Here is a 51,272-nt window from a genome sequence, read left to right on the forward strand (position 1 = left end):
GTTAACAATTTAAATAACTTATTGTGAATAAGTTTTGTTGAATTATGCATTACTATTTTATATGCACGTCTCAGTATATGGTTATTTTAACTCTCAACAACCCTCTACATTAAGCTATAAGATTTAGAATATAACTTTTTTTTTTTGGTTTATAACAACTTTTTGGTATAGGTACATTTGAAATAAATTTAGTATTTTACTATTTATGAAATATGCCCGCCATTTTTAGGACATTTTTTGTAACATTGTAAATCACGATTGTAAAACTTGACATAATAATAAATTATAACTTAAAAAAAATTATTTAACAGTTTTTCTCCTAACTAAATGTATGTTCAAAATAAGGTTAGGTCATTAATATATTTTTATTTGTTCAAATGAGTTTGACTTTTTTTGTTCAAATGACTTTGAATAAAACACTGTTGCTCTAGTATTTAAATAACATTAAAAAAAAATTTCAAAATTTATTTTTTCCTATCTTTGCAGCTTTCTAATTGAATATAAGCAAGGGGAGGGGTTGTCTCACTTTAAAAGCACTTAAGTAAAAAGTAAAAGTAAGAAGTAGGGCTAAATGAAAATAGTTGAGTAAAGTAAAAAAGAACACTAAATTAAAATTACTTTTTAGTTACAAAGCAAAAAATTCTTATGCGCGTTACAAGTGAATACATTCAAAATTACAAGTACAAGAAAAATGGTTTTGAAACACCTTGGAATTAAATATAACATATATTCAATCCATCAACATAAATATGATTATTAATACAGACTCCCAGATGTATATCAGTTTTCCGTTGATGCTCAATAGCTGCTGTTTATCTGACAGTCTTGTGCTTTTTGTCATAAGCACTCTTCCTGCTACACTATATTAACGTTCGCAGATTGCACTTGCACAGCAGTGTTCAGTTCAAGAAACACATCCTTCAACGGTGGAGAGCGATAAAAATACAATAAACTTGTGCTACAAATGTATGCTGAAAATAATTTTATCAGCAGCATTATTAGTGTTGTGTGTTAATCTTAATCGAAAAAAATTATCCTTAATTTCAGACGTGGTATTGTTCACCAATTTGTATCATGACTGTTTTTCGACAGTTAAGTTTTTGGTTTAGTGCCAGAACAGTTATCATTTTTCTGATATTAATCTTCTCAGTAATGCTGAATGGCTCCTACTTAGTTATTATATAATCATTAAAAGATTCACCTAAAGTCTCCTGAGTCAACTTTAGAGATTATCTCAAATTTGACTGTTTTATGAATTGCAACTGATTGAGGTTTACTACTGTTATCATCAATTGTTTGCTTTCTGCAAGCAATCATTTGAACTTCTTTACTTTATTCAGTTGAATTCTCTAAAGAAATTCAAATTATAACTATGTTAACAATGTTATTAATAATAATCCTTTCAAAAACTACCATTAAATGATTAATTATATCTACCAAAAATCCACTATACAAACCTCAATTAGTTTCTGCAAGTTCACCTCTCCAAGACCGAAAAGACAACTACAGTTGAGTAGGCTACTTTATTGTGTTTACAACTCTCTTTCAGCTCTTTACTTCCAAAACACAAATCTAACGAAAAAGACCGCTGTGTGGAGAAACGAGTTAAGCGCGGTACTACCAGGAACGTGGTGAGTTAAATGGAGAGTTAGTTTATGCTGAGACATGTTAGGCTTTGATGCGTACTACAAGCATACACATTGTAAATACAACTTGTTAGATTTAGAAATACTGCCAAAAGTAACAAAGTATTGTAACGAAGTAAATGTACTTTGTTACACCCAAACCCTGAATACAAGCCATTTTCATTATTATAAATTATGCTACAAAAAAACGTGCTAAACAACTTATCTATTCTGTAATTATAACTATAGCCTTTTTAGTACGCATCAAATATTTATGGTAATGTTGGTTGTAATGAAAATTTTTCTTTTTGGATTGGCACAATGATAACTCCTGCTAATATTGTTTGCATGCACTTTATTAATGTGCATGCGCTAACTTGGTTGAAAAATTTGTTATATAGTTTTTTTCTTACACGACTTTTTAACACAAGCTTTAACGCTTTTTGAAGGTTTATTACTTGCTTTTTAGTTTTATTGTTACATTTATTTACATTTGTTTAACACTACTTATGTTTACATTTTATTGTTATCGTTTAATACTTTGCAGTTTTTTTTTGTTAAAGCTACTTAAATATCTTTCTAAAGTTGCAAAGTATAAACTTGTTTATTTCATTTTGTTGCGTAGAAGCAAATTTAAATAGTAATTATTTATGATTACTATTTAAATTTGTTAGAGAAATGACAAGATCCTCATGGTTTTTTAAAAGTCCTGTCCTTACTAATGTAAAAAATTGTAATATATCTGGTTATTGTAATATTTTTAAACGGCAAAAAATATATTATAGAAAAAAAGTAAAATAAATAACTGTTAAAAGATAAATTTGTTAGAAAATGACAATGGCTTTTTGTAATAGGGTGTGTTGACTTTTTTTTTTTTTTTACTTTCAAAAATGGTTGGGGTACTTTTGGTGAAGATTTTTATGGGGATTCCGAATCTGTAAATTTTTTTTTTCGATGACGTCTTGCAGGGTGGGTCAGCGTTGTTTTAAACGGTAAAATGACTAAAACATGACTAATTAACATGACTAATTAACAGGGGAAATTATAATTTTTCTAAAAAATTTTTTTGTAAAGATTTAATAAACTCAATAATTACTATGCTGAGTTTTAAGAAAATGGAATATTTAGTCATAAAAATGAACTCAGAAAGTGAAATTGAAGTTTTGAACAAGAAAATGACTAAATATGATTACCGAGTAAAGACGCGATATCAGAATGATATCAAACCTTCTCAAGCTATGATATCAAACAATAATATCACAGTGATATCATAATTTTGGGAAATAAACTTAATTTTTAGCGGAGTTTTATATATTAGTTATAAAGCACAGTAAAGGTAAGTTTTTCTCTTTTAATGTCGTATTAGTTTGCGGGAAAACGTCTTACAAGAAATGATAATTACTTTCAAGATGGATGAAATATATGAAGCAGCAATTTCCTCTCAAAGCAATTCAATGTGTGGACCTTGGTTGCACTAAAAAATTACATTTTATCTGGAAAAAAGGGCTGCTTCCTCTTACGTTGTCATCTGGACAAGTTAATTTATTCACTGTTTACTTATGATCCTTAAAAGAATACATTTATATAGTTTTTAATTGTAAACCAAAAACTCTAAAAGATATAAAGTTGTGGAAAGCCTCTGAATTCAGAACTTTTCTTTTATACTTTGGCTGAGGGGTTTAAAAATATATACTAAGCAAAAAAAAATGCATCCATTTTTTAAGTGCTAGTTTAAGTGTAGCTATTAATATACTGTACAGAAAAGAATAATTGACTCAATAAGGTTATGCTTAAGATCTTCTTTTTTGCTTTGAGAACAACGCCAGGGTGTTTTACTCTGTTAATCTATTAGTTTATAACTTTCATTGTTTAAATCATTTTAATAATGTCAGCTATGAAAAGAATGATACAATATACTGTATCAATATCAACTAGTAGTAACTCAGAATACTCGGCGACCTAAAGAAGTTATCCAGAGCAGCAGTTGGTACAAAAAATTAATGCAAAAAATAAGATGCTGTCTTAAGAGTGGATGATTTTGTTTAATTTTTGTTTAATGTAATACATTAAACAAAAATTAAAATTGTTTTTAAGTGTCAACTTTGTTTAACTTTTGTTAAGTTGAATGTTGAATTTTACTAATAAAATAATATCTAAAGCTATAAGAATACAATTATGCCTTTTAGAGCCCTCATCATTTTATATATATATATATATATATATATATAGATTTTTTTTTTTTTTTTAAACATCTTCGCTTCCAACAAAGCTGCAAGCAGCCACTAATTAAGATTTATAGAGATAGAAAATAGAATCCGAAGTAAGAAAGTGACAAGCTCGATAAAAAGATGCAACCTTAGCAGATACTAATTTTGCAACTGATTAGATATATGGTTTCCAAGAAAGATTGATAGTAAGAGTTAATCCTAGAAGATGAAGAGTAGGTGACTCATCAAGTACATTACCGTTCATAAATATAGGAAGATCTAAATTATTGCGATAAAGATTGGCTGAAAAAAACTGAATTTTATCTGAATTAAAGTTCACCAGCCACTGTGAGCCCCATGCTGTAGCAGAAGTGAGATCCTTTTCGAGCTCAAATGCCCCCTCCAAGCAATCAGAGGGTGTTGGTTTTTTATCACGACAAGAATAAATGGTAGTGTCATCAGCAAACAATGCCACCTTAGATGTGAGAATATCTGGAAGATCGTTAATGTAAATTAAAAAGAGTATAGGGCTAAGGATAGAACCTTGAGGAACCCCTGAAGTTACAGAATAAGAAGAAGAGTGTTGTCCGTCGAGGAAAACTTTTATGCTACGATTGGAAAGGAAGGAATCAATGATATTAAAGATGTTGCCGGATACACCATAAGAAGAAAGCTTATGGAGAAGACCAGCATGCTAAACTTTATCAAAAGCTTTAAAAATGTCGAGAGCGATGGCCTTAACCTCTCCACCTTTATCTAATGCACAATAAAACCTGTCAGTTATTACTGTTAACAAATCAGCTGTAGAACGAGAAGATCGAAATCCATATTGATGGTCAGAAAGTAAGTTATTAGATTCAAGATGAGAAATTAAAAGTTTGTTAATTAAAGATTCAAAAACCTTGCTTATGAAAGGAAGAAGACTAATAGGACGGTAGTTAGACGAATCAGATCGCTCTCCAGAATTTTTGAAGATAGGGATAACAGATGCCGCCTTCCAGCAGGCTAAAAAGCAAGACTCTGATAAGCATTTGTTGAATAGTTTTGAGAGTATAGACGACAGCTCCGGAGAACACTTCTGCAAGACAATAACAGGTATGTTGTCCGGGCCACAAGCTGAAGAAGAGTCTAGGCAGGAAATCACTTTAGATACAGATGCTGGAGTGATATGAATGTCAAGCAATGGATTAACCTGTTTGTTGGCAATATTAGGTAGAAAGCAACTAGTGGAATCAAGAGATGATATTGATGAAAAGTTTTAGCAAACAATTCAGCTTTGTCTTTAGGTGAGGTGACAAAGTCTGAACCATACAAGAGAGGTGGAATTATAGATTTGCCCTTATTATTGATTTTATTAAAGATTCTCCAGAAGTCACGGGAGCCTAATTTTTGAGATGAGATACGAGATTTCATGACCTGAGAATAGCGGGTTTTGGCGTTAGTCAAAACCTTTTTACAATCGTTTCTAGCAGTAATAAACAGACGCCTGTTTTCTGGAGAATTGTTTTGCTGATAAATATGGAAGTAACGGTTTCGATTGGCAATCGCTGCAGCACAGTGTGAAGAAAACCATGGAGAGGAGTGAGGCTTTACCTGGAATCGTCGAGAGGGAATAAAAGATTTCATGCCAGCCTGAATCCACGAAGTTATGTAGGAAGCACATTTGTCGGCAGGAAGACGAAAGATTTCTACCCAAGGGTCATCACGAAGAAAATCACAGAAAGAATCCCAGTCACCTTTACTGTTGTTGTAAGAGGTTCGATAATAGGTGGATTCAGGTGATGAAGAAGAATGAGATATTAGTTTAGAGAGATCAAACTGTGATCAGAAGCACCTTAGGTTGAATGTGGAGAAATTGAGCACTGACTAGGATCAGAAACAAGACATAAGTCGAGTAGAGAAGGTAAATGATTCGGGTTGTCAGGAAAGCGAGTTGGAAAGTTGACTATTTGAGTTAGGGATTGAGAAAGGCAAAAGTTGTGGGCTTTAATGCCTGCCGAATCACTGACACTAGAGCCAAGCCATTCAGAGTGGTGAGCATTAAAGTCACCCACAACAACTATATTAGCTGATAGATAAAAAGAGAGGGCTTGGTCAATATGATTAGAAATAACGTCAAAAAGTGTGCAGCCTTGAGATGAAGGAGAGCGATATAGAACAAAGAGAAAGGCAATAGAGTGAAGTGGAGCTATATGAAAGCACATAAAAGAATAGTCTGTGGATTCAAACCAAATTTTCACAACAAAAGGGTGAATTCTTACGAATGTAAATGCCCAGGCCGAGCATGTGACTATTAGAGTCTTTACGAATTAGAGGAAGATAACCATCAGCACTAAGATCACAAGATGAGACAGCTGAACTCAAATTAGTCTCACAAAGAGCAAGTAGGTCTGGTGAACTTTGCAAGAGATAAGACTCAACAGAAGAAAAGTTACTTCGAAGACCACGAATATTAGTGAATGATAGGTTTTGAGAACTTGGTGATGATGATGGTTTTTTGTGTTTTATAGTTTTTGGTACTTTATTCATTTTTAAATTAGATTGAAGAACTTGACTCAAAGCATAGATAGTACTCAGAACACTGTTTAATAGCCCAAGCAATTGTGTCATTACTACTAATAAACCCTAAGCCGTTACAAAGGGCTCCAAATGTGGCCTCCGCAATGCACACCAAAAGTACAAACAGGGACACCATCCATGCGCAACATGGCACTTTTAATACTTTGATATTTTTCAGCTGTTGATGGAATCAGCCTCTCTGAAAGCTACCACAGAGTTCGGTAAACCCGACTACCAGCCGGCCTCAGAACCATAAAACTGAGTTTTAGAGCTGTACCCTCATTAGGAGATAATAGAATGAGTTGCCTAGTCATAAAAACAGAGACACAAGCAAAACCCATGCATTGAGTCAAGAAGATCCAGCATTCAACATCCTACTCTGGAAACAATGTATTAAAAATACATCTGCGCCAGCCTAATAGATGAAGAAGGGGTGCGAGGCTGGTCAACAGATAGAAACTGTTTACCCCTTAAGTCTTTGCCTAGGAGGCCTTCTACAAGAGAGTAGCCGGGTGCATTTAACATCTGCCTAAGATGAGTATTTTTATCGAGACACCATCTCTAGCCTTTACTCAACCAAGAGCCCCAAGGCAGGGGGTGTTTTAAATTGGAGTTGGCATCTCTTAGCCTTTGCCTAAAAAGGCGTATCCTACAAGGCAGCAGGACATGAAGCAGATTGTACTGGGTTACATGTTACCAGTAGCAGGATAATCTGATCTGACAGCTAGCAGGATAACCTGATCTGACTTAAATATTAAATATATATATATATATTTATATAGGGTAGATTAGAGTAATATGAGCACCTTAAGCAAAAATTGGAATAATTTCAGAAATAATTAAGCTGGATCCAAAATTTTTGCGAACAAACAATATTTAGGGATCCCTTCTCATGATCCACGTAAATATTTGGGCACCCAAAATTTTTTCTTACAAACACAGAGGTTTTAAAAAAGTCACAAAAATGCTCATATTACACAGGCCACTTGGTAATATGAGCACTTTAAATTAGCTCACAAAAAAACATTAATTTTGTAAAAAAAATACCAACCTGACAATTAGAACTAATTTTTGGAATATAATGATTCGTTATTAACGAAACTTATCATTAAAAGATCAAATTTTAAGCCACTTTTTGTTGAAACAATACTACTATGTTTTCCGCAAGAAAAAAAGAAAAAAATTAGTTCGTAATTTTTTCAATTTTATCAACTCAAACCTTTGAACGATAAAAATTTCATTTTTTAAGAATTTAAATTACAGAAAAATATTTAGTATTGTTAAAATATTAAAAAGTTTTACTATGTTTTATTTTTATTCAAAAAACTAATTAAAACCACTGCTTTTTTAGGAATTTAAACTAGGTAATTTCAATAAAAATCACTGGGTACTTTGAGCATGCTCATATTACACAAAAATAGCATCTTTAAATAAACTCAAAACTAAATGTTTCTATGCATTGTTTTTCAAGCCAAAAAGGATTGGATTTTTAGCTAACATATTTTTCTTTATGAAAAAATTAATTTCATTATTTTAGCACCAAAATTTCGCGCCACAGATTTATTCATGCGTGATGATATTATTTTAAAAACGCAAAAAATTTAACAGCGTTTTAATTAGATGATACCCGCTAATTACTGCATATAGATTTACGCTAATTGTACTGATTCCTGTAATCACCACATAAAGTTGATTCAAAAAATACATAGCAACTTTAACTTTACTGCTTACATCTAAGAAATCTTTAAGTATGCTCATATTACCAAGGTGCTCATATTACCCTAATCTACCCTATATATATATATATATATATATATATATATATATATATATATATATATATATATATATATATATATATATATATATATATATATATATATATAAATATATATATATATATATATATATATATATATTAAACATTTAAGCGACATTTTAATGTCGTTTAAAATTTAAAACAATTAAAATAATGCAGAAGTCCATTAAGTTTTATCGTTTTTTAAAAATCTGCAATTATAATGACTAAAAAGTTTTTTTAATTAATAGTGTTGTTTTTTTGTTTTTTTTAATTGTTTTATAACATTATTAAAACATGCAAGAAGTGTTGCTACATCGACTATGTAAAACATGCAAGAAGCTACATCGACTATGTATGTATTATGTATGCATAAAAGGACCTATTTCAAGTTTTATTAAACTTTCAACTAACTTTTCAGATCTTATTGCTGTTATGATTCTCTACCCGTAAGCCTGATCAGCCAAAGATCCTTAAGTATTTTGTCTGGCATAACTTGTTTACAACCACGTTTGTGACCGTATCTATTTACAACCAGATCTGTGACCGTATCCAGCAGTTTTTATAACTCCTCCACCATTTATTGTTTGAAAGTTTTTTCCGTCTGATTTGATTACTGGATGTCTGAGGTAGTTCATTTGAAGAGCGCATATAAGCCAGTTCAACCTTTTATTAAGTTTAATTCAACTAGTTGTACACCTCCTTCTCATTCAGTATTAACAATTATTGAATCACCGTCCAATGTTTGTATCAAAATTCAACTATATGATTGATAACTATTTCAGCATTTTTTTTTTCTTCAGTTAGTTTTTTTAGTACAAAATGAAACAAAAGTCTGCCACCTGGTTCCCTGCATGTAGTGTAATGTTCTTGTTTAATAGATTCGGGAACAAACCGACTGGATCTTTCTACTTCTGTTTTTACTTTTGTAATTTTCTGCTATCAAACAAAACAGTTATAAGTCTTATATACAACTAAATAATATATAATTCTTCCTCCTAATTAGTCTTATTTAATTCATTTTTTCTATAAAAAAGTGGATCCTCCGAGCAACACAATTGTAAACCTATTTTATACTTGAAGATTCAGATTTCTCATGTAATTCTTCAAATAAAAAACATTTTTAAAACTTAATGTAAATAGGTAAAGGTGGCACACCCTACGGTAACATTTACTGTCTAAAGTATAAAAAATTCGACTAATTTTTGTAAAAACACAAAAACCTTTTATATGGTTATTTTTATGACTTCTTAACCAAATGTGAAATTTTTATAAAGTTCAACATAATTTATATTAAGTTTATCAAATATCTTACGAAGATTTTTTTTTTTAATTAATTTTTCTCTTTAATTAGTCATATTTTAGTCATTTTCTTATTCAAAACTAAGTATTTCCCCAGCAAGACGTCTTTTTTTAAACTTTTTTTTTTTTTCCAGGTTCAGATTCCCAATAAAATTCTTCACAAAAATTAACTTCCTTTACGTTAAAAATGTGATGAAAACATGAAAAAAAATCGCATTTTACCGTCACATTCTTTGCATAAAATATGAAAAAAGTGCATAACTTTTGTAAAAATATACTTCGCAAAAACTCACTTTTCTGAGTTTATTTTTATGACTTTTTAAACCAAATATTCATTTTCTTTAAAACTAAGCATATTAATTATTGAGTTTATTAAAAGCTTTACAAAATTTTTTTTTTAAATATGATTTTCTCTTGTTTTCTTAATTGGTCATATGAGGTCATTTTTTCGTTCAAAACAACGCTAACCATCATTAAAAAAATTTTTTTTTTTTACAGATTCAGAATCCCCATAAAATTCTTCACCAAACTGTACCGTTTTTAAAATTAAAAAAAAAATTGACAAACCCTATTGTTGTAACCTTTGGAAATCATATGTGTGCTGTATCCATGAAAAAAACAGAACAAAGAAGATCTAAAGAAGTTTGTTGTGCCAACATAGTTAAATAAAATGTAACTTTATAATTCACAAATTGTATCACTATGTATTTTTAGACTATCACAGTCTAATGCAAGTTAGGCCACCACAGTCTAATGCAGATGTAACTTTCCATTGTTACCATAATGTATAAAAATGTTATCATCATCGTATACTTTTTTCTAGATTTTTCTTAACAACTACGTTGACTGTGCAAATGATTAAAAATTTCTAACTCGTTCTTTGAAAGTATATAAAAATAGTTATTACAATCATGACCAGATATAACTGCAACATTCAAAATGTTAACATCTTTTTGAAAAAATCGTTTTGTTTTGCCGATATTCCACTTTCTTATTATTTGTTGGGCATTTATAAAAAGAGTTACCCACTACATTCTCTTCATATTCAAAATCTTTTTTCTATGAGATCTGTTGTAAAATTCCTAATCAATTATTGTATGATAATTTTACAAATAATTCTCATATGACGTATTGCTTCGAAACTTTACAAATAATTTTCATATGATGTTTTGTTGCTTCGATGTATTGCTTTAATTCTCGTAAAAACTATCCTTGGGCGCCCGCAGTATTTTTGGATGGGGATCATTAGAATCTTAACTTTTCGGACATCAGTCAATGGATCTTTTTTCAAAAAAGCACAGTGTGTTAATTGTAGTAAGTTTAAAAGATTTTAAACACAGTACAATAAACAGAGTAGCGGGGAGTTGCGTCGTCAGTGGGACGTACGAATGACGTCCCCCGGACGACGCGTGCCCAGCGGGAAGGGCAAATATTCTTAAAGATCAGTTTTTGAAAAGAAACTTGAATAGTTTTAGATACCTATAAAATATGGTGATGACTTTTAGCATAAATTCTGCTTTTTTGCTCTTCACATTATTGCGATGAGCAATCAACAAACACAATCCCAACAGACTTTATAACTTGAAATAAATTTTTAACTTATATGATAATATATCTCTAAGTACTCAGCAAATCTAGTTGTATTGTTTGCAATGACTATAACGAGTTCCAATATTGCCGAGAAAGTAAAGATAACCACAAAACACAACACAAGTTAGTGAAGTGCAAAAACACAGTTATTGGTGAACATTTTCTTGCGTTTTATTGTTGTTTGTTACCAAATTTATTAATTGATTGCAAATTTTCTCAAAAACTCCACCAAAAATACAAATTCTTTTATACTTCACATTGTGTTTCACAAAACAATATTATTAATTTGGTATTACAACGTAAGCTTTGTTCTTCCTCAAAAAATTAGGTGACAGCTTTGGTTGTAACGATTAGTTTGTGCATTTACACAACTGATTGGAGATTATTAGCGTCTAGATTAAGACGTTGCGCAGAGCAGTGAACAAACTGCGATTGAAAAATAGTTGCGTATTTTAGTCGTTATCGTTAGAAAAATATTTCGTACTTTTAACGTATCCTAACTTATGTAATTTAAACATGTCCTGGCCGAATAATACAATATTATATGTAAATATACAACTTTTACAAGACTTGCACAACATCTATTTCAAGAAGTCATTACGAAATTTAAACGAAAAACTCTAAAATGCCAAAATTTCGTGTTTATAACTTTGGAAACACAAAATTTAGGTTGGAAAGGTGATCTTAAATATCTGCAGCTGTAACTTTTTTGGAAAAGAGTCTTATCTGACACATGTAACACCATAATTTTAACTAATGACGTACAACCGAATAATAAAAAGTTGATTATAATTTTGCATCGGTAAAAGAACAAGAACCAGCTTGTTTCCCCAGCGGGCACAGACGTCCGCAAGACGTCTATACAACGTCCTAAAGGTGCTCTAATGTTTGGTGCCCACTGGTGCTCTAATGTTTGGTGCCCACTGCACACAAAAAACAAGTCAATTTTGAAACAGAAATGAAAGTTGTAAATGAGAAAAAAGGTCATGAAAATGTGTCTGAAAGCGATTTGCATTTAAATGTTGACAATAAGATGGATTATAAAATAAGACTCAGATAATTATGATGAAACTCTTTCTTTTTAAGTTTAAAAAGCTAAAACCTAAATGTATTAATTATTCATTTGAAATCACGATTTTTAAAATATACGATGTATATTTTAAATACTATATTTTAATAATACTATATATATAACACATTATATAAGATAAGAATGGAAAACTGTGTTTTAAAAGTTTGATCAAAATATGTAAGTAAGTTTAAATGCAAAAGTAAGAATAATTTTAAATCAACCTTTACAGTATTACATTTGTGGTTTTTCAGCGTATATATTTTTAGTAATCTAACATTGTATTACAATTTTGTTAAACTCACGGTAGGTGTGGAATCAGACTCTTAGTAAAATTAAAATTAACTCTTTTTTTGTTTTATTTTTAAAGGGACTCTATGAACATTTCTACCGATTTAAGTATTATCTAGATATTTGTAAAATTCTTATTATTATTGAGCGTTATTAATTATTTAGTGTGTCGTCATTTATTATTTTGCTTTTTTGATTGAAGTTCAGGGAATTTTAGTTCTCAGAAATCGTATGATAAATTCTCAGATAAGATATTCTCAGATATTCTCAGATAAATTCTCAGAAATCGTATGATAAATACAAAAACTCTTTTCCCGCATACCGAATAGATGACATTATTACATGGAAGTCGTGGGCGTCGATTGTTGTTTTACTTTTTTTTAAGAAGGGATTTCGAAATAAAGTTTAAATTTAAAATGCTACATGATCATTCCATAAATCAAATAAACAATGGCTTTGGGCCAGTTTTTGATGAACGTAAAAGTAGAGAATTGTATACGATGTTTTTAATGCTTTGTTTAATATGTTTATTTGTTGTTCCTAGTTATTTTGGTTTTACAACAGTTTTTCAAACTAGATGTTTTGTAGAAGATTTGACATTAGTGTCTATGGTGATCTCATCTTTAATAATCGGAGAGTTTTTGCGACGAATATGCTTTTTTTATGAAGAAAAGTTTCATATTGATACAAGACACAATGGTTCATTCGGATTAGCACTGTACAATTGCATTGCTGCAACCAACAATTTAAGTGTATGTGAATACTTTTTCTTCGATTTAACATTTGTCTTAAACACTAAAAGTTTTTACTTAGGTTTTACTTTTTTTCTAATTTTTAAACAAAAAACTTAAATAACAGACTTTTTTTTACCTTGAAAATTTTTTTTTTACATCGTTTAAAAGTATTTACAAATAATAATAAAATTGATTTACATTTTACAAGTACAACACCAACTTCATTAATTATATGTGTATAAACAATGCTACAAATGTTTTTTTAACCTTTATTAGCATTATTATAAATAAAAAAACCTGGTTTGCTGTCATTGCTGTTTCTGTTAAATTTCAAAAATTATTCTTGTTTGTAACCTTTATGTATAAAAATAGTAAGGAATATTAAGATTAGGTTAAGCTACAGTTAGGCGGTCTAAAATAATTTAATTTTTTGCTCGTTGCGCTCTCGGTGACAACTTGCTCAAAGTGGAGACTTTTTAATATAAAAATTAGGAATATTCTTTGGCTTCAGTACATACATAGGCTATCTTATAGTCTACTGCCTTAAGGGAGTGCTGCGACGTAGACAATCTTATAGCCTGCTGTTACAAGAGAGTGTTGCTACATTAACTGAAGGTTTGGCATGGGACAGCAATCTTTTTCTTTTATTATTTCAATTATCATTCCTAAGCCTCCACTGACAAGAGCGCAACAAGCAAAAAAAATAAGATTATTTTAAACTGCTTAACTGTAACTTTACCTAAAATAAAAATACTTAGGTGTCAGTATTGAGAAAAAAATTTTAAAAAATGTAGCAGGTATTGTCACTAATCTCATTTAAAGAATATTACATCACGGTGAAGAAACCTCTGCTGATAAAGAAGTGGTGATAGTAGAAGATTTAGATTGTAGAACATAGTGTCTGAAGTAACAACAACGAATTAGCTTTAACTCAAGAACTGAAACATATTAAAAAATCTGTTAAAGCTATCAAGTTTATAAAAACTTTTGATATACTTTTTAATGCTCTTAAAACTCCTTTTGTAGAAGTCTCTTATTTAATACTAAATAATTGTTAAAGCAAGAAAGCTGTCTTATTGATCTTTATTTGCACTTTATTAAAGCACAATAGTAAAAAAAAAATTTTCAAAGATATCCATCTCTGTAAAGATGCAGCTTAACTACATCATAGTAGGGATTATAACTAAAAAAACATAAAAGTTTAAAAATTAAAAAAAATTGCTTCCCTTACTAAAAAATTACTTCCCTTCAATTTTAATAACAAGTTTTATTCCAGTTATCTCACACATAGCACAAATAAAAGTCTAAAAAGATTCATGAAAGTGTTTTAGTAAGTGTTCTAAGCCTTATCATCCATGTAAATTGAAATTCTTTATTTTGTTATAAGAGTTATCTATCATAAAAAAGGATGCAAAAACATAATCCAAAAGTTATGGTGAAGGAATAGTAAGACTAACTCTAGAAATATTTGCTAAATAAACATGGGTTACTTTATATTTTTGCAGCCTAAAAATTCTTTGCAACATATGCCACAACCTTTTCTCAGTTTCTTTGCTATATCTTCAGCAACATAAGTGTCTATTTGTCTACTCTTTGGTGTGTTATGATTTCTGATTAGTGTTATGGTCTCTGGAGTATTAAAATCAAGAAATAGGTTTTTTAAATTATTTTATTGAATTATTTTATGTCTTTTTAACCAATCAAGAAATTTTCCACTACTTATTTATCTATATTGTCCAGACCTCCTTTCTAATGGGAAATTTCTAAATTTCTTTACATTGAAGCCACTCAGCTGAATGAGAGTTTTATTGATTAATTGAAACTTTATTAAATTAAATATAACAACCAAGTGTTCTCAATACTGCACCTATTTAAATTAAGTAACTTTATAGTGGTAGGCTCAGAAATCGTATGATAAATTCTCAGATAAGATATTCTCAGATATTCTCAGATAAATTCTCAGAAATCGTATGACAAATACAAAAACTCTTTTCCCGCATACCGAATAGATGACATTATTACAAATTGAAATTTGGCTGTCACAAAAGATACCAGCTTGGTATCTTTTGTGACAGCCAAATTTCACCCAATATGTCATTGCACTTAAAAACTATTTTTTTGTTTGTTTTTTTTTCTAGAAATAATTGCACCTAAAATATTACATATTAACTTTTAAACGGACAAAGCCTACCACTATAAAGTTACATAATTTGCACTAATTTCAAGATACTTTCATATTTTTGATGTTTAACACAAAACAGCGAATTCTGAATAAAAACAAACCATCTTGATAATTTGATGCACAAAGCATTTTTTTTTTACAACAAAAAAGGTCTTTCATAAAATACATTTGCAGGTATGGGTTTCGAAAATTAATATCATGTTATGTAACATAGATATGAATTAAATAAAAGTTTTTATTGTTTTTAATGCTTTGAAAAGTTTGTGTGTGGAGGAAAAGGGGAGTCAATTTTGTAATAAATACCCAAAGGAAGAGGGGGAAAGTTATTAAAAGAATACAGATGCTTACAAGGGGGTATTGGGTCCTAAATCAGTGGTTATACTGACTGTGTATGTACTTTATAGATGCCTCCAAATATGTGAAAAATGATTACACATAAAAAACACATTTAAATCATTAAATTCACATTTAGTAAGAATATAAAGGCATATAAAAATTTGTTCTTTTAACCATTATTTTTTCAGGTGATTATTTAATCAAATAACAAAAAAAATCTCTACCAAAAATACTCAAAATTTTGCATGTATATTTCATTAAAAATCAACCAAAAGTTTTCTTTGTATACTTAGTCTTGCAAAAAGTATCATACTGAAATAGCTATATGTTAAGGTTTCAGTACATACATTGACTGAGAGTTTGGAGTTAGGCAGGTACTATCTACATATAAAGAACTTTAATTACCACAATAAAAAAAAATTTCAGAATCAAAGTCTGCATTTTAAATCTTAAAGTGTGCAAAATATATTAGGAAAAGCAACCTCATCTTGCAAAAATGTTTGTGCATGTGTGTGTGTTTGTATGTGTGTGTGCTGTATTTTATAATACTATAAAGTAGTTTAAATCTTGGTTAAGGGTAACACTCTGAGACAATACTATAAGGTAGTTTAAATCTTGGTTAAGGGTAACACCTTGAGACAATACTATAAAGTATTTTAAATTGTAAGTAAGGCTTGTTTTTCTGAACAAAAACAATACTATCACATTTTGTTTCTATAATATGGCTGGAAATACTTTTTATTTTGTTGTTTGCATTTTTTTTTCTCTTTTTAGTTTTTAATTATTTAATTCAGTCACTAATCTTTTTTTTACAAATGATTTGCTAATGGCAATTTAAATACACATTTTTTTGTTCCTGTTAATTTTTTGTCTCAAAAATTGTTTCAATTTTGAACTAACCTCATAAGCATCTTTTAAGCAAACAAAAAAGTGTGTGTCTTGAACTGCAATTGCATTAAAATGTACATATATTGAAACAAATTTTTTGAAGTTTAGGTTTGGGTAATAAAATGTTGAATGAGTTTGGGTAATAAAATGTTGTAGACATTGTAATGATTTTAATAACTTATATTATAGTTTTTTTTTTTTATTCTTATTTTTGTTTACTGTTAATTTTTTTTACTGATCTTTAATGGTTAATATTATAGTTTACCGTGACATTTTTAAAAATTGCGGTGAATGAATAATAACTGTTAATTTGTCTTACTGGTCTGAAAAGGTTGATTTTTTAGTAAATGGAATTTGAAACAAATTGTGACCAGACAATAAATAACAACTGTTAAATTCTTTTTTGAATGATTTAAAAAAAAACCAACTTTAAATAATTTTCTCAAGTAAATCCACTTGAAATGATTTTCTTAAGAAAACCAAGTTGAAATGGTTTTCTTAAGAAAACCAACTTAAAACAGTTTTCTTAAGAAAACCAACTCGAAATGGCTTTCTTAAGAAAACCAACTCGAAATAGTTTTCTTAAGAAAACCAACTCGTAATGGTTTTCTTAAGAAAACCAACTCGAAATGGTTTTCTTGAGAAAACCAACTTGAAATGCCTTTAACTATTGATTGGTACAATTTTTCTAGGATTTTTTAATTGTTTTATATATCATAGAAATAGGTTTTAGAAAGAATAAGTTAATAATATAATAAAAAATAAATAATTATTAACATGTGTTTTTAATATATGAATAACTTTTTAAACTTTTATTAGCAATATTTTATTATAAAGTATGGCACAACATGTCTATATATGTTTATATATATATATATATATTTTTAGGTAATTTGCATTACCTTTGTTCTAACATTTGCAATTACTGTAAACTATTGGCTGTTTAGTACCAATGAAATACTATCATTGACTATATATGCAACATACGCAATCTGTAGTTCTATTGTCATGCATTTGTTAAAGTTAAAAGAACCTTCCCTTTTTGAGAATTCTTATATGAATGAAATCGAAAACAAACATCTAGCGGCAGGTTTAGCTTGGGGATTTTATTTTGGTTATTTAAAAGATCAACTTCCCAAATTGGACGGGCTAATTAAAAATGCTGTTTCACCTTATTTTGAGATCGAAGGAAATGATGCTCGTGATTACCTCAAACCAATTTTGTATATTATTATCCCAAAAGATTGTAATTGTACCAAAAGCTTTGAAAACTGTGACGATAGAATAATGTTTCAGCACACTTCTATTGAGGATCGACGAAGTGTAGGGGGAGTTCAAGAAAGATCATATAAAAATAGTGTTTACTCTATAAGTGATAAATTACCAAACGGTGATATAAAAAAAAAATATCTCCTAATGGAATATGCTACTCCAATTAAAAATTTATATCTAATGTCTAAACACGCTAAAACTGGTTTGAATGACGAGGATCTTAAACGTGAAGTTACTTTGTTTTATAAGAAACTAAAAAAAATATTAGAATCTGATTCACTTTGTTCAGGACTTTATAAACTGATTTTACTAGGGAGCACAACAGCTCAGAAAAATAACCTTGTTGATATCCTGAATAAAGAAATTGATGATGTAAATGTAAGTTTATAGCTTCAAGAATATATATATATATATATATATAAATATATATATATATATAAATATATATATATATATAATAATATATATATATATATATATATATATATATATATATATATATATATATATATATATATATATATATATATATATATATATATATATATATATATATATATATATATATATATATATATATATATATATATATATATATATATATATATATATATATATATATATATATATATATATATATATATAGATATATATAGATATATATATATAGATATATATATATATAGATATATATATATAGATATATATATATAGATATATATATATATATAGATATATATGTTGTTTTTTTTTCACGAAAACTTGCAATGCTGGAATGACTTGAAATGCTTCACCTAACTATTTTTTTGAGTTTTATTTTTATAAAAGTGCATCTTTATGAAATCTAGTCGGAAATTATAGCAATACATTTTTATAAAAATTGTGATTTCATAAATATATATATTTTTTTATTTAATTTTTTTTTGCAGCAGGAAATTTTTTTGTTTTTTTTTGTTTTGTTTTGCAGTTGTTTATCTAGTATTAACTTTTTTCCTAAAATATACCCTTTAATTGATTTAAATATTATTTAATTGTTCAACCGTTAATAATGAAGCCCAAAATAACTTTGCTCAAACTCTAATAAAATAGGTTAAGAATTTCGATTATACTTGTATGGCATGTTAACTAGCATAATATAGTAAGCGTTTGTAATAAATAAAATCAATAAAGGTTTGTCCCTGAACATTTGAAAATTGCTAGTTATTTTAGTTTTCAATAATAGTTATTCTAATTTTCAAAACTTTTTAGTTTAATTAAAATTAGTCGACTAACTTTTAAGTTAACTAAAACTAACCGACTAACTTTTTACTTAACTAAAAATATATTAATTATATAATATAGTTAATTTATATTATGTAACTATAATTAACTAAAATAAATATATAATATCTTGAAAATTAAATAAGCTACAGAGGTGATGGAAACCATTTTTAAAATGAAATATCTTAAGAATTGCAATACACAAAAGAAAGTTATTTAAGGTGGTACTTGGGTGAAAAAATAGTAAAAATTGAAAGTTTTAAAGAGAATGTTTTTAAGTCATTTGAACTATGTACAGGGTGCGTAAAAAGCTCCCGCACTCCTCTGACAACGACGTTATTTCCCTTATTTTAAAGCATATCGTTTGTTTTTCTGCATTATTTATGCTCTTCTCTAATCTTTGAATATGTTTAATATTGAAGTTTTTAGGTTCCATGACGAAATCAAGAGATTTGCGGCCGGCAATCGAGAGGCTGGCTAAAGAGAAAAAGAAAGCATCGGAGATCGCTTGTCTTCTGAATGTTCCGAGGCGTACGGTTTACGATTGCTTGAAGCGACTTGAAGAAACTGGTTCCATTGAAGATCGTCGACGTTCTGGAAGACCAAAAACTGCAACTTCGGGTAAAGTCGTCAAAAAAATCCGCGACAAGATTCGGTACAACTCAAAACGATCGATGAGACAAATGGCCAAGGATGAAGGGATTTTGGAAGGTTCAGTTCGGCAAATCGTCCACAAAAAGCTCGGAAAATACCCGTACAAAATTCAAAAAGCTCACGGACTTACTGATCGGATGAAAGCCACTTGTTTGGCCTGTTGCAAGGAGCTTCTCAAGCGATTCAAGAAGCCGGCAAACGCCTCGACGATTCTCTTCACGGACGAGTGTCTCTTCACTGTCGAGCAGTTTGTGAACCATCAGAATGACCAGATAATTGCTGGAAATGTTTAAGAAGCAAACCAGAAAGGTCGAATTGCTTCAAAGACAGCTCACCCCCAAGCAGTGATGGTTTTCGGAGCGATTACAGGAGACGGCAAGATGTCATTGATTTTTGTCGATCAATGAGTGAAAATCAGAGCTCAAAACTACCTGGATGATATTTTGACGACAGAGGTATTAACTTGGAGCAATTCACACTTCGGACAGCGGTTTTGGACGTTTCAACAGGATTCCGCCCCAGCCCACAAAACAACGGTCGTCCAGGATTGGTGCAAAGCCAATTTTCCGGGTTTTATCCCGGATCTTAATCCCCTCGACTATTCAATTTGGGGGATTATGAAGGCCAAGGTTGGAGCAGTACGTCATCCAAATTTGAACTCTCTACGGCAAGCACTCGAAAAAGATTGGGCCACTCTTGACGGTGATATGGTGTCCACCGCAGTTGAAGCATTCCCCAAGCGCCTCAGGGCGTGTATCAAGGCGAAAGGAGAACTTTTTGAGATCTGACTTGTTTTTGTTGTTTAGTATGTTATCAAGAATAAATGTTTAAACTTTTGGCACATTATGATAGTTCTACGTGTTTTTACGTCGTAAATACTGAGTGCAGGAACTTTTTACGCACCCTGTAGAAAACGCCTATGTAATTTGTTTTTAAAAAAACAAAGAAAATATCTAACTTTCTATTTTAAAATAGGCATTAGTAAACCCAGAAGTCAAACTTTCATAGCGGCACCCCTAGCAACCAATTCTGAATCACTTAAAGCCTCTAAAAGTATGTTTCCTTATAATTTAGAATCCCAGGGTTGGTTGTTGGTAAGTCATTAAAGTACTTTACAAAATTTTTAACTACCATGCAAAAAGTCATCAAACTGATAAACGTATACATGAGGTTTTCATTGAATAAAATTTTTTCTCGAAAAGTTGGATGAAATTGTATGAAAATCAATATTTGTTCGTGTTTATAATAATTGTTTATTTGGTTTTGTTAATTAGTTTTAATTGAAATGAATTTTTATCTATTATTATTGTTGTTTAAATGACTTTTTATTGTCATTTACTTTAGTTTTAATAAGTAAAAAAAATAAAAAATAGTATATAGCTTTAATAGTATATAACTTTGTTATAGTTAACTTAATAAATAAGTTAACTATATAGCTTTGTTATAGTTAACTTAATAAATAAGTTAACTATAACAAAGATTTGCTTTTTTTATTGTTATTAAGTTAATTGGTTTTCATCTGCTACTTATTTCTTTTGTTATAGTTAATGATAATGAATAATAAAAAAAAAGAAGAGCTATGTTGCAGAGAAAGTCTGGCCATTCGAAGGCATTTTCTAGACGCTCGTTTAAAGGTAATCAGCATACAAAAAAACAAGAAGAATCACCTGAGGTTCCTTCATCTAACCCACCTATTTCTTTTTCAGGAAAGAAAATAAACCTATCATATTTATCAACAAGTTAACCACTATATTCTAAAATCACTGATAAATCCAGTCAAATTAACATTTCATTGTCCTTGCCCACCAATGACACCGATTTGTTACCCTATGTAAATTCTCCAAACTCAACTGTGTATAATTCGTTTTTTCTACTTTTTTCTACCAATATTCTTATAAAAATTATTAATTTAGTAGTTACATGCCCTGATTGTGAAAAGAAGGCTCTTAGTCTAACATTTGATGTCTTGAGAAAGCAAGGCTTATCAATATCGTTATTGTTGCTATGTTCAAATTGTAGTTGGTGTGCAACCTTTCATTCGAGTAAAGAATGCAAACGGAAAAGCAGTCGTGGTAGACCTCCATTTGGAGTAAATGTACGCCTGTTATTGCAATGAGGGAAATCGGAAAAGGTCACACTGGTTTAGAAAAATTGTGTGGATATTTAAACATGCCACCTCCAATGAATGTTACTGTGTTTTATGTAACTCATATATTGATGTTGTAACGTGTTCTATGAACAATGCCTCCGCTGAATTGAGAGATTCCATATTTGCAACTGACAGAGATGAAAATGGTATTTCAAATGTAACTGTATCATGTGATGGATCATGGCAACGAAGAGGTTATGCATTGTTAAATGGTGTTGTTACTGTAATAGCAAGTGACACAGGAAAGTGTTTAGATTATCGTGTTCGATCTAAAGTTTGTAAGTCATGTCAATCTTGGGAAGCAAAGAAGGGTTCTGATGAATATGAAGAATATATTTTAACTCATGATTGCAACATCAATCATACTGGTTCTGCTGGTTCTATGAAAGCTGCTGCTATAGTAGATTGTTTTGTTGCTTCAGAAGAAAGTCGTAAGCTCCGATATACAAAAAACATAGGAGGCGGAGACTCTAAGTCATATCCTGATATTTTAGCTAGAAATCCATACAAAGAAATAGTTGTGGAAAAATTGGAATGTGTAGGCCATATCCAAAAGCGAGTTGGAGGACAATTACGGAAACTCAAAGCAACAAATAAGAAGAAATTATCTGATGGAAAAACGTTAGGAGGTGCAGGTCGTCTTACTGAGAAAGTTATAAATAAACTGCAAAACTATTTTGCAGTTTATTTATAACTTTCTCAGTTCGGTAATCGACAAGTTTTACTGTTTACCAGTTAAAAAAAGCTATTGTAATAGTGCTTTTCTATTGCTTTGAGGCAAAAGATGTTGAATCAAAACACCAAATGTGCCCACGAACTGCTGATAGTTGGTGTAAATATCAGGCTGACAAAATAAACGGTACAGCAACGTACAGCCATAAGGTAGGATTACCCTTTGCTATCCTTGGAGAAATAAAGCCTGTTTTTTTAAGTTTGAGTGATGATAGTTTGTTAAAAAAATGTTTTTATGGCAAAACGCAAAATACCAATGAGTCACTAAATGGAATGATTTGAAAACGATGTCCAAATGATATCTATGAGTGTAAAACTACTGTTGAGTTGGGTGTAGCTTCTGCAGTTATTTTAATGACGGTTCAATTGGAATTTTAAAGATTTTAGAAGTATTAGGTGTTGTTCCTGGATTTTATTCAAATGATTTCTGTCTCAAATAACGACCGACGAGTAATGCAAATGGAAAGAAAATCGCTTGATTCAGTTAAGAAGAGGAGAAAGCATATTCGAGGAGTTCGTAAAGCTTTTGCGAATACCAAATGAATCAGAAAAAGAACTGAAGTATGGTTAAGATTTATATTAGTTTATATTATGTTTTATTTCTAATCATCAATCATAAAAGTTAGTTTTTTCGAATATATAGAGAAAATTTAGTGATTTTTTAATGAATTCTTACTTAAATTGCATTTATCTCAATGTTAAAACTTTTGGACGGTGCGTCATGTGACTTTTGATTGGTTTCAGCTTAGCACTTGAAATTTTGCATAGTGGTTATTTTTTGTTAGATGCAGATTTTGAACCAACATTTTTTGAAAAAATATTTTTCGGACCAATATAACCAGGGCCCAAAGTTTCATTTTCAAGCCTTATTACAAATAAGATGTTAAAATTTTAATTATCTTAGATCTAGTTATCCAATCAGGCTAATTCTGTTTCCATACCTGTAAAATTATACTAAAAACAAACTGTAAAAATTCCAATAGCATACTACAAGTGGTTTTTTCTCAATTTGGCGCACCGTAAAGTGACCATTTTATGACTTTTGGGCCCAAAAGGGAATTATTTTGTATTTTTTTTTTTTCTTCCTTTCAAGGTTTAGTTACCTATATTTAATAAATGTATCAAAATATCAAATTAAATAATAAGAAATTTAGAATTTGAGTTTTTCACCCAAGTACCACCTTAAGTTGGCTATACAAATTGTCCATGATATTGTGACTGTTGCGCAAAAATAATTTTTATAAATCTGGTTATGCGTTAGTTGTAAAGTGGTTACCCAGTGGGCATGCGTCATGCAGAGGATGTCCGCTGGCGTCCCCCGGACGACGAATGCCCACTGGGTAGATCGCTAAGTATTTGTTCATTTTTCTTTACAAATTGCTGCAAGATTCTTACAGATGGTGGCTATCCAATTATTACAACAACATTTTTATAGCGATTTTTACTTTTTTTTTCTCTTGCCAACAACGGCATTGATGAAATAATTTGCAGTCGTTCAAACACGAGGTTGTCTTGCGCCATACATTACTTTTAAATCAAACAAATGTCTATTTAAAAATTAGCGCTTAAGTGGTCCAGAAAAAGTTTGGCGCAAATTACTTTAAGAGTTTTATGCAGAAACAAATTTCAGCAATTTGTCTAAAGAATTATTCAGTGAACTGCAAGCATAACTTTTTAGCACTGGTGAAATTTTTAATCGCACGTAAATAGTCACTGGATTTCAAAATACTGGTTTATTTCCGCTCAACATCAAGAAAATCGATCGGTCTAAATTACAAATTGCTAATACATTTGAAACAAATTCATCTCAACCTGAGCTTTTGTCATCTCAACCACCAGAATCTATGCCAGTGTCACCATCACCAGCACCACTAGTACACCATCTTAGTCGCTGCCTTATGTATCTAGACCAACAGGATTATGAATCTAAACAACTAGTATCAGCATACGGCGTATAGCTACAGCTCCAAAGTCAAATCCACTGTCAACTCGCCTGCAACCAACTTTTAATGTAACTATAAGAAATTGAAAAACAATTGCAATTAACCCAATCACTTTCCGCAGCTTTGCAGCAAATGTTTCGCATTGAACTTGTTGACCAAAAAAAACACAAAAAAGTGTAGATATGCCAAGATGCGAATGGGAGTTTTACAATAAACATGAAATATTCAAAAGAATGAAAGATGCTGCCAGCAAAAAAGCAGTAAAGCAAGCTAGAAAATAACGTAAGCTTGACTTTAATAATGAGCAGCATATAATTCAATCGACAACATCAACTCCAATAACAACAACAGCAGCAGTAGGGATAGCACTTTTACTTATTTTGATGTAAAAACGCGAATTTCTTTTAAGCGTAAATTACTTTACACAATTCATATAAAAATAAATAATTTACTTACATTTATAAAGTAATTCGTTTTTTTTTTTTTTTTGACATAAATTATATAATATTTAAAACTTAAATTACTTAAATTAAGTTTTTTAAATGAGTAACAGCTACTTGAAAAAGTAATTTACTTTTACAAGTAAAAGTTACTTGCGTTTTTACTTTTACTTGTAAATTTAACCTACTTTTAATGGTAAGTCGTGTAAATTACTTTGAAAAGTAATTTTGGTTATAATTATGTAAAAAATTTACATCGAGATGTAATTTACTTTTTAAATGTAAAAAAAGTTATTTATGAAGTAAACTTACGCAAATATAATATTTTAAAAATATAACACTTACTTTACAAAGTAAAATAAAACGACATCATAACAACAAATTACTTTTATGTCTAAAAGTAACTAATTAGCAAAAACAGCTTACATTAAAGTAATTAAAAAATAATTGTTATATACAATTACAAATAAAAGTAATTTTCTCTTTGAAATTTTATACTTTACTTACATTTTACTGTAAGTAAGTAAAACGTAAGTTATATTATTTACTTTCTCAAAGAACAGTCATTTCATGTTGATTTACTTTCTCACAGAACATTTTATGTTGATTTAACATAAACTTTGGAATAGGTAGCATACTCAAATCCATAGTCTGTTTGAGGGCACTTCTAGGAAATACTTCAGGTATTACTCTGACGTGTTTGTGGTGGGGCATCGGGAAAGAATTTTTCACGTATATCATTAAGGGTAGTTCTATTATAATTAGGGGCAAATATAGTCAACATGCGTGTATACCAGTAATGTAGAGAAAGGCAGAAATAGGTTAGGGGCTATAATGAAACTTGGGAGGGGGGTAAAGAGCATAGTTTCTAAGCTATGGGTAATTCATGCATGTGTAAACCTTGACTTGTTCAGGGACAAACATTTGTTGATTTTATTTATTACAAACGCTTACTATATTATGCGAGTTAACTTGCCATACAAGTTAACTAGCATAATATAGTTAGCGTATGTAACAAATAAAGTTAATAAATGTTTGTCCCTTAACATTTGAAAATTGCTAGTTATTCTAATTTTTAATAATAGCAATAAGTTACTGTTTGTTAGAAAGCGCCTCTTCTCCAGGTTTTTTTCTTTGTTTTTGCCATTTTAATCAAGTATTTTATTATGGTAATATGACGCAATATAACATTTTTGGCACCCGCAAGGACATTGACTGCTAAAACAGTTTTCAAAAAATTGTAAGTAATTTAAACTATCTGATATAAAATAGTCGTATCCTAATTTTTTTTCTCTAATTATTTGTTTTTTTATAAAGTTAGGGTTTATAACTTTTTATAAAGAAAGATTTTTTGGAAAAAAGATTTGAGAGGCATTTTTTGGATTTATTTATTTTGGTATTAACTTCTTTGTCGGGAGAGAAATAGGATAGTGGCCCTGATAAAAATTTACCTTAAAGGAGCCGGCCATATTTGTGGTATGCTGCTGCTTTTCGCATTTCTTATTCAGCGTGGTTGTTGTTAGGGCTGTCCTAAAGAGGTCTGTCATCGGGAGGGGGGAGAGTGTTTTTTGCAAACTAAAGACGCACAAACAAAAACAAAAAAAAAGTCTTTGATATTTGACATTTGCCAACTATACTTCAAAACTTGTTAACTGAAATGCTAAATGTACAAATGTGCTAACTCAAATGCATAAATATCAGCTTGGGGTGGGGGAATACCTCCTTCACCCCCCGTTCGGGATAGCCCTAATCAGCCCTGGTCGTAACAACCACTCTAACAGAAATAAAAATTAATTTTTTGTTTGTTTATTTATTAATAGCTATTCATAAAACTGCTGTCTGGAATGAACCGTGCGGCCGTGGTGCAATGGATAGAGCGCTTATTTAAGAAGCAGGAGATCCAGGTCCTGAAACGAGCTCATGACATATTTTCGCGTCATGGTAAGGAAGGAGGCGTGAGCTTTCTGGTTAAATGCACTTCCGTGGTGCTCTGTGACAAGTCCGTTAGGTCTTCTTAGGGCACCTAAATAAAAAAACAAAACAAAAAACTAATTTTAATTAGTCTATTCCAGACAACAATTATTTCTTTATTATTCTATAATCAATAACTATTCTAGTTAGTCATTTCCAGAGATAACTTTCATTTTGGTTAATATTGATTTTTAACAACAACCACACTGAATAAAAAAAGCCAAAATACAAAACTTTGAATAAAATTGCAAAATCAAGAGCCATTTCCAAAGCAAGAACAATAAACCAGACAGTCTTTTAAAATAATACATCAGTTATTTTTTAAATAACTGATGTAAATCACATCAAGATTAATTTAAAAAAGTATATAATAAAGTTAAAAAAGTAAAAGTACTTAACTTAAAAAAAAAAAATTTTCGTAACCACAACAACCGCTTTTTTTAATCTATTTAATATATCGAATTTAGTAGGATGGTTGAAAAAAGCACACTTTCAAATTAAAAATTATATGGTCGATTGTGAAGAAAAGTGTCTTGATGTTATTTTATCATACAGATAACATCAAGTTCATTCTTTTGATTCATTCATTCTTTCTTTCAGTAATTTTTAATTACTTTTTTTACTTTAAATTTTCAAAAATTTAAAGTGAAAAAGTTAACGAAAGAGCAAATCACAATATTTAAACAACCAGATTCCAATCACATGTTTAAAATCAGGCCCGTAGCAAGCTTTTTGTTTTTGTTTGAGAATTTAACTTTTTGTTACGACATGGAGCAAGCTCTAAACATTTATATATTCATGTTTATGTAAAGCTTTTCAAAAGTATTGCGATAATGCCATTAGCGCGAGAGCGACGAGTTTAAAACATTTATATATACATTTTTTTTAACATTTTAAACTAAATTTAAGTTCGTTAACAAGTCTCTTTTGTTTTGCAATAATCTCTTAGTGTTCAAAAACTATGATCATATAAATATTGAGCAACCTTCCCAACTATTTATGGAATTTAAAACATTATTTTTAATTAAGTTATAAGTTCGTCTGATCAAATTCTGTTCCTCATTCAAAAGTGGAGCGAAGGTTAATTGAACTCTTTTTTCGTGAATAAGTAATCAAATGCCGCGGACTTGAAATTTGTTGAAGATTAGCCAAGAAAATTAAGTTTCAATAAGTGACTTTAGTCTATAAGATCATTTGTATTTTTCAAACAATATTATAATATTGCTCAAATTATTCTTATTTTTATTATTACTGATTTGATAATTATCAAATTAATTTTTTTTTCAAATTTAATTTCGTCATTGATTTTTTTTTTTTTTTTTATTACAAAAAGATATTCTTTAATGCTGTGGTCGATTTTTCATTTTTATAATCTTTTATTTTTCTAAATTTGCCGTTATACATTATTACCTTTTTTTTGTGAAATATACAAATGGTGGGGGCAAGAAGAAGATACAAATAGTATTATTGTCAAGCTCTTAAATATCCGTACAAAACGAAGTCATTTAAAAACTTGACGTTAAAAATTGATGATCATGTGTTTTTCTGAAGTTTGAGTTTAATAAGTTTATTTTAGTTGACAATTATAGTTTTGTATTTTTTGGGAATATATCTAAAAAATTAATATATGAAATACAAAATTCTCTTTTTTTAGTATGTTATTTTAGAAAATGAGAAATCTTTTTTAAAAATAACATGCAAAAACAGAAGAGTATTGCATAAATAACAGAAACTTGGAATAATTTTATTTATTTAACATATAAACTGGTTTAAAAAATATTATCCATGGAAATATAAATTAAATAAAATACAAGATTCAATTCTAAATTGATTTAAATGCAAGTATTGAGTGGTGTTAAGGCGAGTTTCCACTCACTAATGGGAAAGGAAATAAAAAAATAGTCACGTGAGCATGCGTATTAAAAGTTTTTATTTGTCTAAAGGAAAACTGCTCATGCTCACGTGATTATTTTTCCATACCCTTTTCCGTTTCCGTAGAAAAACGGATGAGTGGAAACTACCTTTATACCTCGTCAAAAGCAACGTAAAAAGGTTTCATAATTTGAAAATGCGGCGATTCCTTTTATCACCAAACCGATTAGAATTACTTAATCAACAGTAACTTTAACCAATAGTATTAATAATAGTTACGTACAAATGAGGTCTTTTAATATGTTGTTAAAAACCATATTGAACTCAGTTAATGACTTTATGGTAACCGATGTCTACTTGTGTAAACTTTGAGATGTAATAGGCCGGGTGAATAAAAAACGCAATTGATTTTACTCAGTAATTGATCAGCTTTACGTGAATAAAAATTTCATCAATTTTGCTTAAGTTTTTATTCACGTAAAGCTGAGCAATTACTGAGTAAATTGCTTAACTTTACGTGAATAAAAGTTTGAGCAAAATCACTGATGTTTTTATCCACGTAAAACTGACCAATTACTGAGAAAAAGCAATTGCCTTTTTTTATTCACCCGGCCTATCATTAACATATTTATGAAAAACCAATGATTTTGGTTAATAAATATACTTTTGGTAAATTAAACATACTTAAGTGCCAAGCTCAAGTATGTTCTTGTTAATATAACATTAGAATGTTTAGGAAAATGTTGACACAACCACTTTATTCGGTTTGGGTGTAAACTTTATATAATCATAAAATTTGAATTTTGAGTTTTAAAACCTGTCGACTTAAATTTAGTGTAAAAAAATACAAAAATAAAAGTTTCTAATTTGTTGTCCTTACATTTGGGGGTAGGAACAGTAAATATTCTAGGGTATTTTTTTTCAGGCCCCATTCACCACAAGTTTTATTTCTTAATCTACGTATAAACCATTGCTTAGCTACAGCTCGGGTTATACATATATTACAAATGTGGCGTAGCAAAGTATTTTTGGTCAGTTGACATACGTGGCCAAGGTGCCCAATTTTTGTTTCTCTGTAACAATAACTTTTCTAAAACAAAAACAAAAAAAACTCTTTAAACATATCTTAGGATATTGTATTATATGTTTACACACTCAGTACACCTCTACAAGATTTTCTTGTGAGTTGACAGCTAGTTGCACCACAAAGAGTAAACCATCTATTAAATATTTGAGGTAGCTTTTTATTTAGGCAGCTGCGAATAAATAACGATTTTCAATTTTGATTATATCATGTAATTTTAAAATTTGTAGTGCATCAAAAAATGTGAATGTATGGGTACTTTTCGGTAAAAGTTCAATAATCCTGACTGCTTTTTTCTGCATGATAAATAGGCTATTCACTTATGTTTTGATTCCATGATAGAAAACAATATGTGAAGTGAGAGTGAAATAAAGCATAGTAAATAGATTTTAAAGTTTTTTGTTGTGTGAAATGTCTTAGCATTGACAGAATGGCAAGGGATCAGTTTTTTAAGAGTTAAGGGAAACTTTGTTGGCATTTAACCAGTTGCATACTTGTTTAAGGTCATAGTTAACGTATTTGTTGATTTTTTGCCATCATCAAAACGTTCCACATCAAATGCCACATCAAAACGTTCCTTCATCCAGGGAATCTTTAATTTTTTCTGTTATACTTAGTAAACCAATTGATGTAGAGTAATTTGTATGAAAACCAAATTGTAGTTCAAAAAACAGTTTGTTTCCATTGAAGAATTCATATAAGTGGTTAAACATTAGCCTTTCAAGAACTTTATCAATGTTGGAGAGGAGGAAAATTAGCCTATAGTTTGGCATAAATAGTTTTTAATCAGTTTTAAAAATAGATATAACTTTGGTAGTTTTTAAGTTTTCTGGGAAAACACCACTTGAGAAAGAGATATTAAAAATGTTAGAAAGAATTCTTGAAAGTTCCTTTTTTAATAGCCTTAGAATTTTAAATGATTGCTAAACATACTTATTTTATTGACAGTAAATATAGATTAGTTAGTTTAGCAGCATACTTCAATTTGTTTAAAAAAAGTTTGTTAAAGAAAATTTATTGTTACTATTCAATAAAGTCTTTATAAGTATACTAATTTTTACTAATACTAGTAAGAGGAGAATTGATTCTTAAATTGATGAAACACAGAGTAAAATGAAAAAATTTTGATAGCTGATTTTCTACTTATTTATTATTGTTCTGTTCTTTTAAGAACATTGATCTATTCTCTTTTCTTTTTTTTTCTAGCAACTCCAAACTTAATAGTGGTTGCTTGCAGCCTTCTAGTATCTCCCAACTTAATAGTGGTTGCTTGCAGCCTTATTTGGAGTGAATCAGAATTTAAAAAAAAAAACAAAGAGAACATATAACAGCTCCTTTAAAACCCACTAAAGTCGTCTTTTTTAAAAAAATCTTTTCTAAAATCCTCTATTATTATCTAAAAAGTTTGATCAAATCTCCTCTTTAACTCCTTTTTATTTATTTTTTGATTTCTTGATGGTACTATAATGTTAAAAACTCCTGAAAAACTGGTTAACGTCTTAAAGGGCATTGGGTTGTAAAAAATCATTTTTCGGAAATCGATGTCATCAAACATCAAAAATGGCATTTTTAACCCCTACCCAAGCCCAAAAAATTTTGAAACACTGGCGTTAAACCTATATAATTATAATTTGCAATCTCTTAAGTCGTCTTTTAGCCTATGCTAATGTAACTTCGAAGTTGTGTGAGGGGGCAAAGAATTTGGACGTTAATTTACTTTCCTACAACTAATCTGGCTTTAGTCAATACACAACAAAAATTAATAATAAAAATAACTTTCAGAAGATTACCAATACTTCCTCCCTGAAATCTTCAAAATGTTTGAAAAATTAGTTTGGTATTAACAGGTTAAATACTTTTTGTGTTGCTAGTAGATGATACATTTGTCATTTATAAAATTTAGACAAACCGATACTTTTCCTAATATTTTATATACACTGTGAATGATTTATTGTAAAGTGTTACTTTATAAGGCATAAATTGGCAGTAATTTTTATTTGACAATTGCTATTTTAACAATTTTTTCAAACTCAATCATTTAGATTCAATCCAATTTATTAAATAGTAAAAAACAACTTTAGTCTTCAACGGTTAAAATTATTTTGTAACCTTTAATTCATTGAAGAAACTGGTTGTAATTGCTTTAGTATAAATTCAGATCGTTGCATAATCTACCTGATGAAATATGGTATTACTTATATATGTGATAATTGATAAAAGTTAATTAGTTTTTAAATGATCAGATGAATGCTGGTCTTTATTATATGGCTGGTTGTGTATTATATGTTGTGCATAGTTAATGTAGCAATATCAGTTTTTTGTTCCAAAATAAAAAATTATGTTTCACATAGTTAATCGGGTTTTCTTACTTGATTGCTGTTCATTCGTGTTCTTTTTCATCTCTCTAATATAATATGACGGTACTGCCAATATTTTTTTTAATTCGCATTTTATATTTGCTTTTATTTCTAAAAATTTTAAATTTTTATAAATGTTAGAGCTTTAAAATATATTTATTATATCATTGTTTAATAACTTGATTGTTTTACATTTTTTTCTGTCGTGATATCTCTAAAAGTAATATCTTATTCTTCTTTATCACCTGAATCCCCCTATTATTGTACCTCTTGCAACTACCTTAAAGCTGACTGGGATTCTTTCCGCGATTTTCTTCGTGATGGCCCTTGGGTATAAATCTTTCGTCTTCCTTTCGATAAATGTGCTTCTTACATAACCTCGTAGATTCAGTCTGGCATGGAATCTTTTGTTCTCTCTCGACGATTCCAGGTCAAGCCTCACTCTCATCCATGGTTTTCCTCGCAACGTGCTGCTGCGATTGCCAATCGAAACCGTTACTTCCATATCTATCAGCAAAACAGTTCTGCGAGAAAACATTGTAAAAAGGTTTTGTCTAACGCCAAAGCCTGCTATTCTCAGGTCATGAAATCTTGTATCTAATCTCAAAAATTAGGCTCTCGTGACTTCTGCATAATCTTTAATAGTATTAATAATAAGGGCATATCTTTAATTCCACCTCTCTTGTATGGTCAGACTTTGTCACCTCACCTAAAGACAAAGCTGAATTGTTTGCTAAAAACTTTTCATCAATATCATCTCTTGATTTCACTAGTTGAGTTCCACCTGATATTGCCAACAAACAAGTTGATCCATTGCTTGACTTTCGTATCACTCCAGCTTCTGTATCTAAAGTGATTTCCTGCCTAGACTCTTCTACAGCTTGTGGCCAGGACAACATATATGTTATTGTCTTGCAGAAGTGTTCTCCTGAGCTGTCGTCTATACTCTCAAAACTATTTAACAATTGCTTATCAGAGTCTTGTTTTCCAGCCTGCTGGAAAACGGCATCTGTTATCCCTATCTCCAAAATTTCTGGAGAGCGATCTGATTCTTCTAACTACCGTCCCATTAGTCTTCTTCATATCATAAGCAAGGTTTTTGAATCTTTAATTAATAAACACTAAATTTCTCATCTTGAATCTAATAACTTACTTTCTGACCATCAATATGGATTTCGATCTTCTCGTTCTACAGCTGATTTGCTAACAGTAATAACTGATAGACTTTATCGTGCATTAGATAAAGGGAGAAAGATTAAGGCCATCGCTCTTGACATTTCATAAGCTTTTGATAAAGTTTGGCATGCTGGTCTTCTCCATAAGCTTTCTTCTTACGGTGTCTGGCAACATCTTTAAGATTATTGAACCTTTCCTTTCCAATCGTAGTATAAAAGTTGTCCTCGATTGACAACACTCTTCTTCTTATTCTGTAACTTCAGGGGTTCCTCAAGGTTCTATCCTTAGCCCTATACTCTTTTTAATTTACATTAACGATCTTCCAGATATTCTCACATCTAAGGTGGCATTGTTTGCTGATGATACTACCATTTATTCTTGTCGTAATAAAAAAACCAACAATCTCTGCTTGGAGGGGGCATTTGAGCTCAAAAAGGATCTCACTTCTACTACAGCATGGGGCTCACAGTGGCTGGTGAACTTCAATACAGATAAAACTCAATTTTTTTTTAGCCAATCGTTATCGCAATAAGTTAGATTTTCCTATATTTATGAACGGTAATGTACTCGATGAGTCATCTACTATTCATCTTCTAGGATTAACTCTTACTTCCAATCTTTCTTTGAAACCATATATCAAATCTGTTGCAAAATTAGCATCTGCAAAGGTTGCATCTCTTTATCAAGCTTGACACTTTCTTACTTCGGATTCTATTCTCTATCTCTATAAAGCTCAAATCCGGCCTTGTATGGAATACTGTTGCCATATCTGGGGCAGATCTTTTAATGATGCCCTTTCTCTTTTAGACAAGGTGCAAAAACGCATTGTAAACATAGTTGGAACTGCTCTTACAGACAACCTGCAACCATTATCAAATCGTCGTAATGTTGCTTCTCTCTCTCTTTTCTACAAATATTATAATGGGCACTGCTCTAAAGAGCTAGCGTATCTTGTGCTATCTACTAAAATTCATTCTAGTGTTACTCGTCATTCAATTAAGTCTCATCCTTTTTCTGTGACTGTTCCTAAGTGCTCCAAAAACTCTTATTCTTCTAGTTTTTTCCTCGAACATTAGCTCTTTGGAATTTGCTTCCTTCATCTTGCTTTCCTGATTCATATAATTTAAAATCCTTTAAGTCGTCCATCAATCGTTATCTTGCTCTACATACTTCATCTTTTCTCTTCCAGTAACTTCCAACTCCAATTAGTGGTTGCTTGCAGCCTTGTTGGAAGCAAAATTGTTTAAAAAAAAAAAAGTACATTATTTTATCTTTTTGATTGTCTTATAGATGTATAGATATACAAATTGGCAAATTTAGGTTAACTATTGCTTGTTTTTTATTTTGTTATTGACATGATGATTTGATTTGCTCACTTTGTAGTTGTTTTTTTCTTACTGTCATCAGTTACTCATTTTATAAACTAGGTTTATTGATATAAGATATAGTTAATAGGTACAATTATTAAAGTCAGTTCTTTATTTACATACATTTGTTGCAGGTGCAGTTAACTATAGCTTCTACTACACCTACACCAAAAGTAGTATTTAAAAATATGGCTATTTTTAATTATAATGAGATATTTGATCAATTTTTTGTAGAATATTGTGAAAGTATAGACTACTCTGGCATGTTGATACCATGGCTGTTTTAACATTTTTAACATTTATATAATTTAAAAGTTCAAATCCTACTGACACACAATTAGAGTTCATTTTGTAAATCAATTTATTGACATATATTGATCAATGCATTTTATAAGTACTTTTCTGGCACAAGAGCAGGTATTTTTATTTTCTTTTTTCATTGCGATTTTATAGTACTATTTATGTTATACTTCTATATATTCTATATATATGTTATATTTCTATACTATACAGGCTTGTTATTCCATGCGGAAAAATCGAATTTCTTCCAATAATGCCCAAGTTTCAACCAAGTTAAATTTTTTCAAAAGGGCTTAAACACCATGTTATTCTGCTATTTATATTGTGTAAGAATATTTTGATCTTATTTTCAAAATAAAGTTTTAGTGTAGCATGAAGTGTGTCGTTTTTTAATGTTGTTTTTATTTAAAACATTCTCATAGCAAAAAATAGTAAACTAAGTCTAGGTCACATTTTATTATTATTGTGCTATACATAGATTAAAACCGCTAAAATCGTCGAATAATACCCGTCTAGGTTGTTATTTAACGGTAGTAAAGTAGTGGTGTAGTGGTAGAGCGCTCGCCTCATAATTGAGAAGTTCCGAGTTCGATCACCACCACATCCCTAGTAGTACCGTGCTCAACTTGTTTTTCCGCCTAGCGGTTTTGTTTTTCATGGTTTGTGTTTCGGAGTTATAGAGTTGAGAGAGGGTTATAACAACAACTAAAGCAGCCTCCTCAACTGTAGTGGCTTTTTCAGCCTTGAGGAGGTAAACACACAAAAAAAGGCTAGACTACTTATTTAACCCCAATGATATTTTATATAACTAGATGTCTAACTTGCAGAATTTTATTGGACAAAAATTGAAGCAGCTTTTTTTTTGTTTATGACAATAGTCCGCCATTTGTAAAAAGGTTAAAAGCTGAAGCCGAAGCGTGGAATAAAAGTTAAAATGCTAGTCAGAAGTTCGCTATAAATTAAAGATAATTCAAAAACAAATTTTAATAATCATAAAATACTTATAAAAGTTTTTTTATGAACCTATGTTTATTAAAAAGTACTTTAATTCATAAAAATGCTTTAAAAGCGTTTATATATATATATATATATATATATATATAGAGAGAGAGAGAGAGAGAGAGAGAGAGAGAGAGAGAGAGAGAGAGAGAGAGAGAGAGAGAGAGAGAGAGAGAGAGAGAGAGAGAGAGAGAGAGACAATTGTTAAACATATTTTTGTGTTGTTCTTTTTTGTAGTTACAACCGCTATCGTTGAAGTTATGGTTCTTAAAAACTTCGTTTTTGCTCAGATGTATAATTCATATTTGAGGAATATTGATAACTTTTTTAAATCTATTGGGCCCAGTGCAAAAACTTATTTTCTAAGCGCATGCCAAATTTTATTAAAAAATATTATGTAGCAGACACCTAATTTATTGTAGCAAAATAGGTACTTATGTGCTCTAAGAATGTGTTATTTTGTGGAGTTTTGAACCAAAGTATATACTTTTAGAAAAAGTTAAAAGTTAGGCATTATTTTTATGTTGTTCTTTTTAGTAGTCACCACCGCTATCATTAAATTTACTGTTCTGAAAAAATTCGTTGTTGATCAGATGTAAAATTTATATTAAAGGAATGTTGATAACTTTTTTAAATCTATTTTTCCCTGTGCAGAAATTTATTTTCTAAGTGCATGCCAAATTTTATTAAAAAATATTATGTAGCAGACACCTTATTATTTGTTGCAGCATAGGTACTTCAATTTAACTTTTTCTGGAGAATAAAGGTAGGCAGAGGGGGGCTAACAACGAACTTTTTAAAAAGATCGTTGTTAGCCCCCCTCCTCATATATATATATATATATATATATATATATATATATATATATATATATATATATATATATATATATATATATATATATATATATATATATATATATATATATATTTATTTATGTGTCTATAATAGATTTGAAAACGATATATAATGATAATAATTATTATAATTATAATTATTATATAGTAATATTTTATTGTTACTTTCATTACTTATTAAGAATTAAATTTAAAATTAAATTTATCATAATAAAAGGATATGCAAGTTGGTTATGATAAGTGAGTGAGATATCGCTCATAGACTCATAATACAATGTCAATCATAACATAATTGATAGATTAAAGGTGATATATCACCAGATGATAACCATATGGTTATAAAGCTTATAATTATTATCATGAAAAATTAATTTAAGCCATTGGTAAAGTTAACTCATGAATGATTAAACTCAATATTTATTGCATACAAATGATATCAATTAAATGTTTTTGCTTAAAACAGAAACAAGTAACCTATTTTCACTGGAAATTCTTTTATAACTCTATGTGACATTGTATGGTATTATGGGTGTTAAAAAGAATATGTGTGTGTTTCGTGGTGCAGCAAAAAACTATTTAAAATCAAACTTTGCATTGCCTTTGCAGGTAGATAACAATTGTAAAAATGGCCATATTCTGTTTGCTATCATTTACAATAATGAATCACATCAATTAACTATTGAGCAAGTCAATAAACTTTATGGCTTCAATATTTGCTATAGTCAAACTAAATTTCTTGTTAATGTATCAAAAAAATGGGCTTGCAATTTTTTAAGAGATTCGAAACGTTTTGTTGACTTCTGCAACGAGCCTTGCATTTGTCATGCAACAACATTGCCAGCAACACAACCATGGGAAAACAGTGAAAACAGGAAAGTTCACTTAAAGTTAAACTTAACTATTTACTTGACTTGTCAACAATATGTTGATGATGATGTTGGTGATACACAGATGCTAATGCATTAATAAGACAAAATGCTAGTATTAAGTCATTTTATTTAACCAATATACCTTAGACGTATTTTATATTATAAACTATTTTAATGTATTTTATTTCAAGTATTATGGTGATTAGTTGCTCAAGAAAACATTAAAAGGTTGGCTTTTTTTATTCATCTATGATTTTTCTATTTAAATGGTAAAATGTGTTATACATCAGGAGTTCTTATTGTATTATTAGATTGATTTAATAGTTTTAATTGATTCCTTTATGGTTTGGTTATAATAAGATCATTATTTTTTTAACTTTAATTTTTATGTCAGCAAACATTGAAGGATCAACTTGCTTCTATTGATGTTTCTATTTAATGGTAAACTATGTTATGCATCAGAAGTTAAGTTATTTTGATTTATTTTTACCCTAGAGGTTACCAGATATATTTTATTTATCATTGCAAGGTTTCAACTTAGAGCTTGTATAGTTTTGTTTCTATGAATGTTGATGTCTTAATAAGACAAAAAAATAATTAAATTATATTTATATATATTATTTAGATTATATTTATTAGTGCAGTAGTAAGAGTTAGGTATTTATTAATCAGGATATTTGACTTCTTTTGACTTGATGATTGTGTATTATATTTTTTCAGAGATCTATTTTATTTTAGATAACGTTTAATAGTGTTTAATCTATGGACTAAAAAATAGACTTTTTATCTCTTAGGATGTCAATGATCAATGGTAAAAGGAAAATTTGCGACTCGTTTGCATTATGAAGTATAAATATTCACACACAAAAAAGGCTATTTTCATAGCCACAATTCTGTTAAAAACATTATTAAGCAAATGGGAAAATAATTGTTTAAGTGTAATTTTTTTTTTATCTACTAATTATATTTACAAGCAAATAACTATTTACATTTGAATGGCATATTTATGCAGAGCCGTACCAAGGGCGGGGCCGGCCGGGCCGCGGCCTGAGGCGCCAAAATTGAGAGGGCGCAAACTTTAATAAATTAAAAAAACAATAATCAGTTTATGAAACTAATTTTCACGGCGTCGCTGCTGTTGATAAGAAAATTAATTAAAATTCCGCCTCTTGACACAAACTCTTAAATATTAAAGCTCATATACTGAACAAAAAAGCGCCCTATAACACTAATATGCCTTTGATAACTTTTGAGCATTATAATTCTATTTTGAGTCGAACCCAAAAGTTATCTGGTGCTGAATTTAAGAAGAAAAGAAAACAGCGCCAAGAAAGTGTTTCAAAAAGTGGTTGGTAACAAACTCAGTGGAGAAACAAATTATTTCAGAGGATATTTGTATTGAAATTAATGACAATTCAACAGATTTTATAATTGACTTTAATTGAGTTCAGATCATCATTTGGAATTAATTGAAGAGGAGATTTTCATCAGCCAAAGTCAAAAAGAATTTTGCACAACTGATTCAGAACCAACCAGGGAAGATGAAAATGCCTAGCTTTCAGGCCCAGCTGAAATGGACTAGGATGAACTTCATTCAGAAATCTCAGAAATTCTAGTGGCCTCGGAAGAAAATTTTCAACATAGGGATCCAGCAACATGGCCTAAAATAACGGACAAAACAAGATGCTTTTTGATTGAGCATAGGCCAGAGCAAGACAGAAGAGAATTTTTCCCAAACACTCTGTGTGATTTTGACAACAGAATGCGACACTTCAGCTCAAAATGGTATGAAAAAATTCATCCCAATGGTAAAAAAATTTGTTCGCACTTGGCTGCAGTACAGCAATAAAAAAGATTCTTTATTTTGTTTTTGCTTTTTGTTATTTTTAACAACAAAAACCAACAATTTCTCAGAAATTTCTAAAGGGTTTTGTGACTGAAAAAAACTAAACCCAAGAATTCCTGAACATGAAAACAACAATGAACACCAAAGATGCTATTCTGATCGGAAAACTCTTGAAAAAAACCTCAAGGAAGGAAAGACCCTGAATTCTGATCTGTAGAGAGTTATTAGTGGAGAGATGAAAAAGCGGAGAGATATCTTAAAATTGATTGTTGATGCAATTTTTTTCTGTGCCAAGAACAATCTTGCCCTTCGGGGAACAACAGAAGACATCGGTCAACAAAACAGTAGCATTTTTCTGAGCTTAATTGAGTTGATTAGCCATTATTATTCTTTAGTGGCTGAACACATTGCGTCCGTTAAAGCAAAAAAAACCACAACATCCTACTTTTCTCCTTGAATTCAAAATGAGCTGATTGAGTTACTTGGGCAGAAAGTCAGGAAAGATATTTTGTCAAACATCAAAGAAGCTAAATACTACTCTGTTCTGTTTGACTGCACTCCAGATACCTCCCACAAAGAGCAGATGACTCAGATCATCAGGTATGTCCGCATCAGTGATGAAACTTGCACAATTAAGGAAAGCTTTGTGGACTTCATTGAATTTCACCAAAAAACCAGAAAAGGTCTTGCAACAGAGATAAGTGAAAAATTGGAGAAGGATTTCCGATTGCCGGGGCCAAGGCTATGACAATGGAGCCAATATGTCTGGAAAATACAATGGCGTCAAAGCTCACATCAATTCTCTTAATGAGTCAGCAAGATTTGTTCCATGCGCAGCACACACTTTAAATCTTGTTGGCGTTCATGCTGCTGAGGTTTCCCCACTCATGATTACGTTTTTTGGAAAGGTTCAAGCCATCTTTAACTTTTTTTCAAGCTTCACGTCAAGATGGGAAAAACTGATGAAAACGTTGACCATCTCATTAAAGGGAAATAGTGACACAAGATGGTCTACCAAAAAAGAAGCAATTACACCATTGCACAGACAAATCAAAGATGTTCTTCAAGTTTTGGAATCCATTATCCACAATCCCATGACAAATGCTGTCACAGTTAGCAGTGCAAAAGAACTTCTCATTCATATTGATTTCAGTCTTTTGTGTTTGTTGGATTTCTGGTGTCAAATTCTTTCTCTAATTGACCGGAAAAACAAACTGCTTCAGTCAAAAACCATTTCAATTGACATTGCCGTAAAAAAAATGAAATGGTTGAAGGCTTTCATTTAGAATTTTTGAGATGTTGGGGTGGACAATATTATCAAAGATGTCACAGAAAAAGCTAACCAGAGCGGAATTGATGGTGGCTTTCCAATTAAGAGGAAGCGCAAAGTGAAGCGAATAGCACTTTATGAAGCTGAAGATGACTCTTACCTTCTCACAGCAGAAACAGAATTCGGATCTCAGTGCAACCTTGTAGATATGGCGGAGTTAGTGAGGAATAGAGTGGCGGTTTGAGGCTGATGTCTGCTGTATCCTCTGATTTTGGCTACCTCAGTGGGCATTCACTCTCTAAAAGTTCAGTGGATGAACTCAAGAAAAAAGCTGCAAGTTTATCTCAAGTTGACAAGGCAGATTTAGATTCTTTCGATTTCCAGTCAGAAATAGCAAGCTTTAAATATCAAGCTGCCACAATGATGAACAACTTTGAAAAATCTAGCCCGATCGACATTTTGCAGCTCATTCATAAATATTCTTTGACCGATGCTTATCCCAACACAACAATTGCTATTCGCATCTTCCTTACCATACCAGTCACAGTTGCTACGTGTGAGAGAAGTTTCAGTAAACTTAAGCTCATAAAACACTATATGAGGTCAACAATTGGCCAAGAACGTTTGTCTAGTTTGGCTATAATTTCAATTGAAAATGAAGTGGCAAACAACATTGATTTTGATGATGTCATTAGTGAATTTGCCTCAAGAAAAGCCAGAAAAGTGGCATTGAACTAAAAGTTTGTGCAACCTTAATGACAAATTTTACTTTTAACTTGATGTGATAAATTTTGTGATCAATAATCATTTTTTTCGTTTAATTTTCTTCTTTTTTTTTTTTTAAGGAGGGGGAGGGGAAAGGCAGGGGAAGAGGGGGCGCAATATTCTTTTCTTGCCCGAAGCGCAAAATTGGCTCGGTACGGCCCTGTACTTATGTTATTGGAGTAGAACAGTAATCTATTTTAGAAGAGGGCTATATATCGAAAGAGATATGGAAACTACTTATCTTAATATTTGACATAATATATTTCCGCAAAATTATGAAGTTGGTCACAGTTTTCTTAAGGTGGTACACCTATAAAATATTTTTTTGATAAAAATAAGCTCTACCAAAATAATTTTTTTTTATATAATAAAATAAATATTGAAGAATTAAAAAAAAAGGTGAAAGTAATTTGCCTCGATTATCCATACTTTTTTGTACACTTTAGTGTAAAAAAATAAAAATTTCATCACAAGACAACTAAAAATATTTACATCAGATAGTGCCAAAAATTTACTACTGGTTCTAAACTACCTTATCTCTCATTTGTGCCATGGTTTTTGAAAATACATGCTTCTGTGTGATAATATTATTTTTTTTTTTAAAGATTTCACTAAATATCAACATTATTGCATGTTACATTGCATAAAAATAATATTTCCCATTATCAGTATTATAAATCCATGGCATAAATGAATCTCTTAACTATAATGAACAAACTGTGAAAATTTCAACTCAAAAGCAGGTGTTTAACTAAAATAACAATGTTTTGAACTTCTGAAAAATTGTAAAAACTAAAAATCAAGTAAATCAAGTTTTAAAATTATTTTTATAGTTTTAGACAATTACAAGTTGAAAAAACGCATCAAAAAATCCCAGCTACATATCCCAGTTGTTCCTTTTGGTTTTCAATATCAAGATACCTTTTTTTATTGTTCTTAAAGTTTTCCTACGCTCTTTAACAGGTTGACAAGATTTGTGTTCCATACGTGTTATTCAAACAATATCTTGTTTCTGAGTTTTAGCGGCTGTTACAAAACTATCCAAATGATGATAAAATTTCTCTAATACCATTTCCTCCATCATTAAAATGTAAGACTGCAGAGTATACTGCCATTTCAAAAACCTCTCTGGTAACAAAAACTGATTTTGGACACTTTTGCCACACTAATGAATTAAGACATTCATTAGCATTTTGAGTTTCCCCATGGAGACATTTTAATAACAAGGTATCGGCAGATAAATCAAAGAATATAGGCTTAATTATATCATGAATCCACTTTGGTAGTGATATTTTGTTTATATAGACAGAAGTTCCTTTGATTTTATCATATTGCAATGATATTTAAGTTCTAAATATAATTTCAATTTCCAATTTTACTTAGTTCTTGAAGCATTGATATAATTTCTAATTTTAATTTTACTTCTTTTGAATCAGTTCTGATTAAATCAATTTCAGTTCAGTTCTTATGATTTCAATCATTTTAATTCTTATTTCAGTTTTTAAATCAGTTCATATTTTACTTCTATCAAATTTCACAGCAATTAGTAGTCCTAACGACACATTTTTTTGAAAAAGTTAAAGTGCAATCTTGAAGTTTATGAATTTGGGTAACTTGCACTTGTTGCATTCATTAAAAAAAAAAATCTTATGGCTCCTTCCGGGGCCTTAAAAAAAAAAAAAAAATTACCCCACCCCGGGGTAAGTCGGCGCAAACTATAATAAAGATTACAAACGTATTAGTGAGTAAAAATTTATAAAAATTTTTTAATATTTCTATGAGCTAGAAGCAGTTAGTAGTTCGAATATGAAGCCAAAACAACACCCCACCTTTGTTCCTGGTAACAAAATCCCATAAAAAAATTTTTTTGTAAAAAATAAATTAAAAATTTTTTTTTTTAGTAAAAATAAATTTTTTCAATATTGTTACAAATAATAATTTAAAAAAAAAATTGATTTTATAAAGATATTTTTGTTTTTCAGCTTCCCCTGTGAAAATTTTGCCAATAAACCCCAAAAGCTTTTCAATAAACTGCCTAAAGATCCTGAAAAACGACAACTACTAAAAAAACCTGACTGATAGTAGTAAATCAGTTGTGACTGGAATATTTATAGTAGTTTTATTCATAGGACCCAAGATGAAATGATCAATTAGGAAAGTTCTCTAAGATTTCTGATACTTTTTGATAAAAGACTCTGCACATAAACGCAATTCGTCAACTTACCCCTGCTGACAACTAGCCCCGGTCTCCCCTATCATTATTTCAAGAAATAATGTAATACATAAGTTTCAAGAAAGAAGTTTAAAAAATTTTTTAACTTAGTAATAAACATCTAAATAACCATACAAATAGTCATAAAATATTCAATGATTCAATTGAGTTATAATAAGATTTTTTTTTTGAAGTTGAAAGAAAATATCTGGTTGAATTATAATTACAAGTTTTTGTTCAGTTTCATAAAAACTCTTATCTCTAATGATTTTTTCATTCGATTGCGGCGACCAACAGTTAAAATTCCACAAAGTGAAAAAATCCTTTCTACAAACGCCTGTGATGCTGGGGCGGACAGTAAATCTTCAGCCAAAATTGCAATCTTGCTATACTTGCTTTTGTTTTGTTTCCAAAAGAGCAGGCCGTTACTTGGCAGCGCTTCATCACCGCTTATGTCAACCAAATACCTTGACAGCTGACTTGCAACAGTGATATTGTCTTGGTTATAAATCTTACCTTCTTTTGTAAAGATTTTATTTGACAAGAACTTAAAGCGCTTTATGGCAGCAAATTTACATTCAGATCCATTTGACTCAGCAGCAGCTTGTAATTCTTATTCTACTCCACAAGCTTTTATTATATACATCTTTGCTGCATGGAGCAAGGTGTCCATTTCCGGTGTGAGTATAAAGACAGCAACGGTTGGATCTTACAAACATGCAGCAGACGGAAGAGGATTAAACGTATCTGAGTCCGGCCGCAGAATTGATTGAAACCGTTGACGTAGATCTCCAAGAAGATTCGCTGTCAAAGACTTGTTGGTAGGATATTCTTTTAAATGGCATTCCAAATTGAGTATAGATGGTAGAACCTGTGAAAGAGACTGGTCATCGGTCTGAAGTATATCTGTTTGTACTGCAAATGGTTTCAAAAGTGAAGAAATGTTTTGAAGACGAACCCATTCACTTGCTTTGAATGTGTCGATTCCTAAATTTAAGTAAACTATCTGTAATTAAAGTTTACTAATAACAATTGTAATAACTAATAATTGTCATTGATATACGTCTCTTTTTTCCATGCTGTTGTGATGTGATTTAAAACGCAGGGTAAAGTCTTTCCGTGTTATTAGTAAACCTAATTTAAAGACTATAAGCCCTGTCTTGTTTTTTAATGATAATGACTAATGAACTTACAATTTATTAACATTTTCGTTTTTTTAGTTTAAATAAGGTAAGACATAATTTTGTAGATTTAATAAAATTCCGAAAACAATTTATATACACTAATAACATAAATAATAAAATAATATGTACCAATTTCTGTAAGAACTTCATTCACCGATGTCTTTATTTTCAACAGCCGGTCAATCATCTGATATGTACTGTTCCATCTTGAGGTGCAGTCAGTTATCACAGACTTCCCACACTTGTCAATAATTTTCTCAATTGCCACACTCGATTTCCTAATTCTTGATACAACTTGTCTCGTTTCTAAGATGGTTGCACTATAATGTTCATAAACTGGTTTTATGAGAAGCTGGAGTGTGTGAGCCATACAGGGCATTCGACAATGTGGAATATGATCTGGTAGGAATAAATCAGTTTGTTCTGACTGAGACTGGATCTCTTCCTCATCAGTTTCATGTTCAGACTCGTCAGATTCAAACTCATAAGATTCAGATTCGTCAGATTTCTTAGCTGCATGCACTTCCTGTAAGAGCCTGATGGCTTTAACCATATTAGACCCGTTGTCTGAAACAATCAACATAACTTGATTTTCTCTAATACCCCACTGGTCAAGACATTTCTTTAAACATTCGGCAAGCGTCTCACCCGTGTGCGGATGTTGGAGTTCCATCAAATTTAGGAAAGCATGTCGTGTTTTATCAATGGTGGTGTCATAGAAACAAGCAGATACTCCAAGGAACGATGCTGTGAGACCCTTCTTCGTCCAACCATCAAGACAAATTGTTACTTTGCGTGTATGATTTATCAAGTCTTTCAGTTGTGCAGATTGTCGAAGAAAACGCTCGTTTATCCGTTTGTTCAGTGTTGCAGACCCTGCAATATAAAATTTAAATCAGTTAAAATTTAATGCACATCAGTTTGTGTAGTTAGTTACTATAGTGTTACACTAATGATACGATAATTACAGGTAAACATTTAAAAAATGTTTAGCATTGAATGAATCTAAAACAATAATTTAAAAATTTAGTTGTGTTGATTATTACCTGGCAATTTAAATTTTGGGTCAAGCGTTTTTATCATCTTTCGAAACGACGGCTGATCTAGCAATACCATTGGATAGCTGGTATTAACAATCATTTCAATCACGCTATCCTGACGCACTTGATATTCACTTGATTCCGTTGGCCACGCGGTGATTCGGTGTTCAAAGCTCTCTCTTATTGTCTGGGTTTTTGTCTTTTCACTATTTTGGGAAGATGTAGAATTGATTTCATCAATTTTACGTTTCAAAAACATTTTTTCTGCATTTCGTTTTTTCTTTTCATCCGTGTAACATTTGTGTGTCTCTTTATGTATTCTCTGAATGTGCGCTACTAAGTTACTGGAATATTTTCCGGCAAGAAATGCGCCACACGCGCCCTCATTATTTATGTCCTGTACTAGACACTTGGATTTGTCAGTTTTTTGATCGTAAACGAAGAATTTCCATACAGGACTGACACGCTTCCTACCAGCCAACAACCTTGATAAACTCATTATTCTGTTATTGATTGATTTGCAACTCTTAAGAATCTATAGATTTTTATTTTATTTTACAACAAAAGATTGGACGCATTGAATTTATACTTAACGTAATGACAAGCACGTGACCAGTTTTGCGGTCCATTAATACATTCTATAATCATTTCAAATATCATCGTTATGGTCAAACATGTGCGCCAATTTCAAACCAAGTATGTAAAATTTGTAAACTAATTGTCAAAAAAAAACTAATTATTGTATCAAAACTTTTTTAATATTCAATAATTTTCGTTCGTTAATAATTATTAATTCTATTCCTATTTTCGTTTTTTGATGCTTATATTCAATTCTATTTCAGTTTTCGTTCTTCAGATATATCCTAATTTTAAGTTTTTATTCACATTAACGAAGTCAATTATTTTTACTTCAAATTTTACTTCACGTTAATGAAAATATCACTGATATATATAGCACCGCTCTGAGCTTAATCAAGTCAAGCTTTAATTATGACGCCATACACCCAAGTGAATAGGTTTCAAATAAAGGTTTTTGTTAAGATTTCTTACTTTAATGATGATGTAAATATGCTAAGAGCAGACATTAAACCACTGATCTATTGCTTCTAATACAAGCGATCTAACCACTACACATATAAAGGCTCCCCCATGCACCCATTAAGAGGAAGGGACAGCAAATTTAGGGAGTTTTTTTCCAATTTTAGAGGTCCCTAAACCAAATTTGACGAACTAATAATCTAATACATTAGGAACATAAAGTAATCAAATGTTTTTTAAAATTATAGTATCCTAATGACAGTTTTTGGGAAAAATACATTTTTTTATATATCCAGTGGTACCTATGAAAAATAGATGAGCTTTAAGAAAATCACCCAGTATCACCCCTGATTACATGCTAGGTTCCAAATACAATTTTATTGTTATCAGAGGCTCTATAAAAATCCTAATATTTAAATAATATCCTTAAAGGTTCTATAAAAAGCATTATTTGTGCTTGTTTACATTGTAACAAAAGTAAAACAAACAAAAAAACAAGTCTGCAAAATAAACTTTTTTATATATTATTATAACAACGAATTTCTCAATTAACTGATCAATATTTTATGTCATTTAATGTTTTTAAAAAGATTTGTGGCTATGAAAATAGCCGTTTTTATGCAAATTCATTTATTTGTTTTCAGCAGTACAAGGAGACATGAGAGTTTTTTTTTTTAAAATCACTTAAAAAGTTAACTTTTTTTATCAACAAATTTTTCAGAGTAAGTCCATTTTCTGCGTGGTATACGTGTCATACTCTCCTCCATTGACATTTTGTTTGATTCATTCAGACAGTTACCAGCAATTGGGTGAAATATATGTTGATTTCAAATAGGATTATCATTGAAAACAAAATCAAACAAGGAAGGATTATCTTTTCTTCTACCAATTGACCGTTGTTGTCCAAAGTAATTTTCTAAAGTATCTTGACAAAACCTTTCAGTTAATACATAACTTACATTGTTATTAATTAAAAATTTGACAAGTTCAATAACAGAATTAACTGTAATCTTTATACCATCATGGGTTTGCCAAGTAATAAACATATTACATCTATCACTTTTTGAAAAATTTCCGGGTCTTGATTCAATAGAAAAAAGCCAATCAGAAAGGTATTTTAAAAAATTTTCTTTTAGCCATGTAAATCGAACATCATTAGTATCAGAAAATGGTTTCAAAAATGAGTTGCGTTTTAATATATAATCATTTGTATTACGAACATTTATATAATCAAAAAAATCATTTAAATATTTGCAAAACTGTGCAGTTCCAGCAGTATCAGATGGTGCATAGATTTCTAATGAATTACATGAATTACTTAAAACTTGTGCAGCTAAACGAACATTCATAGCTGAAAATGGAGTTATTTTGATGTGCTCAACGGTTAGCTTTGGACATGCATGCAATTGACATTTTAAATCTTCATAAAACAAATCAGTTATATGAGACCATAAAACATGTTGACCCTGATTCCACACGTAACGATTGCTTTTACCAGCTCCAGAATGAGAAAGGCTGTTCCTTACTGTTTTAATTAAATGAGAGACATCACAAATAAAATATATAAACCTTTTATCGCCATCATCAGCAAATAAATTATCAGTGCGGTAAGTCACATCAACATCACCATTATTAGCTTCTTTCTCAGTCAGATTAAAATGCATTTTAAAAAATTTTCTATTCGATGATGCTCCATCACAAGTAACTGCTACTACTTTTAAACTAACTGAGATTTCTAAAATGCCAACAGCTTTCCAAAATAGAGAAAATAATTGCACTGATGTAATATTTATAGTAGCAAAGTTTGCAAAGCTGTATTTGAAAGGATTTACAATACTTCTTATTAAGAAAACTAATACACGAGAAGCAAGTTTGTCTGCCTGTTGTAATGTTGCAAAATTAACAATAGGATCACCCAAATCAACATAACGAATTAATTCTCCAGAATGTTTGTTCCAAACAAGATTTTCTTGAATTTTCATTTCATCAAGAACTAGGACAACAAACTTTTCTTGAGCTGAAAAATGTTTGACTTTATCTTTTAACTCTTTGATTATATTTTCATTAAATCCTAACTTTGGTTTCACATAATTTTTATAGTCACGCAATCGCCTACGACTTGGTAAAACTAAGAAACCAGAATTATTTTTCTCATTTAATCGTATTGCTTCATAAGCAGCTGGTGATTTTGCAGCTAATCCCAAACAGTAACGTATTATTGCTGGATGATAGCAAATCCCTTGTTTTGAGCTTTTTAAATATTTTTGCTGTTCTTTCCATAACAGGCTCATAAATGGAGAAATCTTGCTTTTATCAGCTCCTGCTATTATTTGAACTAAATCACTTTCAATACTTTTACTTATAGCTAGTGATGAATTTTCAATCTCCTGCTTCATCAAAGCTAATTCCTTTTTTAATTCTTTATTTTCCAGATGAACACTCTGTAATGTAAGCTTCAGACGATCTGGAGATGTAAATTTAATTGGTGCATATAATTTAGCAGGGATACAAGCATTGGCAACATTTTTTTTCAAACTTATGATTTCTTTTTTTCGATGCTTTTGCATTGAGAACAGCATAACACTAACTCAATCAGCATAATACATGACTGAGATCGAAAATACTCTGTCTGATTTAAGGGAAACTCATTCCTAGATGAAAATAAATCAAACTTTTTTGAAATACAATGTTTAATATACAGATTTGACTTTAATGTGAATATATCAGTTATTCCAGAACACAGGCTAAATGAAGTAACCACATAAATAAGATTTGAAGCTGAAATATGTTGCATTGACCTTATATATTTTCTATATATTAAATGATCATCTGGAATAAGCCAAGAATATACACGATTGGTAAAAGCAAGACTATCATCAACATATATTTCATATAGAGGACATAACTGGATTGTGTCATAAAGTTTAAATTCTGCCACAACATGTCTCACACTCACTGTCCAGTCACAAATCTTTAACTTGCTAATACGATTAAGGAACTCTTCGTATGATTTATATATGGGTTTAAAAGTAATAATACTATTTGAAATCATAGAAGCATCTCTTTTAGCAACGATTGAAGATGCAGATTCCCTTTGTATAGGTATTGATGATGTAAAACTTTTTTTTGGTAGACAAATAGTCGGTAATGATCCAGGTTTTAGTGACTTTCTGTTATCGTTATGAAGTATCATTTCTGGAAGATAATGCTTTTCACAAATAAACAGATTCTTACTTTTTATTTGAGCCTTCAAATACATAACTTGAAAACGATCTTTAAGAATAATGGCTATTAGATTTTTCCTCCGAGAAGTATTAAAACTATCGTTAGATGCAGGAATTTTAAATATTGAAACTCCCTTATGCCTCCTAGAAGTACTGCATCCATAATTAGAACAATTAGCACCAGGCATTTAAAAAATTGGATGAAGAAGATGCAATTTAAACAAGCAGTTCGTAGAAAAACAATCTAAGAAAATAAATTTTGTGCACTCTGCGGCGGACTGGACACTAAAAAATTGTTAACAAAGAGTTGATCAAAGGAATACCGCAAGTGGCCAGACTATCCATTTCTTATGACTATGGTTATACAAAAGTTTCATGCTAGGAATATGGAGATTGTGAAACTTTCTAACAAATTGAACTTTGTGCGTTTAAAAAAGAAAAAGTTTCATGGAAATCAGTTCACAAAAGCAAAAAAGCAGAATGTTGTGTCTGTTCAACACGAGGTAGCCTTTTCAAGCGGAAGAAAATTAGTTGGAAATAATATCAATGCAATGACACAAACAAAAGTATTAATAACAATGAAAATTATTTATGTATTGTAAACTTTTGGAATTTAAAGAATCTAGTATCACTTCTAAAATGCCCTGAGTGTAACAGTACAATAACGTTAAAAGATAACCTAACATCTCGAAAGGGTTTTTGTCATTTATTCAAAATTAGTTGTACTTGTTGTGATTGGAATGAGTCTTCATACACATCAGTGAAGTGTTCAACTACAGATAAGTCTCAAGGAAAAACTATGTTTGAAGC

At 30.3% G+C, this 51,272-nt stretch overlaps 2 protein-coding genes across 3 annotated transcripts; both read left to right on the forward strand.

The window, feature by feature from the left end:
• The first annotated feature begins 12,731 nt into the window (after positions 1-12,731).
• Positions 12,732-20,608, forward strand: LOC101236704 (stimulator of interferon genes protein 2). 2 transcript variants are annotated; one of them, XM_065818626.1, is made up of 3 exons: positions 12,732-13,193; positions 17,470-18,231; positions 19,536-20,608. In XM_065818626.1, exons 1-3 carry the CDS (start codon positions 12,771-12,773, stop codon positions 20,058-20,060), a joined length of 1,710 nt encoding a protein of 569 aa, XP_065674698.1. In that variant the 5' UTR covers positions 12,732-12,770; the 3' UTR covers positions 20,061-20,608. The 2 variants fall into 2 exon arrangements, with proteins under 2 accessions (XP_065674698.1, XP_065674699.1); XM_065818627.1 differs by having other exon boundaries at positions 12,747-13,193; positions 19,543-19,566.
• Positions 20,609-40,490: 19,882 nt separating this feature from the next.
• Positions 40,491-41,015, forward strand: LOC136091892 (uncharacterized). Its single transcript, XM_065819606.1, has one exon. The coding sequence runs from the start codon at positions 40,491-40,493 to the stop codon at positions 41,013-41,015; it is 525 nt and encodes a 174-aa protein (XP_065675678.1).
• The last annotated feature ends 10,257 nt before the right edge of the window (positions 41,016-51,272 follow it).

This window comes from Hydra vulgaris, chromosome 15, assembly GCF_038396675.1.
Source record: "Hydra vulgaris chromosome 15, alternate assembly HydraT2T_AEP".
Taxonomy (NCBI): domain Eukaryota; kingdom Metazoa; phylum Cnidaria; class Hydrozoa; order Anthoathecata; family Hydridae; genus Hydra; species Hydra vulgaris.

Coding starts and splice junctions, on each gene's coding strand:
- LOC101236704 (XM_065818626.1), top strand. CDS start 12,771: ATGACATTATTACATGGAAGTCGTGGGCGTCGATTGTTGTTTTACTTT. Junction 13,194..17,469: donor CTGCAACCAACAATTTAAGT/GTATGTGAATAC, acceptor ATATATTTTTAG/GTAATTTGCATTACCTTTGT. Junction 18,232..19,535: donor AAGAAATTGATGATGTAAAT/GTAAGTTTATAG, acceptor TTAATATTGAAG/TTTTTAGGTTCCATGACGAA.
- LOC136091892 (XM_065819606.1), top strand. CDS start 40,491: ATGTCTGGAAAATACAATGGCGTCAAAGCTCACATCAATTCTCTTAAT.